General features: G+C 32.6%; 5 protein-coding genes, 1 long non-coding RNA gene and 1 pseudogene across 8 annotated transcripts; 4 read left to right on the top strand and 3 right to left on the bottom strand.

The window, feature by feature from the left end:
• Positions 1-970: 970 nt before the first annotated feature.
• LOC116403915 lies at positions 971-3132 on the bottom strand. The gene has a single exon (XM_031885860.1). The coding sequence runs from the start codon at positions 3130-3132 to the stop codon at positions 1159-1161; it is 1974 nt and encodes a 657-aa protein (XP_031741720.1). The 3' UTR covers positions 971-1158.
• A 9827-nt stretch (positions 3133-12959) lies between these two features.
• On the bottom strand, positions 12960-16246 carry LOC105435491 (annotated as a pseudogene).
• A 192-nt stretch (positions 16247-16438) lies between these two features.
• LOC116403688 lies at positions 16439-21177 on the top strand. The gene is made up of 6 exons (XM_031885163.1): positions 16439-16687; positions 19091-19809; positions 19897-20043; positions 20129-20440; positions 20514-20657; positions 20741-21177. The coding sequence occupies exons 2-6, from the start codon at positions 19099-19101 to the stop codon at positions 20915-20917; spliced, it is 1491 nt and encodes a 496-aa protein (XP_031741023.1). The 5' UTR covers positions 16439-16687; positions 19091-19098; the 3' UTR covers positions 20918-21177.
• Positions 21178-21390: 213 nt separating this feature from the next.
• Positions 21391-23029, bottom strand: LOC116403722. The gene is made up of 2 exons (XM_031885262.1): positions 22770-23029; positions 21391-22316 (listed from the first exon to the last, which is right to left on the bottom strand). Exon 2 carries the CDS (start codon positions 22286-22288, stop codon positions 21503-21505), a length of 786 nt encoding a protein of 261 aa, XP_031741122.1. The 5' UTR covers positions 22289-22316; positions 22770-23029; the 3' UTR covers positions 21391-21502.
• A 9495-nt stretch (positions 23030-32524) lies between these two features.
• Positions 32525-36747, top strand: LOC116403666. Of its 3 annotated transcripts, none has more exons than XR_004216443.1 (3): positions 32525-33463; positions 34685-34798; positions 35428-36747. It is a non-coding gene; the product is annotated as an uncharacterized LOC116403666 (long non-coding RNA). The 3 variants fall into 3 exon arrangements; XR_004216444.1 differs by having other exon boundaries at positions 34685-34816; XR_004216445.1 differs by lacking the exon at positions 34685-34798 and having other exon boundaries at positions 32527-33463.
• Positions 36748-49122: 12375 nt separating this feature from the next.
• Positions 49123-54180, top strand: LOC101209310 (NAC domain-containing protein 86). The gene is made up of 7 exons (XM_004148867.3): positions 49123-49264; positions 49362-49646; positions 50456-50736; positions 50826-51167; positions 52153-52641; positions 53095-53176; positions 53314-54180. The coding sequence occupies exons 2-7, from the start codon at positions 49490-49492 to the stop codon at positions 53925-53927; spliced, it is 1965 nt and encodes a 654-aa protein (XP_004148915.1). The 5' UTR covers positions 49123-49264; positions 49362-49489; the 3' UTR covers positions 53928-54180.
• A 10527-nt stretch (positions 54181-64707) lies between these two features.
• On the top strand, positions 64708-69054 carry LOC105435665. The gene is made up of 10 exons (XM_031885859.1): positions 64708-64908; positions 64982-65095; positions 65327-65386; positions 65514-65873; positions 66006-66175; positions 66247-66402; positions 68153-68254; positions 68337-68409; positions 68511-68606; positions 68701-69054. Exons 1-8 carry the CDS (start codon positions 64708-64710, stop codon positions 68386-68388), a joined length of 1215 nt encoding a protein of 404 aa, XP_031741719.1. The 3' UTR covers positions 68389-68409; positions 68511-68606; positions 68701-69054.
• Positions 69055-72089: the final 3035 nt, after the last annotated feature.

Genomic DNA, 72089 nt, shown 5'->3' with positions numbered 1-72089 from the left:
TGTTATTCAAAATAAAACATTTACAACCGAAAACTTTGAAATACCCAATATTTGGAATTTTTCCATGCCAAAGTTCATAAGGAGTTTTATCTAAAGAGGGTCTAACTAAAACTCTATTTGAAACATAGCAAGCGGTGTTAACGGCTTCCGCCCAAAAATATTTAGGTAAACCATACTCATTCAACATTGATCTAGCAAATTCTTGCAAAGTACGATTTTTCCTTTCAACTACACCATTTTGTTGAGGAGTTCTTGGAGAGGAAAAAATTATGGGAAAAACCATTTTCTTCACAAAAAGCTTTAAAAGCATCATTATCAAATTCTCCTCCGTGATCACTCCTAATTTTGGAAATAAAAAATCCTTTTTCATTTTGTACTCTTTTTGCAAAACTAATAAAACTTTTCAAAGCATCATCCTTATGTTTTATCATCAAAACCCAAGTAAATCTAGAAAAATCATCAACTATCACAAAAGCATAATAATTTCCTCCATAGCTAGCAATTCTAGAAGGGCCAAATAAGTCCATGTGTAATAGTTGTAAGGGTCTAGTAGTAGAGATCACATTTTTAGATTTGAAAGAGGACTTAGTTTGCTTACCCATTTGACAAGCATCACAAACTTTGTCTTTTTCAAATTTAAAACTAGGAAGACCTCTAACCAAACAATTTTTAGAAATATTTGAAATTAAGTGCATGCTAGCATGTCCTAGTCTTCTATGCCATAACCAAGAATCATTATGCAAAACCGAAAGACATTTATCAATAATAGGATAATCATTCAAATCAAGAGTGTACACATTTTCATCCCTATTTCCAACAAACAAAACTTTTCTATCACTAACATTTTCAATTATGCAATTTTTTTTATCAAATATTACTCTAAATCCTTTATCACACAATTGACTAATACTAAGCAAATCATGCTTTAAACCATCAACCAAATGCCCATTTTCAATCAAAGTAGATGAATCATTTCCTATATTACCCTTACCAATTATTTTACCTTTCTTGTTGTCACCAAAGGTTACCATGCCTCCATTCTTTTTGGAGAAAGAGATAAGCTTGGATCGGTCTCCCGTCATGTGTCTTGAGCAACCACTATCCAAGTACCATTTGTTTTTCTTGGAGGCTTTCAAACAAACCTAAAAACAACTAATTTCAAGTTTGATCCTTTGGTACCCATACTTGTTTGGGTCCTAGAATGTTAGCATTTACATATTTAGGGATCCATTTCATTTTTTCATAGACATTACAAGCACTAGATCTAGATAGGTAACAAGAATAAGCTTTATGTCCATACTTGCCACAAGAAAAACAAACAACATTATGCAAAGATTTATTTTTCATAACAAATTTATGTACTCTACTTTTATTGGAGAAATTCTTCCTTGGAGCAATGTAAAACTTTGCTCTTTGCGAAAAATTTCTTCTTGAATAAGTATTTTGAGCATACTTCAATTTAAAGCATTTAGGTCTAATGTGACCTTCAACACCACAATTATGACATATGGGTACAAAACTAGATTTAACATGATTAGACACATGATTAGACATGTTAAACTTAGGCACAATAGGTGATGCTTTAACGAATGTAGTTTTAGAACTTGAAGGAGTAGATGATTCATCAATATAGCCTAAACCTCTCTTATCACCATAAGATTTTCCTACTTCAATAATTTTGTCCAATCTTTGAGCACCTATTGTCAACTTTTTAATAGTTTCTTTAGCTTTATCAAGTTCTTGTAAAACACTTAGTTCATTTTCTTTAAGCACTTTAATCAAGTTATCTTTTTCACAACTATCATGCTCAAGAAATCTAACTTTATCAAGCAAAGCATCTTTCTCAATACAAACATGCTTATCACTAGAGACATTCAATTCTTCAATTTGCTCAAAATTTTCATTCTCTTTAAAGCAAGCAATTGTATCAAGTAAAGACTTATTTTCACTAATTAAAACATTGTATTTCTTCTTAAGCACAACATACTTAGAACTAAGTTTTTCTAGGTCATTTTGCATGCTTTCAAAATTTTCAAATAATTCATCAATAGAAAGAGGTTCTAGAGTTACCTTATCATCATGTTCATCATCTTTGTCACTATGAGCCATGAGACCAAGATTTGCCATTTCTTCAACTTCACTTTCACTTTCACTACTATCATCCCATGTAGCCTTCATTGCCTTCTTCTTGGATTTCTTAGATGATTTGAGGAGAGGACAATCCGTTCTTATATGACCCGATCTTTTGCATTCATAACAAATCACCTCATCCTTTTTGCTTTTCTCACCTTTTGACTCTTTTTGGGTTGATAGGTGTTTCTTGAAATATTTCTTTCTTTTTATGAAATTTTTGTACTTACGTGAGAAATAAGCAATGTCATCTTCATCAAGGCCATCCTCATCTTCGGGATCAACTTCCAAGGAGATAGTCTTTAATGCAATGCTCTTCTTCTTTTTGGACTCATCCTCCAAGTGCTCCTTCATGATGATCTCATGAGTCATGAGTGAGCCAATAAGCTCCTCTAGTGGAAGTTTGGTGAGATCCTTTGCTTCTTGAATCGCCGTTACCTTAGCTTCCCAAGTCTTAGGTAGAGACCTTAGAATTTTTCTAACATTTTCGGAAGTTGTATAAACTTTACCAAGACCCTTCAAAGCATTTATGATGTTAGTAAATCTAGTAAACATATCGGTGATAGTCTCATTAGCATCCATCTTAAACAATTCATAATTATGAACAAACATGCTAATTTTAGACTCTTTAACTTGATTTGTTCCTTCATGAGTAATTTCAAGAGTATTCCAAATTTCTTGAGCGGAAGAACACATGGATATTCTATTAAATTCATCTTTACTCAAGGCACAATACAAACAATTAATAGCCTTAGCATTAAATGAACACTTTTTCATTTCATTTTCATCATACTCTTCTTCTAATTTAGGCGTATCAACATTATCAACATTTTTCATGGGTACATAAGGACCTTTAGCAACAATTAACCACAAATTATAGTCAATAGATTGCAAATAAATTTTCATTCTAGCTTTCCAATATGCATAATTTGAACCATCAAAATAAGGAGGTCTAGAAGTAGATTGACCTTCAACAATCCCATTTGCCAATAGGTTTGCCATAATGCCTCTAACAATAAAGTTTATCAAGAAATTAAAACTTCAAGATGAGCAACCTTGCTCTGATACCAATTGTCGGATCGGTATGACAACCCTAGAGGGGGGTGAATAGGGTTTAAATAAACTTTTTTTGACAAATAAAAAGTAAAATCAACTAATTAGATATTTTTTAAATTTAAATAAAGAACTTTGAAAACTTTGTTAAATAACAAGATTGATAAAAAAAATTTATGAATGGAAGTATGCAATCAAATTCAACCAATAAGAATATGTAACTAAAATTAAATTAAAAAATAATTAGAAAAGAGTTAGAGAAGAAGACACCGTAATTTTATAGTGGTTCGGTTAAACTCAACCTACATCCACTTTCCCAAGCACCTTTTGGGATTTTGATTGAAAATCTTCTTTGGACTCTTTCCACGGATTTGAGCCGAACCGATTCTTGCTCCTTTTTTGGGTTCAAGAGTAAACCCGATCCTTTCCACGGGTTAGGATCCAACCGTTACAATATGTTGATAAGTTTTTAAATCACACAAAAGAAAACTCTCTAAAAGAGTGAGTATACAATTTGAAGCTCACAAATTTAATCCTCACATACAATAAGAAGCTCTCAAGAATAAGATGAAAAGAATAAAAATTGGAAGCTTCACAGAGAATAACAATGTTGGCTTTTTGCTCTTTTAAAATTTTAGAAAAGTGAAAGTATTTAAAAAGAGAGGAAAGATAAGTTCAAAATCATTTTGGGTCATTAGATATAAGTAAAAGAAAAATGAATGGTTGAGATTTAAACTTAATTAGGCGTCAGACACAATACAAATAATAATATAATAATATGTCTTTTCAAAATATTTTGTTTGAAAAGAAACCAACAAAGCAACTTCACCATCTTTTAAAAAAACTAGCCGTTAGACACAAGGAAAAATAATAATATTAAAATCATTTTCTTTTTAAATTCATTTTCTTTATAAAAGCCAATAAAACATAACAAAAAGCCACATTTGTTACTCCTTCATTGCTCCAAGTGGCTTTCTCTAATTGGTTCAAATTGAATGCTTGGTCGCCACGTCACCATCTCGGGTATTTTTTCGTTAAGCTTCTTTTAGCAATATTTTCTTCATTTGAACTTCGATTTGGGTGATTCAAGAGGCGTTAGAATCATTTTTCCAAGCTCTACGATATGGTCTATTCAAATTAATAAAATTGTCAATAAAAAAAAAATCAGATTTGTTATCATCAAAACATAAATTAATTGAATAATTAAAATAAATTAATTTGAGATTAAGGGCCAAAAAGCCAACAACCTTTTATAAGCACAACTTATATTTACAACTTTTACTTGAATATGATTTGTTTATGTTGTACTAGTGTGTCTTTGAATTCTAAAAATATAGCAACCCATGTTCACTAAGGAAAACAAAAACACATAAATACATCAAAATATCAGTAAGTTGAGTCCCAATCAAAAATACATTTGAAAAATGGAAACTCTAAGTTGAAGAGAAAGATCAATTTCTTTAAGAGAGAAGAAAAATACCTCACAGTGGCCATGAGCTATAGAGTAATGGCCATTTTGATAGGTTTGTTTGATTATGGATATTGAAGTAGAATGGAAGTTAAATTTCATTAATCCAACATCATAAACAAAAATGTATCAATATAGTAAACAAAATGCCTTTCGTTTAATGGATACTGAAAGATTAGTAACAGGCTTGAAAGATGACTCCACCCTGAAAAATTGTACAGGAAAAAAATTGCATGATATAAAAATTGAATACAAAAAATATAAGGACAAAACCATGGAAAACAAAAGAGAATTTTCGAAGGAGAACTGATCCAACCTAAAGTAAAGTAGTAAGAAAACAACGCATCAATTTTTAACAAGAGGCGTTTTGGATGAATTCTTATGATTTCTAATTTCTTTTTCAGATTGTTTTTCATCATCTGAATTTAATTCCTCATCAATTGGAAAGCCTCCAAACCCAGAAAAAGGGTCAACAAAATATTTATATAAAAAAAAACTCATCCCTTCCTGCTCTGCTCCTTCTATTAGTCAATCTAGCCACTATAACAAATCACCTTAAATTGGATTTTGAAATGAAATTACCTGATCTCCATCAAGGGGGGTTTCACCCTAGCCAATGCGAAGCTCCAATGCCTTGACGCCAGCCGAGTTCGAGAGGTCGAAGAAATCCGATGGACGGATTTGGAAGGAGCGGCAATAAGAGAGCAGAGATGGAGATGGCGATTGAGAGGAACCAAAAGAGAGATGGAGATGAAAATTGAGAGTGTCGCCGAGAGAGATGGAGATGCGAATTGAAAAGGCAACGACTGAGACGACGATTGAGAGTGCAGCGACTGAGACGACAAGTTCTGCATCTTCGTGCGAAAATTAAGGGAAGGAACGTGTTTTCATCCTAGGGCTTTTGAAGGAATCAACACAATATTTTTTTATATATACATATTTAATAACATTTGACGTTTTTAAACCATCAAGAAAAATGATCTTACTTGACGTTTTAAAAACGTCAAGAAATTTGAAGAATGACTCATCTCCTTCATTTTATAAAAATTCTTGACGTTTTAAAACGTCGAGAATTTAATGATATTCCTTGAAAAAAATTACATATTATTTGAAGTTTAAAAAACGTCAAGAATGTCAAATTTATAAACATTTTTGACGTTTTTAAAACGTCAAGGAATTAATAGATATTCCTTGACGTTTTTTAAATGTCAAGAAAAATACATATTACTTGACGTTTAATAAACGTCAAGAAATCTGAAAATTAGCCTACCTCCGCCTTTTCATAAAAATTCTTGACGTTTTATCTTTAAAACCACCCATTTCTTAACGTTTTTTTCAAAAATCGTCAAGAAAGAAAAATAACAACCGTCAAGAAAGGCTCTTTTTGTAGTAGTGACAATGTTTAAAATACGTTATCTTATCCTACTTAATGTGAGATCATTCTTGCATTTTACATGTCTATTCCTTGATTTTGTAGGTACCGTGCATAATTTAGGTTATTTCAACCCATATTGCCCATTATAGGACAAAATGAGCTTAAATGAAGGTTTAGAATGTTAACTAGGGCAAAGAAATATAATTGGAAAAAAAGAGGCACAACATCACAACACTAGTTGAGTGGTGTGTGTGTTGGGACTCCATTGTATTGGATGAGTGACTTGTTATTATAAACTGTGCAATAGGTCATGGGTCATGATCACTCTATGTGAATTACTCACTATATACATCTTTATCGCATAACCACTGAGTCCTTATTGAGTATAAGTTTTCCTACTCCTTGTCCATGTGATTGAAGCATATGTTTACCTGAATGGTCAAGGGTCGAAAACAGGGAATTGATTCAAGACATTAGTTTTAAGTATTACTTTAGCATCTGGGTGGTATAAAATAATTAATTAAATAAAGTAATAAAGAATTAGAATTTGTAAAGGGAAGTAATGGAGGTAAACTGGACTATCAAACTAACTTGTATGCGAGAAAAAGGTGAAGGAAGGTCTACGCATTATTAGGCGATTAAGCAATGCGACAGCCTCAATGCTATATAACTTACATAATCAGTCCATGATTAAAGCGACCTTCTCTCGAAGTGTTTAGACGCCACACTTGCTCACCTTTTAGAATGAAAATGAATGCACTTGATTAGGCGAGATAAATGTAAGAAACTTCACTTATAAAACTTATAGAACTTCTCGTTTAAGGACAACAAACTCTCAAGCGCCTAATGTCCACACTTGTTCACCTTTCGGGATACAAATGTTGGAAGTTGTCTCGCAAAGGTGGAGCTTGTTGTCAAATTTCTCCTTGCGCGCATTAGCCTTATCCTTGCTACTTGTCCTCTCGGGTAGTTGACGATTGACATTGGCCAAGTGATGAATATAGCTCAACTAATGCGACAGGACTTATAAGCTAGACTCCTTATCAAGAAGTTATCACAAATCTAACTACTAATAACACATTAACAAGTGAGAGGTAAAAAAATGATGGATTGAAAAGGTATAAACATGCAATATATATAAAGAATGTAGACCTTTGGCCACTGTACAATATGAACAACATATATTACAAAGAAGTACAGAAATGGAAAGAAAGAAGAGTGAAAAAATATTACAAGTTAGGGGGAGAGGCAAAAAAATTATGAATTCTTCCTTACTCAGATGTTGAGCTTCCGCTTTTACAACTAATCGGAAAAGAAGAAGAAAACTTTACAATGGCAGAAAGGTTATTCCTCTCTGCCACTCTCTCTCTAGGGATTGACCTTCTTAGTTCTTTATCCCCTATTAGCGTCCACTGGTCCTATGCAAGCCTCTTTTGGGTCCATTCAGACCTCCTCCTCTTGACAGAGATTAAGTCTTTTTATAGGCAGTTTTTGGCAGGAAACGTCTTTTATTCTGAAATTTCAGCGTCAATTACAGCCTTGTGAAGTCACATCAACTCCAACTACCATTCTTGTCTTCTAGTGAGCCCTCCTCGCGTGATGACATGGTTCCTCGCCTGAAAATATTATTTGCTAGGAGAGTTTCCATCGCCACTGGCTTCTTCCTTTCTAATTATCCTACGTTTAGACATTGTAATCGCGTAAACAAGCATGGTGCTCATGTAAGATGTATTTCTAAATACTTATGAATTTACTATGAGTTACGCATTTTGATCATCTTCTTGTGTATTTTGACCTCATTATTCTAATAAAATGAGCTATAACAATGGATATTTATACACGTTATCACTAGCCATGAAGCTTAAAACACAATTGGCATTGTTCATTTAAAGTGCACAACATTACGATGTTGTCGTGTAGCACCATGGAGTTGTTTGATATTAATACCTTAGATACTAATTAACCAAATATACACAAGATTGAGGGAGTTTTAGACAAAATTTTCTCCATCTTTGAATCTTTTAGTTATATCTATGCACCATAGCAATTTTCCATCATAATGTCGATCGAGACTAAGGTAAGATTTTATAGCTTAGGAAGATTTTCCATTACTTTTTGTGAGCTTAAATCTTTACATTGGAATTCTTATATTACATTATAACTTTTTCTTACTTTTGAATGATAAATTGATTATGTTTTCAACTTTTAGAATGTTAGATTATCTTGTTTGTTGTGATTAATGCAAGTGGCAATAGGTTAAATTGGGTTGTAATTATGGTTTCAACTAACATTGTTCAATTAACCTACTTAAGAGTTAACTTGAATTTTTAAATTGACTTTTTCATTTAGATATTTAGTTTAACTTGTCATAGATCTCAAACTGGCTAGCTAATTGGTTGTAGTGCATTTCATTTAACTTGATTGGTTAATTAGATATTTGGGACATTAATCCTAGCTTTCCAAGAGAAATGACTAAGAGTAATGGATGTAAGAATTCTTTGATTGTCTTATGATTAAAATGGTAAGTAGGGATAGCACAAAGGCCTAAGCTAGAACTTATTCAAATTCTTTCAAATTAATTTTTATATAATTTAATTTCTTGCGATCATTTCATTACTAACCTCCCAAAAAAAAAAAACAGTAAGCTTTTGGTGGAAAATTGTTTTATAGAGAAATTATTCATGCTTCTTGTATTTTCGATTCAGTCTTTCTACTAACACTAGTTCTTGAAGAGTGATTCGATTTATTCATTTACTTCGTATTTAAATGACAAAATCTACACAATCAAATTGGCGTCATTGTCAAAGAGTGCCTTAATTTCTCTTTTTAAGAGTTTCTAGTCATTTATTTTTTCTTTTGTTTTTCTTTCTTTGTATGACCCAATTCTCCCAAGATCGAAATTCTCTTTTGCATTTTGCAAAACTTGGATAAAAGGAAAGGTGACTAAGGAGGGATGCTAGAGAAGGAAGAGCTTCACAAGAAGAAATTTGTGTAGAAGGCACATTTAAAGAAAATATTTCAAAAGGAGATAGCATGGTTCAACTTAAACAAGAGCAAACTTTGAGAACCCTTGCAGCTTCTTCTGACCTGACATAGCAGCCCCTGTGCATTACCTATCCAGAAATGATAAGTAGTTTTTAGCTTAAAACAGGTCTCATTCATTTATTGTCTATCTTTCATATTTTTGCAAGTAAGGACCCATACAAACACATCAAGGAATTCCATGTTATGTATTAATGTCATGTTGTGTGTTATGCCATGAGACCACATAGAGTGACAGAGGAGTAGATGAACTTTAGAGCTTTCCTCTTCTCCCTAAATGATGATGCCAAAGATTGGTTGTAATTTCTCCTAGCAAGATCAATGACCACTTGGGCGTATGAAGAAACCTTTCTAAGAAAAGTTTTTCTTAGTTTCTCCAGTTGCTAGGATCAAAAAAGAGATTTATAATATTACGCAGGTTAATGGTGAGTCCTTGCATGTATATCAGAAGTGCTTTAAATGTCTCTATAGGAGTTTCCTGCACCACTAGATCTCAAGTGTGCTCTTGATTAAGTACTACTAGGGGCTTATCTCAAGCCATAAAAGCACCATTGATGTAGCAGTTGAAAGTGCTCTAATAAACAAATCTCCTACAGAGGCAAATGAGTTAATTTTCATCATGGCGACAAACACTCAGCAGTTTAGGACTATAGATCGTGTCTCCTGTCCTTTACATTATAACAAAAAGTAATTGAACTTGGAGTTGTACTTGCTAGACTAACTACTCTTGTGTAACAAGTGTTCACTGTTGCTTTTTGACCCTTAATCTTAAATTAATTTATTTTAATTATTTAATTAATTTATGTTTTGATGATAAAAAATCTGATTTTTTATTAATTTGAATAGACCATATTGTAGAGCTTGAAAAAATGATTATAACGCCTCTTGAATCACCCAAATCGAAGTTCAAACGAAGAAAATATTGCTAAAAGAAGCTTAACGGAAAAATACCTGAAATGGTGACGTGGCGACCAAGCATTCAATTTGAACCAATTAGAGAAAGTCACTTGGAGCAATGGAGGAGTAACAAATGTGGCTTTTGGTTATGTTTTATTGGCTTTTATAAAGAAAATGATTTTAAAAAGAAAATGACTTTAATATTATTATTTTTTCTTGTATCTAACGGCTAATTTTTTTAAAAGATGGTGAAGTTGCTTTAGTGGTTTTTTTTTTAAACAAAGTATTTTGAAAAAACATATTATTATTATTATTTGTATTGTGTCTAACGGCTAATTGAGTTTAAATCTCAACCATTCATTTTTCTTTTACTTATATCTAATGACCCAAAATGATTTTGAATTTATCTTTCATCTCTTTTTAAATCTTTTTCCAAATTTTAAAAAGACAAGATTATTAAAACTTTACAATCCTCAAAAAGTGCAAAAGCCAACATTGTTATTCTCTCTAAAGCTTCCAATTGTTATTATTTTCATCTTATTCTTGAGAGCTTCTTATTGTATTGCGAGGATTAAATTTGTGAGCTTCAAATCGTATACTCACTCTTTTAGAGAGTTTTCTTTTGTGTGATTTAAAAACTTCAACATATTGTAACGGTTGGATCCTAACTCGTGGAAAGGATCGGGTTTGCTCTTGAATCCGAAAAAGGAGTAAGAATCGATTCAGCTCAAATTCGTGGAAAGAGTCAAAAGAAGATTTTCAATCAAAATCCCAAGAGGTGCTTGGGAAAGTGGATCTAGGTTGAGTTTAACCGAACCACTATAAAATTACGGTGTCTTCTTCTCTAATTCTTTTTTAATTAAATTTTAGTTACATATTCTTATTGGTTGAGTTTGATTGCATACTTTCATTCATATCTTTTTATCAATCTTGTTATTTAACAAAGTTTACATAGTTCTTTATTTAAATTAAAAAATATCTAATTAGTTTATTTTACTTTTTATTTGTCAAAAAGTTTATTTAAACTCTATTCACCCCTCTAGGGTTGCCATACCGATCCAACATTCACTACATGATGATATAGCAGACTTAGAAGTTTGTTACTGGATGAACTCCACTAAGAACTAGCAGGGTGGAAGGACTTACAACTACAACCATTGAGGAGGCCAAGGAAACTAAGGTGTACAAGGGCAAGGTAGTTCCAACATCACTCTAGATGATATTATGAGGAGTTTGACTGATAGTACTTTATATCATAAGTAGAACCAAAAGACCATTATCTCCCACATGCAGAGCTTTGCCACTTAGATGTCCCAATTGGCCTACACTTTCTGTAGACTAAAGTCCAGTATAGGAAGTTTCCTTCCCAACCTGTATTTGATGTTTAGATTGTCAATGTCATCTCCATCGTATGTCATGCTGAGGGTCATTTTTTACCCACTACTGATCTTGTTAAGGGGATTGATGATACAAACATAATTTCTAGCTCACCAACAAAACAATGAGTAAGTTTCTATCCACATTTGCAATTGAAATTTTATGTTCATTTTGCTCTTTTTCTTAGCAATTTTGTTGTTGCTTAGGAAGATGCATAGAAAGAAGAGGTGAGATCCACCCAGTCCTCTAGAGATAAGAGTTCTATCAGGAAAGAAAAGAAAGTTTATGTCGAGGCTCCTTTAAAGAAAAAGAAGGAAAGGGAATAGAAGGTCCAACAAAAGGTAGTCATAAGAGGTAATCTCCCCCATAAGCAAGAAGACCCAGGTACATTTTTTGTGTCTTGTTAAATTGGCACTAGAAAATTTGAGTGTTACATGTTGGATTTATGGAATGCTATTAACATGTCTACTTCTATTTATTCTGAGTTTCCATCTTATATTTTACACTCAGCTAATATTTGGTATAGTTGGTAAACCACTCTCTAGTTAGGCATTTAGGAATAGTGAAGGATGCTCTTGTTAAAGTAAATGACTTAACATGTCCATCTTATTTTTATGTTATAAACATGAGTGTTGATTCCTCTTCTTGTGATTTATCTGTACTATTAAGTAGACCTTTTTTAAAGACTGATCATCCTTTAGTTGATGTTGATAACAAGTTCCTAAAACTTCAAAATGGTGTTAAAATCTGAATCATTTTCATGTCTGACGATTTTACTACTAATTCTTCATGCACTAGTTTTTTATTTTACAAGATAGCAATTCACCTCCTAAGTTGGAGGTAGCAAATGGAACTTGACAGTTCATGAAGAATACAGATGATAAAGCCGAACATAATCAAACAATCGACCTTAAAAATTTGTACTTCATTGAAAGACCAGGTGACAAAAATTTTACTGTTTTAGGTATTTTTATCTAATTTTTAACATATAGTAGATTAGTTTAAGTTATGAGTAGTTAAACTTAACAGTTTATTTTTTTTCTAAAAAAAAAATCAAAATTAGGGTACAACGTCCGGCAGCGTTTGATAGTGTCATCACAACGAAACTACTTTTTAGTAATTTTGGAGTCTCTTCCCTCATTTTCTCCCTTCCCCCTTATTTTCCCTCTCATTTTCTCTCTTCTCTCACTCATTTTCCCTCTTAAGACCATAATCCCTTGCTTTATTCCACAACACAAACACATTTTCATTTTATCACCCTTAAAGCTTCGATTACCACTACTACAAAAACAGGCTCTCTTGACGTTTTTAAACTGTCAAGACTGGTATTGTTTATGACATTTTAAAACCGTCAAAAATGAACTGATTTATGACATTTTAAACCCGTCAAAAATTTTAATATTCATGACATTTTAAAACTGTCAAGAATGTAATTGTTCTTCACATTTGTCAACCGTAAAAAATGCAATTGTTCATGATAGTTTAAAACCGTCAAGCTTGCAATTGTTTATGACATTTTAAAACCGTCAAGCATTTTTTAATTTTTCATAAAATATCGTTTCAAATCTCAAACATATATAAATAAAACCATTCACCATATATATTCAATTCCAAGACTTTACATATACATAATGAAATAGGCTTTACATTAGATTTCATAGATAACATTTTTACAAAGAAACTAAGTGTAGAAAATCTATCGAAATTTTCCGAAGGGACAAATACAAGCAAAATAGAAATTGAACGTGGGTAATATATTTTTACAAAGAAACTAAATACAACAAGGTTATATTGTCATGAATAACAAAATTACAATAAATCTTGTCACTAACCAAACATCAATCACTTGCTTCGTAGCTTCATTACTACAATGGATCGATCAGAAAATAGCTTCAAACACATAAGGCCAGAGTCTGTAAAAATAAAAATAAAAAATTAAGTACCAATAAAATGTCCAACGCTTGGTGAAATTATAAATGTTCATTAAAATATCAACGAAAAGGTTAAGTTCAAAAAGATAAATTTAGGGTACTATTTATTCTTTTCAACATATTCCAAACATATAACAGACAAAAATTGACATAAAGAAATGGATTCACTATACTGACTAAAATAAAATAGCATGCAATGCTTGTGAAAGATACTGCCATAAGATTGAAGTTTACAAACTAAATCAATAGAGAGAAGCCGTGAAGTTACACACTTAACCAAAAACAATTGAACACCCATGTTTTCTTTTTGAAAACCAGGAGATGGAGTTTTGCTCTCAGTGGTTTATGGATAACCCGCAACATTAAATGAAGTACATAGAACATAGAAAAGATACTGCCATAAGATTGAATATTCAAGACCATTTCATACCTTTCCTCTAAACAAAAACTTCTTATTGAACAAAAATGAAAGAATAAATGGGCATACAAAAAACAAGCCCACGAGAAAAGAGCTCCAACCATGCAAAATAGTTCGTAAGACCATTCCATACAATTAAAAACACAACCACACAAGTAGATTCAATGAAATATTAATCAAGTACCTGGAAATTATCATATTCGACTGTGTTGGTTGCAGCCTGTAACAGACAAGATGAAAGCAAAACAAAGGTAAAGGTCAGTGAATGTATCGACATAAGAGAGATATATAGTACATAGAGCTTCTCAATCAAAATTTTAGGCCTATGGTTCCAACTTCCAAGTAATCCAATTAAAATTGTTGGTGAATTTGCTTTTATAATCAGAAAAGTGTAGGTAGCACAAGATCTTAGATAGTCACAATCATACCTTAACAGGATTCTTTAAGCATGCTCTTTGAAGTTTTCGAACCTATAGGATTATCTCAACTTGGTCAGCAATTTAAACCATTACAAAACCTCAAAAATAAATCTAGCAACACTTAACTAAGTGTATCTTTCAAACAAGTTAAAACTACTAATTGTAACTTTCAAACTAAAACCAACAAAAACCCACCTACTAAGTGTCTTAAATATTAAAACTACTTAGAAAATGGCTAAGTATGTCTTTCTAACTCAAAACCAAACATAAAATTTATAAAAATGATCAATGTTGACACTTTAAATATCAACTTTCAACACAAGTGTAGGAGATTACAACTTGAGCATACAATAAATTCTAGATTATCTTGCATCAACAAAGACAATGTGTAGGAGAAACTTACTATTTCATCTTTATAAAATGTGTGGTTAGGAGTTTCAAAACAGTGAGTCCATTAAAGGAATCAACATCAAAAAGTTCTTTTAACTTCTCCTCACAAATTATTCTCCTTTTGTTAGAAGGGTCCTTCAACAACAAATAAGAAACATTTCAGCTGTTAAATAATACACATCATCAAAATAACACAATTTCAATGTTCATTGTATGAACACTTTCTTGTACATTCATTCAAGCTTAAAAACTTATGTGTTAAATCACCCAAGTAGTAAGAACGTTCATTTTCACATAGTTTTTGGGTTATGGAATATATTAGTTAAAATAAGACATACGCACATCTTGAACTTCATCAAGTTTCAGAGGCCACCAATATGCCATCAACAAATTATATTCTCAGTATATCAGTGAATATCTATAATCCTCATCAAAAGTTTAACCAAAATTCCATTATTATGAAGAATTTATACTCAGAACTTTGAAACTAGTTCACTAGATTGAACTGACATGAAAGACAACCTAAAAGGGGTGATGGTAGTGGGGCAAATTACACTTAATATAAAAAGCATGTGGCCCATTTCCAAATATAGTTTTGTTTTCCCTTTGAGATATTCCTTCAATTAGAAACAACCCCAATAACAAATTCTCATCATGGTTAATTCTAGCAGTTCAGCAGATTAGCACATCTTCCTATAATATTCTGATAACTCTAAGATACAGAAAGGAAAGTAGAACATTTCCAATCTTTTAATGACACTTAAAACATAACAAAACAATTTAATGCAATGGTACGCAGAAAGGGAAAGAGAGAGAGTATGTGGGAAAAAAAGTTCACCTGATAAAGACTTTTCAAGCATTTAGAACAGCCACCAAGGCCTGGAAATCCATTGACATTGCCACTACTCAAGCAATTTCTCTCCAATCTCTTCACATTTCTATTTCCTTCAAGAATACCATTCTGGTTCAGTGAAAACGCTTCAGGGCAGCTCAAAGGATGCAATCTGATCCCACAATAACAATAAACCACATCACAAGTCTCGTTAGGCTTCATTAACTCAATACCCCTTTGATTCAAAGCTTGATCCAAGTTTACTGACGCAAGTTTCGGAGTCATCGGGCAGTAAGGGTAGGTCATACGACGGCGCTGTGTGACCGGGAACAACCCCACCTCGACCGGCCCTCTGCAATGCGGTGGCTGAGTAAGCAGCGTAAAGCCACGCAGCCAAAACCGGACAGCACCGGCTACGATGGAGCTGCCCGGAGACACCCCCTTTTGAAGGACCACAAGCCGTCTTAATCCCATGGAAAAGCTCGTCGGGGAGGTCTAACGGGCAGCCCTGAACATCGGATTGTTATGGGAACGCCGGAATAGTAGCCGGTGGGGACTGGTTCACTTGAAATGGGCGGATTGTAAGTGGGTCTGGATGGGGAAGTGAGAAAAAGGAAGGGAAAAGAGAGAAAAGAAGAGAGAAGAGGAGAAAGATTTGTGGGATTGAAGACATTGGTGAAGAGAATGAGAATGAGGGGAGGAAATTGAAGAAATGGGGACGACGGCGAAAACGACCCGCGACGCGAACTGGCTCTTCGACTTCAACCTTGACGGGACGACGGCGATTCAGAAAGACTGCCGACGTGAGGTTGGAGCGGTGGTCGTAGACACGAACAAAGATGAGGAGGGGCGATTGCGCTAGGGCAGAAGGAAAAACGGAAAAGAAAATCTAAAATGAAATAGGGTGTGCGCGATGAAGAAGAAAGGGGAATTGACAAAAATAGGCCAAAAATGGGGTAGAAATAGAGTTTTAGGATTGATTGTAGAAAAGTTGAGATTTAGGATAAATTGGAGGTGAAATGACGAAAATACCCTCTTTTATTTTCCTTCCTCTTTTCTTCTTTTTCCTTTTCTTCAACCCGAAGACAGAAGGCCGTTCAAAAAGAAAAACGTAAACTCGCATTTGAACTCTCCCGCGTCTGCAGTTACCCTCTTCAACTCTCTCCCGCCTCCGGTGAACGTTTTTCTCTTCCGTCCATTTCTTCTCCACTTCCATCCATTTCTTCTTCACGACTCTCCGCTATATTTTCCGATTTCAACTTGTTCACCGAACGTCTCCATTTCTTCTGCACGGGTCTCCATTTCGACTTCATCTCCGGCGGACGCTTCTCCACTTCCATCCATTTCGATTTCAGGTTTGTTTTCACCGGACCTCTCCATTTCTTATCCACTCCTCTACATTGGCAGTGCCGTATCCATCATCTTTGAAGTCAAGTGAGTAATAAAATCTCAGTTTTTTTTTTAGAGTTAGTCTGTTGTAGCTTATTTATTATTACAGTATTCCATCTTGTTTGTTTAAGTTGTCTGTTAAGATGTGAGTTTTTTGTTTTTGGCACATTTTGGAGAAGAAATGCATGTCATATGCACACAGACATAGAGAACCGTGGGAGCCATTCTGTTTTTAGGAAGAAAAACCATTTCCTTTGCAATGTACTGTAATAATAGAAAAACCATACCTTGGAGTTTAGAACTTGAATTCGAACATATATTTGGTATCCCATATAAACTCTGCAAAGTTACCAGTACAATAGATATGTGCTAAACATGCATTCTAAATATTGTATTCTAAAGACATTATCATAAGCTGCATTGTTGAAAGACCATTTCCTTTGCCTTGAAGTTTTCCATCATCTCTCACCTATCAGCACCTATCTCTCACCTTCCAAAATTTTGAGTAGAAGTCCCAATATAAGAGTGTTAACTTCCTAAACCGTTTAGAATGCATGTTTAGCTAGTCTACTAGGTGTTAAGGCTATAGGGTTAGCAATTGTATTAGACTTAGCAACTTTGCCTTGAAGTTTTCCATCATCTCTCACCTATCAGCACCTATCTCTCACCTTCCAAAATTTTGAGTAGAAGTCCCAATATAAGAGTGTAAACTTCCTAAACCGTTTAGAATGCATGTTTAGCTAGTCTACTAGGTGTTAAGGCTATAGGGTTAGCAATTGTATTAGACTTAGCAACTTTGCCTTGAAGTTTTCCATCATCTCTCACCTATCAGCACCTATCTCTCACCTTCCAAAATTTTGAGTAGAAGTCCCAATATAAGAGTGTAAACTTCCTAAACGGTTTAGAATGCATGTTTAGCTAGTCTACTAGGTGTTAAGGCTATAGGGTTAGCAATTGTATTAGACTTAGCAACTTTGCCTTGAAGTTTTCCATCATCTCTCACCTATCAGCACCTATCTCTCACCTTCCAAAATTTTGAGTAGAAGTCCCAATATAAGAGTGTAAACTTCCTAAACGGTTTAGAATGCATGTTTAGCTAGTCTACTAGGTGTTAAGGCTATAGGGTTAGCAATTGTATTAGACTTAGCAACTTTGCCTTGAAGTTTTCCATCATCTCTCACCTATCAGCACCTATCTCTCACCTTCCAAAATTTTGAGTAGAAGTCCCAATATAAGAGTGTTAACTTCCTAAACCGTTTAGAATGCATGTTTAGCTAGTCTTCTAGGTGTTAAGGCTATAGGGTTAGCAATTGTATTAGACTTAGCAACTTTGCCTTGAAGTTTTCCATCATCTCTCACCTATCAGCACCTATCTCTCACCTTCCAAAATTTTGAGTAGAAGTCCCAATATAAGAGTGTAAACTTCCTAAACGGTTTAGAATGCATGTTTAGCTAGTCTACTAGGTGTTAAGGCTATAGGGTTAGCAATTGTATTAGACTTAGCAACTTTGCCTTGAAGTTTTCCATCATCTCTCACCTATCAGCACCTATCTCTCACCTTCCAAAATTTTGAGTAGAAGTCCCAATATAAGAGTGTAAACTTCCTAAACGGTTTAGAATGCATGTTTAGCTAGTCTACTAGGTGTTAAGGCTATAGGGTTAGCAATTGTATTAGACTTAGCAACTTTGCCTTGAAGTTTTCCATCATCTCTCACCTATCAGCACCTATCTCTCACCTTCCAAAATTTTGAGTAGAAGTCCCAATATAAGAGTGTTAACTTCCTAAACCGTTTAGAATGCATGTTTAGCTAGTCTTCTAGGTGTTAAGGCTATAGGGTTAGCAATTGTATTAGACTTAGCAACTTTGCCTTGAAGTTTTCCATCATCTCTCACCTATCAGCACCTATCTCTCACCTTCCAAAATTTTGAGTAGAAGTCCCAATATAAGAGTGTAAACTTCCTAAACGGTTTAGAATGCATGTTTAGCTAGTCTACTAGGTGTTAAGGCTATAGGGTTAGCAATTGTATTAGACTTAGCAACTTTGCCTTGAAGTTTTCCATCATCTCTCACCTATCAGCACCTATCTCTCACCTTCCAAAATTTTGAGTAGAAGTCCCAATATAAGAGTGTAAACTTCCTAAACGGTTTAGAATGCATGTTTAGCTAGTCTACTAGGTGTTAAGGCTATAGGGTTAGCAATTCTATTAGACTTAGCAACTTTGCCTTGAAGTTTTTCATCATCTCTCACCTATCAGCACCTATCTCTCACCTTCCAAAATTTTGAGTAGAAGTCCCAAGATGCTAGTGCATCCATGTTAAGTAAGTCTCTTATGCAATTATATTTAATTAGTTTTTTTTTTTTATGCAGGTCTCAGTATGGCTTCGACATCAACTAACGGTCCCATGTACAAGATTGACCCTGCTCATCATTTTCAGTCTATAGTAAGTAGTTTAGCACATTTAGAAAACAGTACACGTACAATAAAGGCTAAATTGAAACCGGATCAATTAACCTTATTTAGAAATACAAAGTTCGGCCACTTTTTGGATCTGAATATAATCTTTAATGGGCCGCTCATCCACTACTTATTGTTAAGAGAGGTGGAAGATGAAAGGGTTGATCACATAAGTTTCAAGATAGGAGAAGTCGTGTGCAGTTTTGGAAGGAGAGAATTTAATATGATGACGGGTCTATGGAGTTCTCAACCAGAGCCTATTGATTTGGTTGGGAATAGTAGGTTGTTGGAGAAGTTCTTCGAACAAAAAAAGTGTATTTATATAAGTGACTTAGAGGACACATTTGTGGAATACGAGGGGGATGACGATGACGATGACATAGTTAAATTAGCTCTAGTTTACTTTATAGAGATGTCATTGTTAGGAAAAGATAGGCGGACGAAAGTGGACCGAACTTTATTTAGGATTGCAGATGATTGGACCACATTTAACAATTACGATTGGGGAGGGTTGGTTTTTGGACGTACACTTTCTGCCTTAAAACGAGCCTTGGACATGCAACATGCCAAGGGAAAGAATAAATCAACTAAGACAAAATATACTGTCATGGGATTTCCGCAGGCGTTACAGGTATGTTACTTTACTTCCTATGCACATATTTATATATACATATATCTTGGGACACTTGCTAAACTTGTTTTGTTGAACATGGAATAGGTTTGGGCATATGAGTCTATACCAACCATCACTGAATGTGGTGTACATAAAGTAAGCAACGATGCAATACCACGAATGCTGAGGTGGGTGTGCGAACTATCGCCGAAGTCTCATGTCCTACAGAGGCAGGTGTTTGACTCACCAATGGTAAGTATCAACAAACAGTAACTTACCGAATGCATGACTTTGTTCCTTTATGTTTTGACTAACTAACTACATTTCCACTTTGTAGTTCTTAATTAACGTGGTAATTGAGATGATGCCTGAAGAGGAGGAGCATCTAAGAATGTCTTCAGGGGAACTTGTTGAGAAAACTCATCCATATAACACCGTTTCTGAGAAGAATGGTGATTCAAAACGACCAGGAGAAGCTAGTAATGATGACAATGACTGCAAAAAGAGTAAGAAAAAGAAGAAGTGGAAGTCTAAGATGAAAGAAGTTGTTCGAAAACTCAAATATCGAGTAGCGGTTCTCGAGAATGAACGTGAAAGCCTAAAATCAATGCTGTCGACTATATTGAAACACCTTGAAGTTCAAAAAAAGGTTAGGAATCAAAGTTTGTTTAACATTTTCAAAGTTTGTTTAACGTTACCAATACATTTTGACATTTCCAAAGGGTGAAGAAGGAGACTGCACGGGAGTTGAAGGTCATGATGCCCAGACCGAAGATGTTGACACACCCGGTACACCTTCTTGGTTGAGGATGCCCAAGGAGGATGACACAAGTGATGGGGTGAAACATGTTGAACGTCAAAAGCAGGTTAGGAATCAAAGTTCTGTAGTGGGGTGAAAATCATCCTTACTAATGCTTTATCCTTAGTAATGCATTTTGACCTTCCATAGGGTGTCGAAGCAAACCGCACGGAGGATGACACAATGGATGAGTTGGATAAGAAGGTTCATATTCATTCGGAGGAGCCTAGATTAGGCACCTCTCCTATTGCACCTTTCAATTTCTCTAAGAACCACTGTATTGAAGCATCTGTTTCTCTGTCCACCACTCCAAAGGCAAGAGGATAAATTTGATTGTTACCATCCAAGCAAACAGCAACTATCAACTGACCCCGATATTTGTTCTTAAGGAATGTTCCATCCATGACTATAACCGGTCTAATGCAGTTTAAGAATCCTCGAACACATGGACCAACAGCCATAAAAAGATATTTGAAGAAACGATTATCTTCAAGTTCCATGTGAAATATTGTACCTACATTTGCAAGTTTGAGAGCTTCACCATATCTAAGCAATAGATTATATGACTCTTCAGGACACCCGCGCACTCGTTCGTTCACGCATTTTCTCTAGCGCGCCATGCTTTTTCATAACTCATATTTATGCCATAGTCTTGCCTCATGTCTTCTATGATATCACACGGTTTGTATAGACGACCGACTCCCTTGAACTTTGACTTTATTAATTCTCCAACAACCCAAGATTTTGCTTGCCTATGGTCACGATTCAAAACGTCAAGAGAACACGAATGAACTTTGACATACTTTTTAATCTTAAATATATTTGAATCCTTCAATCTCATCGCTCGCAGTCTCCAACCACACTTGTTGTCAATGCATCTAACAAAGAGAACCTCTTTTGTAGACTTTTTTACTACAAACTGAAAATTTTTTTCATTGCCAAGACACTTAATCTCATTGACAAATCTTTTTTGGAAAAAAATATTTGTCCTACATCAAACTCCTCACTTGTAGAGCTTTCTTCGGACCAATCATTCATGTCTGTCTTCAACTTTTGGCTAGAAGAGCTGTAACGAACTTTAGATTTTCCTTTGCAATCTTTTGTAGGACCATCTCTATGTTGTGGGATGTCAAATGATTCACTATTCATCTCTACTGGCTCCCATGTAAAAGTCTCATCTTTCGAATCATATGACTCATATGATTCCCATATAGCCGAAGTGGTCCCTATCACGTTATCACACAAGCCAACTTCAACTTCACGAACATGGACTTCATTCTCATTTAATGTATCCATTACAATTGGAGGATGAGGGTTTAAGTTATGAGCTTGGTTGCTGCCAGATACTGAATTGTAATCTTTGCTTAACACTTTTTTGCTTTGATTACTTTTAGGCTCAAATGAGACGTATAAAGGGACCTTTAATGGATTTTCACTAAGAAGATAAAACTTCAAATCACGGTCATTGCTTAACTCAAATGTAGGAGCTTCGTGTTCCACTTTTATCTCATATATGCATCTTATCATTACGTCGAACTTTGAAGGGTCAACTTCTGCAAGGTCATATAATTCTGCCTGTAAATCTTTATGTGTTATTTCTTTACTGACAACGATGCCTTTTAACATGCCTCCTTCGTATTTTCTTCGCCTCTCATCCCACATACCACCGTAACGCACTAACATGGGAATATGTGACATCCTTAAACCACCTTATACTTTTCAATTGCTGCAAAAAATGATTTGAAGTTAGCATTTGACATATCACATAAACAAAGTTTATTAAAAAACAGTAGGTAAATACTAAATAAAACGTGCATAGTCACACCCTACATGTTTACGATCTTGACAGCTACAAAATGTTTAGGATATTGCGAGATACAAAAAACAATAGCTAAAAGTCACCCTAAATCAATTCATTTCAGATTAAACATTTCAATTTAAGAACCTGCAAGATGTCTGCGAGATGTTTGCGAGATGTCTACCAGATGTTTGCGAGATAAAATAATAATAATGATAAATTGCTAACATCATTTGAAACATCTATAAAGCAACCTTAAATCAACCCTAAATCAACTTGAAACAATAAAAAATAATATTTGATTTATACATTTAAGATGCAAAAATATATATACATATAACACAACACAATTCAGATTCGGATTTAAAAATTAAAACAAACCACAATGCGTGAGATGTTCGCCGGAGTAGATGATGAACGACACCGGAGTAAAGCGGAAAGTTGACAAACTTTTGAGAGAGGAGAAGAATCGCAAATGAGTTTTTCTTTTTTCTTTTTCCTTTACATAATCTATGAGAAGGAGGAGAAATGCTTCTTTTTTCTTTACGTAATCTATGAGACTGCAAGAGAAGGATTCTTCTTTTTTTTTCCCTTTACGTAATCTATGAGGAGAGGAGAAGAAGGCTGCGTTCGCAATTCTGTTTTTTTCTTCAGGTGAATGACATTGAAGAGAGAGAGAGAGGGGTTGGAAAAGAAGAGAAGAGCAAATGTGAATTAAAATTAAAAGAGGGTATTTTCGTCATTTCACCTCCAATTTATCCTAAATCTCAACTTTTCTACAATCAATCCTAAAACTCTATTTATACCCCATTTTTGGCCTATTTTTGTCAATTTCCCAAGAAGAAACCCCAAATCCCTTTTTCCTCCTTAACTTGTTTTCTTTTCCATTAAACAATTTTTAAAATTATTGACGTTTTAAAAACGTCAAGCAATTTTTACAATAGTCTTGACGTTTAAAACCGTCAAGAATATTTTATAAATTTCTTGACGTTTTTCAAAACGTCAAGGATTTTTTTATAAATTTCTTGACGTTTTTAAAACGTCAAGTAAAATTTTAAATTCTTGACGTTTAAGAAACGTCAAGCATGAAGAATTCATACGCTTATTGACGTTTTAAGAACGTCAAAAAATTAATAGATATTTCTTGATGTTTTAAAAACGTCAAGAAAAAATTTATTTTTTCTTGACGTTTAATAAACGTCAAGAATGATGTTTCAGAAAAATTCTTGACGTTTTTTTATTAAAAATGAAATCTTTCTTGACGTTTTTTGAAAAAAACGTAAGGAAAGAAAAATAGCAACCGTCAAGAAAGCTTATTTTTCTAGTAGTGTACATCGATTTTTTTCTCTCCATTTGGTCGCAAATTGATGTTCTTCTCACCATTTGAAGCCCTCATCCGAATTCAATGTATTTTCTCTTAATTATTTCTTGGATTAAGTTGTGCATGATTCATTTGTTGTGTGTGAGCCAAATTTATGTGGAGGCTTTGGTTTGAATATTGTGTTGATGCTTGGAATTATTTTATTGTAGGTGGGGATGAGTTTTTGTTGTTCTTGTGAGATAGAATTTTGAAAGTGTAGTGTGTTTTTCCTTCTTGCTATGAGTTGTGTTCTTTCGGTTCAAATTTCATATGACACTTTGGTAAGGGAAAGAGAGAAGCCTTAAGTAGTTGGCAAGCTCATGAACTCGTCTACGACTGGCATAAGTTTATCTTTAAGGATGCTTTCAAGATAGGTTCACCACTTCTTTCTCCAATAAGGCAATTATTCTTGAGAGGGGTCTGTGTGTAGATGTCAATTTCTCCCCTCACATCACCACTAAAATACTGTTATACATATTATCAATTGCTAGGTATATTATTATCACAGTGAATAGAAAAATCATACACAATTATAGATATGAGCTCAACGAATTCACATTGTCTCCTTAAGACAAATTTACTCACCCTAGTGCTTGAGAATTTAGAGTAATTGCCTCCCACGATAGAACAGATCAACTTTCTTCTAAGTGTAGCACCCCGTATAGAAGATCTACAAACGAAACCTTGTGAATCTACCGAACGTCAAGATTGTGGATATGGAGAGAAATTTGTTTTTTTAAGACAAATGATTTTTTCTCTGTCATTTTCTCTCAACCAAAATGACTTATTTATAGACTTTTTGTGGCCATTCAAAAAGTCATGTCCTTTAGTTCATGAAATGATGCATCCACTCATGATGCATCCATTCATGAAGAAACATAACCATTTATTCCAACGTTTCATGAAATGATGCATCCACTCATGATACATCCATTCATGAAGAATCATAACCATTTATTCCAACAATCCCCCCATAAATGGTAAGTTGACAAATGGGAGAAAATAAGCGTTCGGTATTTTCCAATGGAGAACCTGCATGAGGATAAGTAGTATAAACTTTGAACTTTCCTTAGTGAAAATCAATCGAGTTTACTTGGTTAATCAGTGAACATGATGTCTTGAACTGTCAAACGTTCTAGAGTAAACTAAAACAATAGATATCACACAGCTTCTCGTTATAACAAAGTTTGTTCTCATGGTTGTGTTCGTTTTGGCCTTGAACACCGCCTGGTCTCATGAGTGTTTTAGAGAATGTTGCCTTAAAAATTCTCACAGAAGCGGCCCCTTCACACTCACATAGGTGATTCTTGTACAGAACATCGTATATGTTCTTTTGTTAATAAATATCACTAACAAAAATCATTAAAAGCATAAAGCTTACCCTAAAACTATACTGGCACTACCTCATCCTTCGTAAAATGGGAAAATCTTTTAATGCAGTGCTTGTTGTGTTATTTAGAGATCGGTTTTCCCGTTGAACCTAGATCTTGGGATCTCCAGTCAACTAGGTTAGGTTGCCTCTCTAGATAACTTTATATTATAGGCTTTAATCCCATTCTTTTTTATGAATTTTCAACCAACTCCCTAGTTAGGCCTTTAGTAAGTGGATCCGCTATATTGTCTTTTGACCTCACAAAGTCAATTGTGATAATTCCACTAGAGAGTAGTTGCCTGATTGTATTATGTCTCTGTCGTATATGTCGAGACTTACCATTATACATCATATTTTGTGCCCTTCCAATAGCTGTCTGGCTATCACTATGTATACATATTGCAGGCACTGGTTTAGACCAATTAGGAATATCTTCCAAAAAAAATTTCGAAGTCATTCTGCTTCTTCTCCAGCCTTGTTTAAGGCTATAAATTCAGATTCCATTGTGGATCGTGCTATACATGTTTGTTTGGAAGATTTCCAAGAAACAGCCCCGCCTCCAAGGGTAAAAATGTAACCACTGGTGGATTTGGAGTCTTTAGTGCTCGATATCTAATTGGCATCACTATAGCCTTCAAGTACAGCAGGATATCGAGTATAGTGTATTCCATAATTTTTAGTATGCTTTAAGTATCCCAAAACTCTCAAGGTAGCTTTCCAATGATCATGACCTGGATTACTTGTATAGCGACTTAATTGCTTACTGCATACGCTATATCAGGACGTGTACAACTCATGATGTACATCAAACTACCAATGATGCGAGAGTATTCTAATTGTGCTATACTATCTCCATTATTTTTACTGAAATGGAGACTTCCATCAATTGGGGTCTTTGCAATCACAATTTCATGTCTTGTATATTTCTTCAATATTTTATCAATATAATGTGATTGAGATAACACTAACCCTTGTGGGGTTCTAAAAATTTTGATCCCTAGAATAACATCTGCGACACCCATGTCTTTCATCTCAAATTTATTGGCCAACATTTGTTTGGTTTTCTTAATAATGTTGATATTGCTACCTATAATTAGCATATCATCAACATATAAGCACACAATGACATGGTCATGCTCATTGCTTTTGACGTATACACATTTGTCACATTCATTGATTTTAAACCCATTGGCCATCATTACACTGTCAAATTTTTCATGCCATTGTTTCGATGCTTGTTTTAGTCCTAAAGAGACCTAATTAACTTGCAGACTTTCTTTTCTTGACCTAAAGAAACAAACCCTTCGGGTTGTTGCATGTAGATCTCTTCATCTAACACACCGTTTAAAAATGTTGTCTTGACATCCATCTGATGTATCTCAAATCCATGCAAAGTTGATATTGCTATGAGCATGCGAATGGAAGTAATTCGAGTAACTGGTGAGTATGTATCAAAATAGTCAAGTCCTTCTTGTTGCTTGTAACCTTTAGCGACAAGTCTTGCTTTATATTTATCTATTGACCCATCGGTCTTCAATTTCCGTTTGAAAATCCACTTGCAACCAAGTGGTTTACTTCCTAATGGAAGATCAACTAGTTTCCAAGTATGGTTATGCATAATGGACTCAATTTCACTATTCACAGCCTCTTTCCAATATGAAGCTTCAGGAGAGGACATGGCCTCTTTAAATGTTTGAGGTTCGTTTTCTAACAAATAAGTTAAATAATCAGGCCCAAATGATTTTGAGATCCTCATCCTTTTACTTCGTCGGAGTTCCTCATTGTTCGTTAACTCAACATTTGATCTATTGTGAGATTCACTCGTTATAGCATCAAACGAACATTTTTGTAACCTTGCTTCACAAAACATTTTATGAGGAAAAATATTCTCAAAGAATGTTGCATTCCTTGATTCCATGATTGTATTAACATGTATATCTGAAATATCTGATTTATGAACTATAAATCGATATGCACAACTGTTACTAGCATAGCCAATGAATATGCAATCAACAGTTTTTGGTCCAATTTTAACCATTTTAAGTTTAGGCACAACAACCTTTGCTAGGCACCCCCATACTTTTAAGAATTTATATGAAGGTTTTCTTCCTTTCCATTTTTCATAAGGAATATTTTGTGACTTCTTATGAGGAATTCTGTTTAATAAATAATTTGCTGTTGACAAAGCTTCTCCCCACAAATTTTGGGGTAAACCTGAACTTATAAGCATTGCGTTCATCATTTTCTTAAGTGTTCGGTTTTTGCGTTCAGCAATTCCATTGAATTGAGGTGAGTAAGGAGCAGTAGTTTGGTGAATAATGCCATGTTCTGAACAAAATTGTTCAAAAGGAGGACCATATTCGCCACCTCGATCACTTCTTATTGCCTTAATTTTTGTGCTAAGTTGATTTTCAACCTCTTTTTTATAAAGTTTAAACACTTCAATTGCCTCATCTTTGCTTTTTAGCAGATAAACATAACAATATCTTGTGCTATCATCGATAAAAGTAATAAAGTACTTTTTTCCACCTCTAGTTTTCACAAATTTCAAGTCACAAATATCACTATGAATTAACTCTAAAGGTTTGGTAATTCTATGAGTTGAATGAAAAGGTGCTTTAGTCATCTTTGATTCCACACACACCTCACATCGATGATTTGTGTCAAAAGTGAATTGTGGAATCAAGTTCATATTAATTAGTCTTCACAAAGAATTAAAATTAACATGTCGGGTCTTCCATGCCAAACAAATGACTCAACAATATAAGCAAAGTAGATACTTTATTAATAATACTTTTGGGTACAACTGTGAGTACATTTAATTTAAATAGACCATCACTCAAGTAACCCTTTCCAATGTACATCTCATTCTTGGAAAGTACAAACTTATCAGATACAAAGACCAACTTAAAGCCATTCTTACTAAGCAATGAACCAGAAACTAAGTTCTTGCGAATGTCAGGAACATGAAGCACATTGTTGAGAGTGAGTTCCTTGTCAGAGGTCATCTTAAGAATCACTTTGCCTTGTCCCTCAACCTTTGAAGTAGAGGAGCTACCCATAAATAGTTGTTCTACACTAGAAACTGGCACATATGATGTGAACATATCCTTGTTGGCACAAATATAACGAGTAGCCCCAGTGTCTACCCACCACTCCTTGGAATTGCCCACCATGTTGCATTCTAAAATGACTGCACAAAGGTCAATATCTGCAACACCATCTGATACTTCATCAACTTGTGTGATATGAGCTTGGGCATGTTTTTTCTGAAGATTCTTTGGTTTACGACAATCTTTTGATTGATGTCCCATTTTGTTGCAGTTGTAACACTTGCCATTGAACTTTTTTGTGAATCGTTGTTTTTTATTTGAACCTTCACCAGAAAACTTCCTTTTCTTGTTACTTTGTGGTCTATTTTCCACAATGTTGGCCTTGGGATCCATTGTACTATCCATAGTACACTTTTCCGTCTTTCTATTATTTTCTTTAATCCCAAGTCGGACCACAAGTTCCTCAAGTTTTATGTCTTTGCGTTTATGCTTGAGATAATTTTTGAAGTCCTTCCATGAGGGTGGCAATTTTTCAATTATTGATGCTACCTGAAAAGACTCACTCAAAGTCATATTCTCAGCATGTATATCATGTAGAATTACTTGGATTTCCTGAACCTGACTGATTACAGTTTTGGAGTCCACCATTTTGTAATCTAGAAATTTTTCAACGATAAATTTCTTTGCACCAGCAACTTCAGTTTTGTACTTCTTCTCTAATGAAGTCCATAGATTTTTGGCCGAATCAACACTACTATACACATTGTATAGTGTGTTATCTAACCCATTCAAAATGTAATTCTTGCAAAGATATTCTGCATGTTTCCATGCATCAACTGCAAGTTGCTTTTCTTTGTCAGATTCTCCCTCAGTAAAATGGGAGCATCCTCGGTGAGAAACTTTGCCAAATTTAAAGTGGTGAGATAGAACAACATTTTTTGTTGCCAACGTTTGAAATCAACACCACCAAATTTTTCTGGTTTCTCCCCATGTGCAACACCAGTTACAGGAGAATTAAAGTTTGTTGAAGTCATATCTTCAAAACAAATAAAGTTAAACAAATAATTAAAGATGAAATCTTACAGTTAATATACTTACTGTGATATTTGAAACAAAAAAAAATAATTAAAATCAATCAAGTTAATTTTCTTAATGAGATACTTGAATAACCAAAAATATTTAAGACATTCAAGTTAATAGGCTTACTGTGATAAAAAAGAAAATCTAAACAATATGTATATATAAAACAAACTAATTTGTATATGTGTGTAATATAAATTTGTCTTAAGATTGTTATACATATTATCAATTGCTAGGTATATTATTTATCACAGTGAACAGAAAAATCATACACAATTATAGATCTGAGCTCAACGAATTCACGTTGTCTCCTTAAGACAAATTTACTCACCCTAGTGTTTGAGAATTTAGAGTAATTGCCTCCCAGGATAGAACAGATCAACTTTCTTCTAAGTGTAGCACCCCGTATAGAAGATCTACGATCTTGTGAATCTACCGAACGTCAAGATTGTGGATATGGAGAGAAATTTGTTTTTTTTTTAAGACAAATGATTTTTTCTCTGTCATTTTCTCTCAACCAAAATGACTTATTTATAGACTTTTTGTGGCCATTCAAAAAGTCATGTCCTTTAGTTCATGAAATGATGCATCCACTCATGATGCATCCATTCATGAAGAAACATAACCATTTATTCCAACGTTTCATGAAATGATGCATCCACTCACGATACATCCATTCATGAAGAATCATAACCATTTATTCCAACAAATACAATGGAGAGGGTGGTAGTTCTTCATCTAGTAGCTTGAGAGCGATGTAGTTTCCATTGTTAAAGAGTATTACTCGAATGTGGATGAGAATAAAGATTCTTATACAATTTGAGGTCTCCTAGTTTCCTAGTTTATTGATCGTCCATTTTTCCTTCCCAATATTAATAATGAAGAGTATATGAATGTCATTCGTGGGGAGGTGAATCTCACTCAAGTCATTGAAGCCTTATGTAGGCCCGATGCTACTTAGGTGTATAGAGAGGAGGTTTAAGTTAGAATCAAATTGACTGATCTTAATATTTTTATCTAGATCTTATATGCTTTTTTATGTGCAAGGTTGATGCATGTTACCCTTCTTTCAGACATTACCAAGGAGAGAAGGTTGTTGCTCTATGTTTTAGCCAATGAGCTTTTTGTTGACGTTAAGGAAGGTCATTTTTTATTCCATTGATTGTATCTTTAAGGGGTTGGCCATTGGTGATCTTCGACAGTCGTCCTTGATCACCGAGCTCGACTGACATTTTAGTGTAGAGCTTGGTTTTAAAGAGGATGTAATCCTCCTAACAGTGTCTTTAATAGGTCATCCATTTTTTCCTTCTTCAGACAACATATGAAGAATGAGCACCATAGAAATCTTGTTGAGGAGAGGGTCATGAAGACCAGAAGAAGGCAACAACTTTTAAGCTTTAGAAGATGCCCTTAGAAGCAGTTGTAGGACACCTTGTTAAGAATGCCCGCCAGCTACAAAGCATTTTTCGTCTAAATAGTGCTCGAAATAGGGCTACCAACCGCTTTGTCAGTTAAGTACTTGGAGAAAGATGTGTTCATCATCGTTGTTTCTCAATTATGCTTAACTTAATTTATTTTAATATTTTTGAAAATTCCCTTATTAATAATAAAGTTATTATTGTTGTTGTTATTATTAAGGACTTTTTTAAAAGTAGCAAAATAAATTAAAATATTTACAAGTTATAACAAAAAAAAATTATGCTATCAATGATAGCCAATGATATCCTACTGATATCCTTCTATCACTAACTATCGTCAATGTCACTGATAGAAGAATATCACTGGCAATAAAATGTTTGTTGTTGATAGAATCTAAAATTTTGTTATAGCTTGTAAATATTTTATCAAATTTGCTATGTTTTAAATTTCTCTTTATTATTATTATTTTAAATATAGGTTAGATTACGCTGCAAGAAGACAAAAGTCTTCTTCATTGTGGAAACCCTAGCATCATCACACATTGGTCCCCGCGCCACCATCTGATGACGCCAGATCACTGTTCACTCCTAGATTTGATTTATAGGTTTATTAAATTGAGAGCAATCGAGATTTCCATTTGCAAATCCACTTGACACTACTACAAAAATAGACTCTCTTGACGTTTTTTAACATTCTAGAATTATTACTCTTGACGATTTTAAAATCATCATTAAATTCAACATGAAGATAGTCGAAGTTCATAATAGTTAATGAACGTCAAGAATAATAAACATTGACATTTTATAAGCACCAAGTATACAAATATTCATGACATGTAAAAATCATCAAGTATGTTGATGTTAACATTTAAAAAACGTCAAGAATGTACTTGTTTATAACATTTAAAAAACATCAAGAATATAATTGTTTATAACATTTGAAGAATGTCAAGAATATATTTATTTATGACATTTTAAAAACGTCAAGAATATACTTGTTTATGACATTTAAAAAACGTCAAGTCTGTATAAGAGTTTTTTTTTATAAAAAAAAAATTGTAATTTAGTTATATTTTAGTTCTTGTATCACCCCTGTAAGGCCATGTAGTGTGGTCCAACAATCTCATAAATATGCATGAGGGCAATTCCAAAATTTTAACACATTAACATTTCATCATATATATATGAACATTTCGAAAATTGTACATATTTGTTTGATACTGTCATATACAAAACATTACTTCTATCAACCTCAACCTAGTATGATAATTCCAAAATTACAAAACGAATCCAACTATACTATTCCAAAAATCACAAGACAACAATTCTAGTTCAAGAAACACAAACTTAATTATAAAAAAAAGCTTGAAATTCAATGACCTTGGATGAACTTGGCTTCAAATACAAACTTGGATTCCACAACCTAAATCAAAATACAACAATGTCAAGTTAAAATGGATTCACATACCAACATATTTATCAAATTGTTGCATTCCTTGGGCCACTAAAGAATTTAAAAAAAAACAACAACAACAAAGAATGCCAAAAACTAAAAAATCTAATAGTTCCAACAAGAAGATAAATATTAGATGGCAAAAACTAGTCTAATTACATTGTAGACTAGTGTAACACACCCGAACTCTAAGATAATTAATTTTAATCAGATTGCTTGATTTTTAGGACTTTTAATTTTTGTTCTGAGTCATTTTATTGTTTTGGCTTGGAAAAAAAGAAAAGTTTTGAATGGGAAAGAAAAGAAGTGTAGTTGGAAAAGTTATTAATAATAATAATATATTATTACTATTATTATTAATTATTAAGCATATGTTTGAAGATTTGGAGTTTACAAATCCTGGGAAAGAAAGGATAGGATAACTATCAAGTAGTTGAGGGCTGCCCACTACGCTCCGGAGATCCAGAGAAAGAAAAGTCGTTTACAAAGAAAAGAATAGATTATGCTGAAGGCGCAAACAATATTGCGTCTGACTCGGTAACCAAAATAGCTGCCTCAATTCAAGCCCTCGGCAGCTAAAGGCTACTAATAGTAATCGTCTGGGTGTTTAGTAATAACAATTTCCCCCTTTCTTCTTCCTCTTCTTCCGTTTTTCTTTTCTTTTCTACCCTACTCAGTCACCCACCACATTCCTCTCTTCTTCTCCTTCTACCCTTCTTCAATCCACGCCGCAGTCCTTCCGCCAGCGAAGCTGTTGCCGTGTACGTCTACCACGGCCCTGTCGCTTGTCCTTCGTTGGTGCTGGAGTGTCGATCGGCCGCGCCTTCCTCCGTTCGACTTTGTCCACCCACAACCGTCGCGACTCCGTCTGAAATCAAGCCATCGTCCAGATCTACGAGGCCGTCGCACCTTCGTCCGCGCCGGTTTTCGTCGCCAAACCAGTCGTTCTAATCTGCCTTGCACGTTGTTGCTTGGGTCGACCGGTGCACTAACGTTTCTGCCCTGCCACGAAGAATATTGGGTTTTTGTGGTGTTAATTGTGGACAGTGTTTGAATTTTTTTGGGTTCACCAAAGTTGCTTCGAGCAAGTTCAATTCTCCGTTTAATTTGTGTAAGTTTCGGAATTTACATTAGAGTGAATGATTGAAGGGATGAAATTGCTTGTGGAAGTAATGGGTTTCTGTTGGATTGTGTTTAATTTGTGTAAGTTTTGGAATTTACATTAGAGTGAATGATTGAAGGGATGAAATTGCTTGTGGAAGTAATGGGTTTCTGTTCGATTGTGTTTAGGTTCGTTCGTTGCATTGTAGTTTGAAAAAGGAGCTTAAGTAAGGTTAAGGTAAGAGACTTTCGACTGGAGCCATATGTGAATTTCAATTATTAAAACGATTTAACTGATAGTTTTATGTGTATTGATGGAATTACTAAATTAAAAATGTTTATTGATTGAACTGATGATGGTTGACTCTTATGTTAAAAGAATGGATGATATAAGTCTGACTGACTAAACTGAGATGAGTGACACTTATGTATGAGTATACCTTATTGAGAAATCATTATGCTAAGGTCGGATTATGTATTAGTAAGGGATTCTCTACTACTGGACTCAACCACCGATATACATATATATGTATGGATGTAGACTGATATTGATTGTATACTGTGAATGACTGAAATTATATATACATAAATTGACGTAGATTTGATGTTGAATGTATATGGTGATTGTCTAGGATTGTGTATGTAGAAGTGGATGTAGACAGGACGATATTAGTAGATTGTGTTGTATAAAAATTGTGGATGTGAACTTGTGATTTAGATTTGATTGGGTGTAGGTTATACTAAAGTGTGGCTTTGTACGGGTGAACTGAGGGGATGTGAACTTGTGATTTAGATTTGATTGGGTGTAGGTTATACTAAAGTGTGACTTTGTACTGGTGAATTGGAGGATGTGAACTTGTGATTTAGATTTGATTGGGGGTAGGTTATACTAAAGTGTGACTTTGTACTGGTGAACTGAGGGGATGTGAACTTGTGATTTAGATTTGATTGGGTGTAGGTTATGTGATTTAGATTTGATTGGGTGTAGGTTATGTTTTGATTTGATTGGGTGTAGGTTATGTTTTGTACTGGTGAACTGAGGGGATGTGAACTTGTGATTTAGATTTGATTGGGTGTAGGTTATGTAAATTGGGTGTAGGTTATGTTATCTTAAGGACTGACTACTTGGCTTGGCAGTAAGCTCAGCTTGAGGGAAACAATTAATACCTAGAAAGTGAGAAAATATTTTAAAAGAATTGAGTTAAAAAAACCTAGAAAGTGAGAAAATATTTTGAAAGAATGAGTTGAAAAAAACTTAGCAGCGAGATGCTTTTGTTCTAAAGCATGCTTTACTAAATAGTTACGTAAGCTTTCATACATATCATTCATTAAATATCAAAAATCATTATGTGAACATAATTTTAAGAAAACTATTCTAACCGTTTACTATACATTCTTAAATTTTGTTGTGCATTATACTATCACCAGTTCTTAGTTGTAACATTTATAATAATCGTAGGTAAGCACTAGCTGAACCTTCCTCCTTAGCCACTGGAGCCTTCACTAATGTACACAAAACTTAGCCCCCTAAAACCTTCCCATCAATACGAGAATCATATGTGCATATTCAAAGGTAACCTATTATTCAAAGGTAACCTATTACAATTTTGTCACAGCTTCATGAAAACAATTTTAAACTTAGGCTTTCGAACTTATGTTTTATCACACATATTGGGAAAACAGCTCATGAAACATGTATAGTATAAACTCATTAATCAAATTCATGCTTTGAAAAATATCTTTCTAAATCAGTAAGAAATATCACTTTTAGAAATCTCAAAGCATGCTTATAAATCTTCTATAATTTACTCAAACATGTATAAGGCAATCTAGCCTAAAATTATGTTTGTAAATAGCTTTAAGATCGTAATAGTGAAGCCTTGAAATCATACTTAGATAAATCATGCTTGAATCAAACATTAGAAGTCATTTAAATGCATCAGTCACTCTCTACTTGTAGCTTAACCCCTTAGTTTGGATAATCCTTCAAACCTCTTAACCTGAAATAATCATATTTATCTTTCAATTAAGTCCCTTTATTTCAAAAAAAACATCCAAACTCCAAGTAAAAATTGTCAAAACACTGAAAAGACCTAAAAATGGCATGTGGACTGAGCTGGTGCACAAGCATGGGCAGCAGGCTTGGCGTTCACGCGCAAGGCCCTAAGCCATATCCTAACCTTGCCCTCGTGTCTTGTGCAGGCATGGTTGATCGTGCAGTGGGGGCGTCGAGTGCCTTATGGTCGCGCCTTTCATGTGTGTTGCTTGTTGCATGCATGGCTTACCCCTTGGCACCTTAACCTCAAAACTAACCTCCTTACCTTCCTTTGTGTGTAGCACCACTTTTGTCCTCGGCCCACCTTGTTCAATTCCTCGAAATGGTTTCTATTTAGAATCCTACTTCCCACTTTGGAGATTAATAACTGAAAATCTATAACTCAAATGAGAAAATTTCCTTCTACAAAGTCATTCTGAATTGTTTTAAATAGCTTATCTCTAAATTTCAGCTTCAGATTCGAAGTAATGCATTATGTAGCCCTTCAAGAACTCAACACTACTGAAATTTTCTTAAAAATGACCTTTGGTTCTTTTGTTCAAAAGTTAAACTCTTTTCTCAACCCTTTTTAGTTTGGCAGCTTTACAGTAGAAACTAGACTCATTTTGAAAGATTTTAAAATTGGAATTACCCAAATGGCACGAGTGGTCTGAAAGAACTTCTCCTCCAAATTTTCCTTTATATTGAGATGGACTTTCAATTGACACCTTCTCCTTGCATCGTTGACCTCTTGACACTTCCTCTTTGCATGTCTAATCTCTTGGCACCTCGTACTTGCAGCCTATTCAAGTGTTTGCATGCTACAACATGTGGATTCCACTCCACCTCTTGGCATGACACTTAAGTTCCCTTCCACCTCATGCTAAAAAATGTTGTTGATTTTAACTTTTCTTTTGCCACTATTAATACCTAGTCACCCTTCTTTTCATTTATTTGCTCAAGGCTACCATGACACCTTGTTTATGACATTAAAACAATGACACACCAACTATGTCGTTTAAACCATGATACCAAAATTTCTTTTATAACTAACACTCCTCATAAAATTTCTTCTTCGTTAAGGTAGCTACATGTATATTTAAGAGACTTATAGAGATCTTAAGGCTCAGGGTTTATATTGAGAATGTTGGTGCGAGAAATGGAGGAATACTGATTTTTCAGAGTAATCCATACCTGATTTGATGAATCGCAACCAACAATATATGTTTGGGCTTTTGCAAATAAAGTCACAATATTGATTAGAGTCATGAATGCATTATCTTTGGAAATCCATTCATCGTATAAAGGATTGATAGCATGAATAGAGGACGCCGAATTTGACGAAACTTCAAAGGTTGATGATCTTGTTGAATCTTTTGAATTTGTTACTGTCTTTTTGGTGGAGCTTGATTTGATCCATCAACAAAGTCAAAACGCTTGTGTGCTTTCAATATGAATTAGAACTAAAACAATACATAGTTTGTTGAGCCGAGGCAAATCGTGATGAGATTACAAATATTCGTAAGCAAAAAGATTGGAGACTAAAGATCTCTAGAAGATGATAAAGACCCAACCGCGATGGATCGGGGAGAGAAAAGGGAAAGATAAAATTTTGGTGCAAGACATGAATCGGTTAGGGCTCTAATACCATGGGATACTTCATGAGAAATTAGATATTGAAAACATTGGTATTCTCTTCTTCAACTTAAATGAGAGATTACAAGAGTTATTTATAATAACCTATTTGCTTAACCAACAGATTAACTTCCTCTAACATAAACCTAACACTTTCTTAACAAAAAAAACAACAAACACTGGTGATATTAATACATCATATAATATTTAAATACATCATGATATACTATTTTTATGATACATATAGACACAAATAGTAGTTTATCTTGATATATTGTGGTCCATCACAAATAGATAGTTCATATTATAGATATTTTTTAAAAATAATTGTCATTTGTTTTAAGAATTAAGAATTAGGTTAAAAACTCGATTAAAAACATGAAAATTTTGATAAAAATAATTGGTGTAAAATATGAACGATTACGTTTTATAATAGATTTGGAAGAAGAAGCTTTCCTTTACTCTAAAGTTCCTAATTAATTTAGTGAAATATTAAAAAGAAAAGGGAGGTGGTGCATGAAAAAGGCCTGCCTTCAGGATTTCTTTCGGTTCTACCAACAAGCCGCTTCACATCATTTAATTAATCCATTCTTTTCTTTTCTTTTCTTTTCTTTTTTGTATATTACATACAATAATATTCCAAACTTTATTACATAATAACATTAACAATACTAATAATATTCCAAACTTCCCCCTCTATACCTTTTTCACAGAAATTATCATTTATTCTTCATACTGCTGATATATATATATATATATATTTCACAATCTTTTAAGAAAACTGGGTTTGAACACTTCTTTAATTAGACTACACTTCTTCCATCCATACCAAAATTCCACTTCAATTCTCAATACTAAACATTTCTTTACTAGTATTAAATAAATTCAATAATTGGACTATATATTTATATATGAACATAGTTTAATAACACGCAATCTTTTTTTTTAAAAAAAAAGATCAGAGGGTTTCAATCTCTAACCTACATGTTTTTCTTAACCTAAAACAATAAAAAATATATATACATTTAGGCAATTCATCATCAACTATTACATTCTTAAATATACTAAAAAATGATTTGACATCAATGTATATCAAAAGTACAATTATTATTATTAATTTTTTACTTTGATATACATTGATTATAAACTCAGTTTTCATGATTTAAAAGTATATTGCAAACAGTTCCAGTCCATTACAATTCTAGTAATCCTGTTAGAATAATCAACATTATTGTTAGTTAGTTATAAAATTTATGAACTTCATATTTTACTAGTTAATATATGTTTAATATATGTTTGGTAGCATGGATTTTCACCTCAAAACTAAATGAAAATGAAAATAATAGCTCATATATACTGTAGTATGAAACTAAATTTAGGAAAAATTACAAAAATCATCATTAAAGTATAATATTGTTGTAATTATAACCCCTAAACTTTTATTTGTAAAATCTTAAATATCTTTCCACTTATACATGTGTGTTAAAATTATATTGTTCAAAACGTATATAACTGTAGAAATATTGTAATAATTAACTACTACCATATTTCATAACTCATATGTGTGTTTTTATACTGAGACTCTTCCAAATATTGAAGAAAAAAAAAATATAATAATAGAATTTATATTAGTACATTTTCTAAATTGTAAAAGTAACAAATTTAGAAATTGATAACTATATGATTACCGTCTGATAGCCCTCCGATAGTCCTATAATTATCATCTAATAGTCGTCTAGTATTACAAATTTTGTCATATTCACAATATAAAAAAGTAGATGTCATGACCTGTTTTTTTTAAATGTTTTTGTCATTTTGTGCAATTTTCCTTTATTTTGTCCCTGAATAAACAACTATTTGAAAGAGAGGTTGGATAGGATGATTTGTTCAAAAGAAAGAAGAAGACAAAAATAAAATTTCATAACCAAAGATTAATTTGTCACAAAAAAAGTAATGTAAATACATACATGGTATAATATAGTTTATGAGATTAATGTGTTGGTATATAAGTATCGTATATGTTTATTGTTGGTGTGTTCGTATATTATTAAGTATAGTATATTATTATTGACTGCACCTGTACGTAGGAAACATGAACAAGTTATGTATATTTGATAAGTAGATTTTCCTCAAACTATACAAAGATGCCATTTTTGCCACAAAAGTTTTAATTTGAAGGTAGTGTTTTTACATATCAATATATATATATTTAAGGGAAATTACATTAGATAATAAAAAAAGGTTAGAAAAACAATTGATGACGTCTTTTTTTCCACTAATTAATCTGATAGTAATTGAAGGGTGATTTATTTTTAAATTTGTTATTTTTGTAATTTTAAAGAAACATGTGACATTGACTCTATTATCATAATTTTTTTTTGTTTTTATTTTTTTGCCAACTTTCCTATTTTAAAATTATTTATTATTTTCTAATTTCTTTGTCTATACTATATTTTATAATAACCTAATTTATCTTATTTTAATTTCTATACCCTAGGGCAATAGGTGTAGACATAATACACTAGATTCTTTAGCATTCAAAATTGGGTTTCCTCAAACTCAAATTAAAACCCTAAACATCTGAATGAAAATGAAATTTACATGGACGATCTAAATTTATTTTCTATTTTGACACAACCTTTACAAACACGAGCTTTTGTGAAAAAAAACATAACGTTCATACAACAATATATGACAGTGGTATTGATCAATAGTTTAACTTTTGGTTTAACACATGGACAGTTGTATTAAAAAGCTGTACCTATGTCTATGAATTCAACATTAATGTGAAACATAGATTTAATATTTTCATTCTATCTAAATGATCACGTATGGTAAAATATAAAATAAAAAGAGGCTACAACAATCCTATTCTAACGTGTGAACAAGTGGAAAACGACCCTATGAAAAACTTAGGGGTTAAGGCCATTAACTAGCCGCAATAAGAATTATCAAAGTCTGAAGCAACTGTTCTTTAATTATTTGTGGTAAAGCAATGGAATTAAAAAAAGTGATTCCTAAATTCTCTCTACCATTTATTGGACCAAATCATAATACACATACTAGAGCAACATACATTTTTTTATGAATTAAAATAACATCTTTTTTACTCAACTTGAGTTTAGAAGGCCAAAAAGTATCACAACCCAAAACCAGTCTAGAACATGCATACACACTGTATACTCTTTTCCTTATTCCAGTTACTTCTCTTTATTTTAATTAACACATCATGTTATTTTTATTTTATCATTTAAAAAATGCATAGGGAACACCCAATTCCAAATTTAATTATCTCGTTGAATTTAATTTTATAATAAAATTATTTGGGTGTTGTTTTAGATAATTGGAGGGAATGGTAAAATTTTGTGGAAATCAAGAAATTAAGATTAGTTCAGTATTTAGTGGGAGAATATTTAATTAAGTATTGAAATTGAAATAATTTTGGTGTTGTTATGGGGTTTTTTTGAAGATGGAAGGATATTGGTTATTTATATATAAAGTTGTGGAAGGATAAAAATAATTAAAATATTGAAAATAATATAATTATTAAGAGTATTATATATTTATGTTTCGGAGAGAGAAAATTGATGTTGCGGGAGATAAGTAGAAAAAGGTGATTGTTTGGGTTATTAAAGGAGGAAACAGAAAGATTTAATAGATTTTGGAAAATAAGTGAATAAAGAAAAGAACCGAGGAAAAGGGATTTGATAGGTATTTAAATGGAGATAGAAAGTTTTTTATTGAAAAGTAGGGGTATACATAAGTCGGGTCGGGTTGAGTTGGGAGAATATTATGGACCAACCCAAAGTATCCGAGTTGGCATAAAATGAACCCTACCGGTTCATTACGTAAAGGTCAACCCAACCCAAAAAATCCGGTTGAGTTTATGGTTATCGGTTTTTTTCTTTTAAATATATGTTTGATCATTTTCATATTGTCTCTCAACCAAAAATTTCATATTCATTTTCAAATTATGTCCCCAATGTCCATTGAAAAGTTGAAGTTCATACAATCAAACAAAAATAGAACATCTTTGAGATTTCGGACAACACAAAATTATTAAGGACACCCGATAATACAACCAAATAACATATCAGAATGGTCTACAAACTTTTATCTGCTCTAAATTGTTTGTGTCAATATATATACTTTTTCTTAAACTAAATTTTTAGATGATTGTGTTGGGATTCAAGCAAAGCTTTTGGAGTTTCAAACTAAATTTTTATTTAACTAAACAATTTCAACGCCACAAATTCAACAAAATCAAATGCAACAAATTCAAAATATTTAACCTACCAAAGTGTAAGCAGAAAACAAATTCAACACCAAATCTAAAGTGTTAGCTAGGGTAATGACGGGGAGGATGGAGAAAATTACTAAAGGCAGCGGTATCAAGGGAAGCGACTGTACAATGTTGGAGAGGGTCGGGGGACTTGCTTGAAGTACGAGCAACTGGACACCGACGAAGAGGGGGCGGCCGACTTCAAGGTTCAGCTTTTAAAGGGCAAGCGAAGAGGTGGACAACTGACTATAAGGATCAGCGGGAAGAAAGTTGAAGTGAAGATTGAAGAAGATGAAGCGACTACGTGCGAGGAACTTAAGGGTGGGCGTGCAGCGAATTAGGGAAAACTGTTTTAGGTTTTAGTTTATATATATAATAATAATACGAAGAAGAATAAGAATAAGAACAACAACAAAAAGAATAATAATAATAATATGCCTAATCGAGTCGGGTTGGGTCAACCTGACCTTTATTACAAGACCCGGCAACCCAGCTCAAACATTTTCTTCTTCAATTTTGTAACCTAACCCAACCATTATCATGGTTTGGGTTGGGTAATCCAAGTTGGTCAGGTTATCGATTTTTTTAATCACCCCAATTGAAAAGAGAAAAGGAAAAGGACATTAAAGAAAATATAAAAATAACATTTATTATTAATAATAATAGTTTGTTATTATAATTAATTGGACCGCGTGCACGTGCAAAACCATTCACTATTCACTTTCTTCTTCACAAGAAAACCATAGGTGTTGTCGCTGCTGCCTGCCTTTCTCCATTCACCATTCACTGTTCTCCTTCGTCAACGAACCCATCTCTGTTCGTCCAGCCGTTCCTTCTACGATGAAGCCAATCGACTTCATCGTTTCCTACCTGCGTCCCTTCATATGTTCTTCTCTATTTTATGTTCCTCTTCGTCCATAGGTTGTAGCTCTGTCGCACAGCATTGTCAGCCATCGTTGCGTACGTCGATTAAGAACCCAAGCTGAGCTAGTCTTCATCTTCTCGAGCCGGGCCTACATCTTCCAAGCCGTGCGCGCCTACACCCGAGTCGTCCCCTATTTTGAGCCATACATCCATGTCAAATTGAAGTCGACTTCTCCCTTCACGAGCCTCGTGAGCTGTTTCTGCCTTAGCCCAAGTCAAGTTGCATTTTTGGTATCTTTTGAGCCATTTGGGGTGAGTTTTTATGGTTTTGGCTATATCCACCAATTGTTATTCTTTTCGGAATCTAAATTAATTTAATTTGGATTAAATTATGGAGTTTTCCCTTGAAGAATCAATTGGCTCAATTAGAGGAGTTAAGCAAGGTTGAATTTGCTTTCAACCACAACTTTGGGTAAGTTGATTGAAAGAAATTTTGTGTGTTTAGTTAATTAATTTTGTTAATTAAGTTATGGGTTTTTTCCTTACTGTTTAGGACCTGTTATTGGAGAACTTGGACTGTGACTGTTACGGGAAGAATTGTTAAACAAATTTAGAGGTAAGAGATTCTATGAGTAGACCATTGACATTAGATTAAAGAGCTTCCATGTGTGTTTTTCCTTATTATGCATTAACGTAGCTATTGTGCATGATATGACTGTTAGGGATGACTGATATCGATGGCTACATGGACAATCGTTATGTATGACTTAGATATGTTAAGAATGAGATATACTATGATTGAGATATGTTATGATTGAGATACGATATTTATGATATTCTACATGTATAAGCTATGATGTTTTGTTAGCTTTGTTTGTTAGAGTCATACCATATTAGGTGTCCCTCGGGATCACCATCTATTTATATTTGTGTGGCTAGTTTTTATGAATGATTTGACGGGATCACTGTCAGCTCGACTTTCTTAGGGGTGTTTCCTTCGGGTTCAACGAGAGCTAAAATGTGTCCCTACGAGATTAATGGATAGTATGTATTATGGAACAATAGTTATGCGATACTTTCTTACAGGGCTCTAACGAAAAGTTAACAGACACCTAGCAAGACTAGTAGTGGGTCTCTTACCGAGTATAAATTTATACTCACTATTTCTATGTTTAATTTTTCAGGCGAAGGTAGAAGTACAAGAAAGTTGGCGAATGACAAGAAGTGACCATAGTTCGCCATAAGAAAAAGTTTATAATTTATTCCACATTTACCTTTACAATATTTTATTTCATGACTCATTAGTGCTCTTATAATACCTTAGCTCAATATAAAAAGTTAAGTTGTTACAACATGATTTTCCATTGTAATTAGTAACAACAACAATCCTTTTTCATATGTTTATAATGATATAATATTGTCTATTTTAACTATAAGAGTGCGTATATTCACTCTTTTAGTTTTACTAAAAAAGGCTTCATACTATAAAGATATTGTCCCCACTTATATACTTATATACTTAGATATTGTCCCTACTTATATATTTATTGTTGTTCATATCTAAAAAGAGAAAATATCACCTAATTTTCAAGTATTTGATGTCAATTGATCTAAAGTGTTTCATTCTCCTCTTTAGATTATCTGTGCCCTCAATTATATATCTAATCGTTTTCTCGAACCCTTGATATCAAGTTGTGGGTACAAAAAATTGTACATCCTTTTGGTAGAACTGGACACCCTTGACCTGACCTAACCCACGACCCATTTGATCATTTAGTCACATATTCTAATCTCGAATCTTGTTTCATTTAAGCTTAAATAATGGTGAATATAACTTAACCCTAATTGAGTTCCAAACCTGCCATTAACTCTTGTAATATTCCATTACCTATCCAATTTAGAGATTTGATTGTGTTCCGAATAACTTTAATCAAATTTTTTTTAAAAAAAAAAAGTATTCTAGTGTATATAGTAGAGACTAATTAAATTGTTGCATAGTAACCGTAAACAACTTAATGATATATACTGATATATACATTTTTTACATACTGATATATACTTGATAAGGTTGATATTTTGATATAATTGAAACGCTCCATATATTTCATATACATACATATATATATATATATATATATATATATATGCATAAAATAGAGAAGTGTGACACATTTTAAATATTTGATTTTTAATTTGTTATTGAGTGCCATTTTCTTTTTATAATTTATCTAATATTTTGATCAATTGAAATTATAAAAATGTTGAGGCCATATTTTCACAAGCGGTTGGTAATTTATTTGGGTAATTGTAATGAGTGGTCATTTGAGGAATAATAATTAAAAATATAGCAACATTTAAAAAAAATTGTAAATATAGCAAAACTGTCGCATTGTTGATAGACTTGTATCACTGATAGACTCGTATCACTGATAGACTCGTATGATCTATCGGTGATAGATCGTTTTTTACAACATGGTCTATCATTGATAGAATTTGACAAATTTTGCTATATTTGTAATTATTTTAAAATGTTGCTATATACTTAATTATTTTGAATTTAATTGCTAAAATTGCAACTATCCGAAATTGTTTGGTATGAAAAGAAATGTTTTTATTTTCAATAAAAAAAAAAAAAAAGAGAAGAGTAGTAAAGTTGATGCATATAGTAAGTACAAACCAAAGTGTATTGAATAAATGGTTAGTTCCATTAAAATTGACGAATAGTATTTGTTAACCATCCTTTTTTTTATTCTTTACCAAAAACAGGAAATTGTGAACTAAAGCATTAATTTATGTAATTAGTGAAGACTTAAAATTCTCACCTCTAATTGATAAATATAATTATTGAAGAAAAGAAGAATTGAAATAAAAGAAGAAAAAGAAAGAGAGAGAAATGGAAGAAGAAGAAGAAGGGAGAAGAGAAAGACATAAAGTTAGGAAAAGCACCAAAAGGTTGATTGATGAAAAGGAAAAGCATTGATTGGGAGAATAATATTGAACATTTTTCATTTTCCAACTAAAACTAACTTATAACCCTAACACGTCATCCTATTCCGCCACGTTGCATTTCTTCACGTGGACAAAGCTGGCCCCACATGGGTCCCCTTTTCTCTTTTTGCCCTCTCTTTCTTCTTCCTCCCCCATTTTTTGCTCCTCAACTTCTTCTTCCCCCAAATTCCTTTTTAGAAGATTAACATGAATATAGTTTTATTTAGTTGCGTTTTCAACAATATCCGTCACTTTCCTTTACTTTTTCACCTATTTTTTAAAACAGTTCTAAACTTTATTTTAAACCTTTTTTTTATAAAAAATAATCAATTATAATATTTTCTATTACTAATTAATCACTAGTCCTATTAGTTTGGTTTTAAATTATTTTTTTCAATTTTACTTTTTTTTTCTTCTAATTTTAATCTCATTTACTAAGTTGCAGTATTAGTACAGTTTAAAAAACAAAAATTATTTTTCAAGTTTTCAAAATATTAGTTAGTTTTTATAAATCAATAAATACCAAAAACCAAACTATTATCCAATAACACTCCTTGCCTATTTATTTAATTTTAAAAATCATAGGTTTAGAAAGCTTTAGTTATTCAATTATCACAAATCATTTTTGGGCCACCTCCAAGACCAGTTATTGTTTAATATTGAGCTAAACTAGATATTGTTTAATATTGTGTTGATTAGCTTTGTCATATTAAGATTTGAAAAATAATTAGGTTATGTTAGATTATACTTATCCTTGTATAATTTACTAATCGTCTAACTAAAATTTGATACATGACAAGTTTTTTTTTATGTGTAATAAATAAAGGTTGGATGAGAACAACAAACATAGCTTATTAGCGATACGTAACCATTGTTCACATCAAAACTCAACAACATCAGTTAAGTTTGATAACTCTCCAACTAAGTTCAAATTATACTAACCTGCAGATACTGTGAAGGGGAAAATGTGAGAAAATGAAGAAATTTGAGGGAAACTCATGATTTGATGTTTAAAAGTAGAACGCCCCCTCTAAGTAAATGAGGGATAAATATAATAAGTAATTAACATGATTATTAAATCACCATATATATTATTACTTCAACATAGTTCAATGTCATATACTCCCAAAATGTAGGAGAGGTTGGAGGCTCTCACATACGATCTTGACCTGAAAACCCTTTTGAATAGGATTACAAACTCTTTTGATATGAGAACTTTTAATTTTGATCCATCCTTAAAATTTTCAAATTGGTATAATTTTGACTTTAAAAACGGAGTTTCAAAACTATTGCCTTAATAATATTAGAGTGATTGAAAAACAAAAGAAAAAAATTATTTGTCCACAAACACTCTATAAGATAGTGTAGTTAGTCTCATTTGAGCGTTTCCCACATGCAACTGATCAACAAATGAATTGCAAGATTCAAGAAATTTTCGTCACTAAAAGGAAAAAGAAATAGAAAGTTCAAATGTCAAATTTTAATTTATGTCACGAAATTATATCAAAATTAATAAACAAAAATGTAATAGATTGACGTTGGAAAGTTCATATTATTTTTGAGCTGTAAAAAGAAATCAGTTGAAATATATTTGTTACCAACCTGAATGTAGTAAACTTTTGAAGACATTATGCTTCTATTTTATATTGATTAGTTCTTTTGAAATTTTCAGCTTCATAATCTCATGGGCTTCACATTCAACACATTTTTCTAGTTTGTCTCCAGATATATTCTTCAATTGTTTCATCTGTGAAAGAGATCTTATATTAATTTTGATGCTTTAAGTTAATACAAAACAAATAATTAAATTTAAAATATTTTTTTTAAAGACTACTTACTCTTCCTTTTGGAATTGCCAAATGAAACTATTTATAGGTTCATCTTTTACTTATATTTTTTCTTATGTGTAATGTTGACGATGCCAGAGACCGTTTTTAGCGCTTCGATTTAACTTGTATTCTATGAGTTCAGGCCTGTTCGTAAACTTTGAATCGTGCATTGGACCAACCCTCAACAATGTTTCACAAAATGTACTTCAATTGATTGAAGTATTATAATCTCGATAAAAAGAAGTTGGAGTATTTTTATTTCCACGTACATTGTTAAGCTTCTTCTACAAATATACAAATTTGAATAAATATAAGAATTAGAAAAGAAAAAGGTTTGCATTACCTTGAATGATGAAAAGATTAAAGTAAATAAACTTGTAGGAGATTAAACTTAGGTTTCACATGGTTCGTTAAGCGTATGACTGACTAAACAGTTGGCTTCTCCTCGATTAGTGTGACCAAATACTAATAATACCAACGTGATCATACTGTTTTACACACTGTTTTGTGTTAGCTTTTGCAGTGAATACACATTTTAATCTTAACTTACGTTCCACACTAAGCTTCTCTTTGTATTTCCCTCTCATTTCTTTTGCCTATTCTTAAGAAAATATATATGCATCATTTTTGTTACATAAATAAAGCAGACAAACAATGAAATTGTAAAGAAAATGTAAAATTGACAAAATAAAGGTTTCCATAGTTCACTAATGGTGTCACTTATATCCACGATTACAGGGAGAAACCAATTAATTAAAGAGTTTAGATATGACACCATTCTAAGTCCTACTCTTAAAATTTTCCTATGATATTTGTACCATATTCTAAGTTAGAAAGCACTCACTAGTCAGTATGAACTCATCAAAATGTTAAAAATTTACAGATTTAGAAGGATCCTATTTATTTTCTTAAACGGAAATTAAAATTAACAAAGGAAGTGTAGAATATCAGTACATGTTTATTTTCCATTTCAATATTTTCCAACTGTTGTTGTACCCTATTTTTTTTTTTTTTTTTCGATTACAGAATGAAAGTGAAGGAATTTGAACTCATAACTTCTATTAAATCAAAAAAAGTTATATTGTGAATTACACAATATATATACAAATACATGGTGCTAGTTAATTAGGGTTATTTAATTTTATTTCCTTCAAGCACATTTTCCTCTTGCTTTAATCTCACTTACATTCCCTTCTCTCTCTCTCTGGAACCTTTCAATTTTTTACCATCTTACTGTTGACAGGTTTTCACATTGGAAAAACCAAACACCACGCACTCTTTACAAGATAAATAATCATCTCCTTACCAATTGATTATGAGATGAAGCCTCAAAATATTATATATGGCATAAGAGCTTAAAAAATTCAAAGGGCTAATCGATTCAATAAAAAAAAAAAATTGGGATCCAACAAAAAATGGTGAACAAGAAAGTTACCAAGGACATGTTGAGACAATGTCACATTAAAGAACATGGTGAAAGAATTTCACATTTGAAAAACCAAAACACATTACATACTCTTGTTATAAGATAAACCAGTTAGTTGGTTTCATTAATAATGAGTAGTTTTGAGATTTAGTTCACATGATGCTTGTAGTACTTTGGTAATAATAAAAATGATCATGGGTTGGCAAATACAATCAATTTTGAAATACTTTTATCAGTTTGAGCCTCATTGGTAAAATCCCAGCAGTAGCATTTTAAGAGAGCTGTAAATTATAGATTGGAAGTAAATTTGAGCATATGATAAAAATAGTTTGTGTAAGGTAACCCTAAAGGCAGGTGGTTAATTATGTCCTAAACAATTTGTAAGATATATAGACATAAACTTAAGTATTGAAAGTAAGGACCCCTACATAATCAATATTCAGTCTATATCCAAAAACAGAAAGAAAAAAGAAAAGAAATTAGTATAGATGGTCAAAAGAAAGGAAAACAAAAAAGCTGGGGATTTTTGGGATAATAAAATAGATCGGAAGAGAGAGATGAAAGAAAAGTGAGATGTGAAAGAGACATTAATTAAGTACTTAAGGTAGTTTTGTTTTTTCTTTTGTTCCTTCTACGTTACAAAATCTAACATTATAACATTAACATGTGGATTCCAAGAATCCTAGAAAGGACAAGTACGAAGCATGGGATAATTTTCCATTCACATACTCAATAAAATAAAATATATTATAATTATTCCAATAATATATAATCCTAATAAATTAATCAAAAGCAAATTAAAGCCAACAATACCTTGTATTTTATTTTTTATTATTTATTATTTGTATCATTCACCTTTTTCTTTTTTCTCTCTTTTTGTTTGCATCTTAACAGAACCCCTTCATATCCAATCCCAAACTCCCACATTCTTTCTCCCTCTCCTCTTCTCATAACTCTCTCATTTTTTTCCATCTCCAAAGGTTTCTCTCTCTCTTTCTTATACTTTTTTCTAATTTCAATTTTTCATCTTTGACCCATTTATGATATTTATGTTTGTATGTATGCTTTCTTTTGTAGGGTTTTGGAGGTGATATTATTGATTTTGTAAGGACTGGTCTCAGTGTTTTTTGATTGAGCCCTGTCCTTTTTTCTTTTTTCTTTTTTTTGTCTGTGTTTTTTGTTTTCTGAAAAATAAAACCAATCCTATGGCTTCTGTTTCATTGCCTCCTGGCTTCCGATTCCATCCAACAGACGAAGAACTCGTTGCGTACTACCTCAAACGCAAGATCAACGGTCGCGAAATCGAGCTCGAGATCATCCCTGAAGTTGATCTTTACAAATGTGAGCCATGGGATTTACCAGGTATTATTTGTTTTAACTTTTACTCGTTCTATGCTACTTCATCTCCTTTCTTTATCGTCGTCCTATGTTTTACATGGAGGACATGAGACAAAATCTCTATCTGGTATAAGTAATACTTTTGAAATAAAATCCATATGTGCTTGGTTTCAAATTGGATAGTAAAATTAAACCTCTTATATATTGACCTGAAAAATACAATTTATTATATTGTTCTTTGAGTCTTCAGGTGGGTTCACTTTTTTTCCCATTTAATCAAATATTTAAACTATTTGAAAATAAGAAGAGATTAGATAGAGGAGTGGCAAGTAAAAGAAGAAAGCTTTCCCTATCTTCAAATTAAGTACTCCATTAAAGATTATATCTTTTTTTTTTCTTCTCTTCTTCTCCTTTTATGGTTAAAATTAGTTAAAAGAATATATATATATGTGTGTGTATATATATTTATATATACATATATATATAAATAGAAAGTGAAAAATGAAGGGTTCAATAAGAATGGTGTTGCTTTATTATTGATCAATTTTGTTTGTGGTGGGGGCTTAGCTTTATTAAAGAAAAGTGTTCTCTCTCTCTATCTCTATTGGCCTTTATTTATGAAGCTTCTTATTTGAGACAAATATTTCCTCAAACATTCAAGTCAAAAAGAAAGCTATAGGTTACAGAAAAGAATCAAAATGCAATTCAATTATTTTTCAAAATTTAAATTTATTATTGCTTTAAAATTTTCATACATATACTAAAATTCAATTATTTTTCAAGAAAAAAACACGTAAATTGAATTAGCTGGGGTTTTGTTTTTTCAATTACAGGAAAGTCATTGCTTCCTAGCAAGGATCTTGAATGGTACTTCTTCAGCCCTAGAGATAGGAAATATCCAAATGGGTCAAGAACAAATAGAGCAACCAAAGCTGGATATTGGAAAGCCACAGGCAAAGATAGGAAAGTGAATTCTCAATCAAGGGCTGTGGGGATGAAGAAAACCCTAGTTTACTATCGTGGCCGTGCCCCACACGGTGCTCGTACCGATTGGGTCATGCACGAATATCGTCTCGATGACCGAGAATGTGAAGTCGCTTCTTCCGGCTTGCAGGTTTCTTATTTATCTCTAAATTTTTTTACAAGTCATAACTTTAAAGGTATCGTGTAATTATTAATTGTTTTTCTTAAAATTGTGATCAGGATGCATATGCACTTTGTCGTGTGTTCAAGAAGAGTGCAACTATAGCACCAAAAATAGAAGATAATCATCCATATTCCAATATGACTTCCTCTTCTAACCACTTCATGAACAATAATAGTGACCAATCTTCTGAACCAGAGAGTTCAAATTATTCAATGCCATTTGATGCTTTCCAATGTCAATCACAATCACAATCCCATATGGTTAATAAGGATTGTAATTCATTTGATATGTTTGGTGGAGCAAGAGAAACAAAATGGTCTCAATTCTTATCTCAAGAAGCATTTAATTCAGCTCCTTCATTCCCAAGTTATGCAAATATTCCATACCCTCCTTCCAAGGTCAGTTTTGATTTATGTCACATTTCTTTTAAATATCCCCACATAGGTTCAAAATCTTCATAAAAAACGTATTTGGTCTTTGAAATTTCTTGAAACTAACAATTTGGGTCCTTAAACTTTTTTTAGCATTTAATTTTGGTAAATACTTCTAAATTTTTAACAATTTCTAATGATTTAATCCATATACTGAAATTTTTTATCAAAGTTTAGTGAAAATTTTAACATATAATAAACTGATAAACTGATTAGGGATCAAATTTGTTTATAATCTATAAAGACTAAACCATTATATAATGAAAAATTTACATTTAATTTTGATAAGACTTTTAATTAATATTTAAGGTTCTCTATTGAATAAGTATTTGATTTGTTTTGGTTTTTAAAATTTGAAATTAAGTTTATAAGCAATACTCGGTTTCTTTGCTTTGGTATCTATTTTATATGAGTGTGTTAAAAAATGAAATTGTTTTGTACAACTAAAAAGTAAAAAGTACGTGGTGCTTGGTAACAATGACGTTTTTTATTTTGAGTTTTTGAAAGTTAACTCTATTTACTTTCAATTTTTTATAGTGATTTGAATGCAAAGGTAGTATCTGCAGTCAAATTCTAAAATTAAGAAAAATTAAAAGCTATTTAAGAAAAATAGAGTGGGTTTTGTAGAATGCGTAAAAGGAAGATTAAAAACAATAAAGTTAGAGGTGGGTGCATGTTTATAAGCCTCATTTTCAATTACAAATTAAAAGCTAAATGCTTATCGAATGGGGCTGTACTTTTTTTGAAGAAAAATACTAAGAATTGGTGTTTTGTTAAGAAAAATGAAAACAATGGTAATGAAAAAATAGTAAATACTTTTAGAAAGTAAAAAATTGAAAACCCAGAAAACCAAACAAGGCCTGATAGCTTTTAGAATCAATGGTAGTTCTATAACTTTATTACACATATGATTGATGATATTCCATCATGGAATTGATTGATGATCTTGTAGGTGGACATAGCATTAGAATGTGCGAGGTTACAACACCGTTTCACTATGCCACCACTGGAAGTGGAAGATTACCCTCACACTGGCTACTCCAATCACTTCAAAACGCAGCAACCGACGAACCCCACCATGCTCGGTGGTTCGAGCAATGCGTCCACCGACATATTGCAAGAGATTCTTTCAGTGGCTCAGGCCTCTCAACAGCTTGCTAACCAATCTTGTTCAGTTGATGCAACAACATGGAATGGAGGGCTTGCCAGTAATAATAACAACAACAATAATGTTTATGCTTGTTCTTCTAATGATCAAGACTTCGCTTTCATGGCTGCCAAAGATAATGGCTTTCAAGATTGGAACTCTGCTGTAACATTTGATGTGGAAAGCTCATGGGAGGATCCTTATTCTAAGTGTATAGACGTTGGCAATGTCGGTGACGATATCGCAGTCGAGAACTTGAGATGGGTTGGAATGTCTAGCAAAGATCTCGACAAGGTATCGTAGTTTAATCTTTGATGAATTTAATTCTTTTGTTTTGTCACTTTATTTTTATACTACATGCTTTCCTAAAAATGAAATAAATATGGAACTTTGCCTAGAATTTAAATATATTAGGGTTTCTTTATGTATTTTTCCTAAGCATTTTTTACATAGCAACAGTGACTCTATTTGAAACCCATATTTAAAAAACGAAAATTGTAAGAAGTGTTTAGAATCTAACCATCTAAAGACGTCTTGTTTTTCTCTAATGTATTCTCACTAAGGGCCCGATTTTTTCCCCATAAAATAAAATGTGATTATATAATTCATTTTCTAACAATGAATAATTTATGAATAAGAGACTTATAATTATAGTTTCATTTCTATTAGTTGAATAATTTCTACTTTTCATATGATGAAAAATTGTCAAAGCTTAACATATACATTTAAATATATTTTATTGGACAGAATTGCATGGAAGATTCTAAGCTAGTTCCCATAGAGAACATTTCAAACTTTCAAATTGAAGATCATCAAATCCAGCTTCAAGGTAACTACATTATATGCCATACACATAATTAAATTTATTTATTAAAAGTCGAGAATATGAATAATGTAACAAAAAGAAAAAAAATTACTATAACCTATTAACTTAAACAAATTTTCCTTTCTTATTTGCAAATCAAGACCAATCTGTTGCAATCAATGACGAAATGAATGATTTCTCGCTCGCATTCATTAACGAAGACGACCCAAACCCTAACAACTACGACATGGAAGGATCAGACAATACCATGGCGAACTACTCGAGCTCCCCGAGTTTCGAGGTGGTCGAGGAAATAAAAGTGAACCATGGGCTATTCATCTCAACAAGACAAGTAGCTGAGACCTTCTTCCACCAAACAATACCGTCAGAGACTGTTAAAGTCGAAAGCTTGAACTCTAATTTCATGGCACCAAATTTCATTAGCCTCCATGAAATAACACCTCAAAAAACACCCTCTAGTTTCTTCTTAAGTGGGTCATTTCTGAAAAAGCCATGGAATAACTTCAGAAGGAAAATTATTTCAATTCTTGAACTTTTGTTGATCTTCATAGTGTACTCTGCTGAAGAAGGAGAAGGAGAAGGAAAAGTTAATAGTAATAGTGGTGATGAAGGTGAAAAATTGTTAAGTGAAGATGAAGAGTGCAGATCAAAGGGGAAGAAAAGAGGAGCTTTGAATATGATTTTCAAGAAGACAGGGATTTTCTTTAGTATTGCTTCATTGGCTATTTGTACTATTTGGGCAAATTATATTTGATATTTTTTCTCTCTCTTTTTTACATTTTTTTAAATCTTTATACGAATAATAGTATATATATATATATACACACACATATATATATATATATTATGTTGTAAGTGGGGAGGGCAGAACTTAGCTTCTCTCTCAACATTTTAATGCAAATCAATGTTTTCCTTCTTTTTTCTTTTTCGTTTTTTGGTATCTTGTGTATTGTTGTATTTGTATGTATGGAAAGGCTAATACACTTACGTGGTACGCATAACTAATACCCTACAGTAGTTTTAAAGAAACGTTTTCAATAAATTATCAAATTGAGTCTTCTAATTTTTAAGTTTGTGGCTAAAAGAATCTCATCTAAACATTAAAAGTAACAAAACGACCATAAACTTGCAGTTTTTTGTATCAAATTTGTGATTGAATAAACGTTTAATAAATTTTCTAACTTTTAATTTTGGTCAAATGGTTCTCTGTTCAAAAAAGTAGTCAGTCTATGTTTGATTGGTTTTGGGAGCACCATATGCAATCTTTTTTTAAACTATGATGCATTCTCTATATTAATTAAATGGAGGCCATTGCTTAATTTACTTCATTGATATCTCATTTCTTCATCCTCTGTATCTATACCTTCTTTCTAGCCCCTGTTCTATAACTTTCTTTTATTGAATGAGTCTACACTGTTAAAGTTACTAGAGTCATTGTTATAGTATCGTGGATGGATCAATTTATTTAAATTAAAATACATTACGATGCTATCTCTTTGAACGTACCCTTTTTCTTTTATTCGATCTAATATTTTAACTAAGCTTTGAATTTTGTGTACAAGTTTGTGAATTATAAAAGTTGTCAAATAAGTTAAGTATCTAATCGTTACAAAAAGAATTTAAAGACAAATAAGATACAAAATTTTATGCTTAAAAGATTAATTAGTCATTTTTTAAAATATTCAACAACCTATTGACCAAAATTAACACTTACAAATAATATTTATAAGATTAATTTTTAAAATTTAAATGATTAAAATAGGAGTTTTAGTCGTAGAACAATTGAAAACTAGAGGATTAGAGGATGATTGAAAAATGGAGGGAATCTACTAAAAATCAACTAAACCAAATGACACACCAATACTTGTTTACAAATATGAAACACATGTTTGATATCCTAATTTCTTAGTACTACATAGATGACAAAAGTAGTTGAAGATGAAGTCATTGTTGAAAATTGTAACATTATTCGTTTAGAAAACTATCATAAATGCAAGCAATTATTTCTTCAAATAATGTTTCTTTTTTGGAATTTGGTGAGAATGTGTCAATCTCTTGTCCAAGAATCCTTGGCCTAAAGGTATGAGGAATAATTAATTTCTGTCCCTTTGGCCAATGGATAGAGAAAGGTGGGATTCTTTTCTTCAAAGATGGCAAGTTAATTGCATGCAAAAACAAGCATATATATTACTATCCCATACATATATCACATTGCTAATTATAGGGAAAGTTTGTAACTATAAACCCCAAATAGTAGAAACTGCTTTGCAATTGTTTTTTTAGAGTCTTCCAAGTGATCAAGTAAAAATCTTATCTACTAACATTATAATTTATTTTCAACAATTTTGTTAGGATCACTTTCTTAATACCATCGTCATTTTCACTATTTTCAAATTTATTCCCTAATTGATACTGGTTTTTAGAAGTAGAATCTTCCTAAACTTGGCATATACCCACAAATTTTCAATTCTCAATCCTATTATTTATAAATTAAAGAAACATTTTGGTAACCAAACTAATTTAATTACAACCAATATTTCATAAATATATCTTCAAGTTTAAGTAGATTTCACAATTTTTGGTCAATTATTATAACCTTTGGATACCATCTTTATTATATCTAATTTCTTACTATTTTAGTATTAAAATAATAATATATGTTTGGTATATTTTATCATTTTAAAAAAATAATAATAATAAAGAGCAATTACCATAGACACACAACTGAAAATTATTTCAAAATTTAAAGTTGTTTAACTACTACACATGAGCCCAAAAAGAACCATTTTTCAAACTATTCTTTTATTTCTATTATCTTATTCATTTGACACTATTTATATACTCACTCATAATTGTTAATTGTCAGTATCAACCTCTATATATACTCATATACATAGTCTCACATAAAATTCATATATAACCATACTTATCGCATATTATTTCACCGACATAATTTTATACAATGTTTATATGATGAAGACAAACTTACAACAAGTTTTTTTTGTAAACTTACAAATATATATATAACTCTTCATCTATCTATTTACACGTTCTCATATCGGTTTTGTAGGCTTCGACTTGTTGGTCCATGGACTTACCCCATAGATCCAACTATATGAATTTGAGCTTTATTTAATACGGTAAGATAGCCTACACCATATTACAATATTAACCCAAATTTCTTAAATTTTCTAGCAATGTCCTAAATTGCTTAATATTTTACACAAATATAAGGTCTAAATGACCAATGTAACTCATCTTTATTATTAATAATAAATTAAAAAATATAAAAAGAAAAGTGGACCATGATTAATATTTGTATTTATTAAATATTTTATGTAAATATGGTAAGTGATTAATTTTGTCATGGCAATATTATAACAAGAATTTTCCCTTAATTATTTTTATTTTGATGATTTTGTTCAAAAAAATATTTTATCTCAATCTCTCTCTTCGTCAATTCTTTTTTTTTGTTTTTCATTGTGTAACACCCGAACTCTAAGGTAATTATTTATTTTAAGTCAAATTTCGTTTAGTTGAAGATTTAATTTTTTTAAAAAAAGAAGTTTAGGGGAGAAAGGAATTTGGAAAAAGTAATAATAATAATATATATATTTATTTTTATTATTTTATTTATTAAAAAAAGAAAAATAAAAGAAAAGAAATTTTTTCCCTCTTCTTCCTCTCGCGCGCAGCCTCCCCCCCCCCCCCCCCCCCCCCTCATTTTTTTCCGTTTTTTTCTTCTTCCTCCTGCCCTAGCAACCACCCATTTTTTTTCTCTTCTCCTTCCGTTCGCAGCCCAGCAACCGCCCACTTCTTCTTCTCTTTTCTTCCTCTTTCGTTCGACGTCGACTGTCAGACCAAGCCGAAAACCCAGTCGTCGTCCTTCTTTCATTTTCGCTCTCCGCCAACCACCATCACGCCCAAATCTCCTCGTCCCGCCGTCGCCGCTGTGGTTGTACTCTGTGGTAACCATATTTAATTACATGAGGTGTCCAGAGGAGCATAGGGTTCAGTGTGCTGCCTTTCTTCTGAGGGACAAAGGTATTATTTGGTGGAGGACCACGATGCATATGTTAGGTGGAGATGTGAGACATATCACTTGGGATCAGTTTAAAGACTGCTTCTATACCAAGTTTTTCTCGGCTAAATGCTAAAAGCCAGGAATTCTTGGAATTGAAGCAAGGACACATGATAGTTGAGGAGTATGACCAGGAGTTCGACATGCTGTCGCGCTTTGCCCCTGAGCTCGTTGGTAATGAGCAGGCTATAGCTGAGAGGTTTGTGAAATGATTGAGGGATGAGATTAGAGGCTTTGTGCGAGCATTGAAGCCCACCATTCAGGCTGAAGCACTACGTCTAGCAGTGGATATGAGTATTGGGAAGGACGAAGTTCGTGTAAAGAGTTTTGATAAGGGAACGTCGTCTGGTCAGAAGAGGAAAGCAGAGCAGAGATTTGTGGGAGTTCCTTAGAGAAATTTGAGAACGGGTGATCCTTTTCGCAGTTTCCAGCAGAGTCCTGGTGGGGCAGGGGACGCTACTAGAGAGAAGCCACTATGCAACACGTGTGGGAAGCGTCATATGGCCTGCTGTTTGATGGGAACGAGAGCTTGCTATAAGTGCAAGCAAGAGGGACACATGGTTGATCGTTGTCCCTTAAGGTCTACTGAGGCTGTACAGAGCAGTCAGAGAGTGAGAACTCCACAACGGGGTACAATTTTTGCCACTAGTAGATCAGAGGCAGAGAAGGCTGGCACTATGGTGACAGTGGTGACAGGTACACTACCAGTGTTAGGGCACTTTGCCTTAACCTTGTTTGATTCAGGATCTTCTCATTCCTTTATTTCATCGTTATTTGTGACGCATGCATGCTTAGAGGTGGAACCCTTAGATTATGTTTTGTCAGTGTCTACACCATCTGGAGAAATTATGTTGTCTAAGGAGAAGATTAAAACATGTAAAATTGAGATAACTAGTCATGTGCTAGATGTAACTTTGTTAGTGCTGGACATGCGTGACTTTGATGTAATCTTAGGCATGGATTGGTTACCTGATAATCATGCTAGCATTGATTGTTCTCGTAAGGAGGTGGTGTTCAATCCTCCTACGGAGCCTAGTTTTAAATTCAAAGGGGTAGGAACAGTGGTGTTGCCTAAAGTGATTTTAGCTTTGAAAGCTAGCAAATTGCTCAACCAGGGTACCTGAAGTATTTTGGCTAGTGTGGTGGATACTAGGGAAGATGAGATTTCTTTAACTTCAGAACCTGTGGTAAGAGAATACTCAAATGTGTTTCCAGAAGAGCTTCCAGGACTTCCACCTCATAGGGAGGTCGATTTTGCCATTGAGCTGGAGCCAGACACTACTCCCATTTTGAGAGCTCCTTATAGGATGGCTTCTGCTGGATTGAAAGAACTGAAGGTACAGTTACAGGAGTTGCTTGACAAAGGTTTTATTCGACCTAGTGTGTCACCTTGGGGTGCACCACTACTGTTTGTGAAGAAGAAGAATTGGTCGATGTGTCTTTGCATTGACTATAGAGAGCTGAATAATGTAACGATCTAGAACAGATATTCTTTGTCCAGAATCGATGATTTGTTTGATCAGTTATAGGGACCCACGGTATTCTTTAAAGATTGACTTGCGCTTAGGTTATCACCAGTTGAGGATTAGAGACAGTGATATCCCTAAGACCGCGTTTTGTTCGAGGTATGGACATTGTGAATTCATTGTAATATATAAATTTATTATTATTATTCAATGACATACCATAATATATACGAATAACGAGACATTTAATAAAAAATTTATGTCAAGTATGACAAGAAGATGAACTGAATAATTAAAAAATTAAACAAAATAGAAGGAACATGACCAAAATATATGATACGGAATAGAAGAATAACAAATTTTTAAGAAAAAAAATATATGTTACGAAACAAAAGAAGAAAGACTATAAGAAACGGAAAATAAAAGAAGAAAAAAAGAACTAATTACATATTATGTAGCAAATCGAAACAAAAAAGAAAACAATTTTTTGAAAACAAATCAAAGAAACCGAATTGATAATTGTAAGAAAAAAGATTTTAGTCTCGACATAAAATTGAAAATAATTATTTTGTAGTATAATTAAAAATATTATTACCAAATAAGATAATAATTTATACCATATTTAATTGATTGGAAATGTAATAAATATTTCATTAATAAATACAAATATTCATGTATTAATAATTAAAGAAGTTATCATTTATTTAATAAATTGAATATAATATAAATAAGGAATTATTTAAATTTAATTTCGAAAATTATATATAATTAATAATTACGAATGATGCTATAATTGTCCTAAAATTATAGGAAAACATAATCAAGAAAATAAATCATAATTTACGATATTTGTAAAATTTCCTAGTAGACTTACATCTTTTGTCTAAATCTTTCTCTTTAGTATTCGAGTTAAATTAGGCCTATTTTTGAAATTAATGGAATTAATTAAATTTTAACTCAAATAAATAATATTTAATTTGATCAAAAGTAATTAATATATTTAGTAACTATGAGAAAAACATGTGGCATCGTTGTACGACAAAATTAGGAAGATGAAGTCGAAGAATGGAGATAAGTTCCCCATCTTCGGCTTCAGCTACATCTTCGTTCTCTGACTAAGAATTTCTGTTCGGCTCTCTGTTCCTCTTTCACCTTCGTTCTCCCGGTTAAGGGTATGTAGTTTTTCTATATTTCTTGATTCTCAACAAGTCAAAATATGGTATGTCTCATGTGGATTTTCATCTCCTTTAAAATTAGGTTTCCATAATCTGATTTCAGAATGTGTTGATTGTTCACTAAGTACTCAAGTTTTTTTGGTTAATTTTGTGTTTTGTGTTTAGAAGTCCTTTTTCCTTCAGTTTTGAGTTAATATGTCAGCCACCTTATATTATGCAAGTGTTTGTTTATTACTAGGAAGAATAAGTGATATTACAATCTCATTGACACAACACTCTGGGAGGGATAGTTTGGGAGCCTCTCACCAAACTTTAAAGCTTGTGAGATTTTAGAATTTTGTTATTTCAATAGATTTATATATTTGTTTCTTTACATTTATCTCACCAACAGATACTGTGTTTTAGATAACTAGTAACCATAAAAGAGGGTGTGGAAGAAAGGTTCATAGGTGATTTATGTTTTCTATAAATTAGATACCACATTGAATTTGAACTAGGTATCACTTGGTCGTTTGTTAGCAAGATTCCACAACGTGCACTTCATATAGAAATCCCTTCTCTCCTGCTATTTTCTTCTAGGGAACTTTAGTATATGTTCCTTTTCCTAGCCACGAGTGCCATTATCTTATGTTGTTTATTTCTTTTTAGTTTATCTAACAATTTGAAAGCAACATTTTGTTTATATTCATCTTGACTGTCCTGATTTCAAAAGAATTCCATTAATTTTCCAAACTCATCAACTCTCTTTATGTAACCAATTATAAAACTCAAGTACCAAAAGCTTCGCATCTTCTTCAAACAACTGGAGGTTGTCTATGTTTCATCTACCTCCATTCGTGAGGAAGATGAGAAGCTTCTAGGAACCGTGTTCATAATTATTTCCATCAAAAGGATCAAGTTGTTTGGAGAGATCAGACAATACTTCTATAATGAGTGAAATTTTTCTTCTTCTGTATTTGCTTGCAGATTGTTTGAAAAACTAAAAGTAAATAAAAAGTTGTGCCCATAATTATTTTCATCAAGGGTGTAGAAAACTTCCCATCATCATCATTTATTTTTATATATCATTGTATTTTTTTATATTATACTTCAAATCGATAACCATTACTACAATAACTTCTCTTAGAATTTACATATGTGGATAAAGCATGGATGCAAAAGAGTAGGTTATCCAAAGATTATGAATTGTGTTTAGAAAGCTTCTTGAATTTTGGATTTTCTAACTCAAATGATGGCTCTATTCGTTGTCCTTGTTTGAAATGTGGGAATTGTGAAAAACAAAGCCGCACTACTATTAGAGATCACTTCGCTTATATGTCAATGGAATTGATGAAAGTTATAAAATTTGGTTTTGTCACGGCGAACAACACCTAACTCATCCTCATATGGAAAATCTTCTAAGTTTGATACCCACAAGTATGAAGATAATGATGTTGGAAGTATAAATGAAATGATTGAAGTTGCTCATGTGAAGTATTCAAAAGATCCAAATGAATTTGAGAAATTGCTTAATGATGCTGAAAAATCATTATTTGAAGAATGCAAAAAATTCACTAAGTTGTCCACATTAGTCAAGTTGTATAATTTGAAAGTTAGGTATGGATGAAGTGATATTAGCTTTTCAGAACTATTGAAAACTTTAAAGGAAATTTTGCCTCCTACCAATGTGATCCCAACATCAATGTATGAAGCGAAGAAAACTTTAGGTGCACTAGGAATGAATTATGAAAAGATTCACGCATGTCCTAATGATTGTTGTTTGTATAGAAAAGAATATGCTGATGCAATTGAATGTCTTGAATGTGGTGAATCAAGGTGGAAGCATGCTAATAATGCAAACAAAGGGAAAAAATAGATTTCTAAAAAAATTGTATGGTACTTTCGACCGATTCCATGTTTCAAAAGATTGTTTCGAAGTATTGACAATGCAAAAAAATTGATTTGGCATGCAAATGAGCGATTAGTTGATGGAAAATTACGACATCCTGCAAACTCTCCAGCCTAGAAGTTAGTAGATTTTAAGTGACCAAACTTTGGTTCTGAACCTAGGAATATCTGTTTAGCATTGTCAGCTGATGGAATCAATCTACACAGAGACATGAGTTCTAAATTTAGTTGTTGGCCCATATTGATAGTTATTTACAATCTTCCATCATGGTTGTGCATGAAAAGAAAGTTCATGATGTTATCAATGTTGATATCGAGTCCAAGACAACCAGGAGATGACATTGGCATGTTCTTAGCACCACTAATTAAAGATTTAAAACTGTTATGGGAAAGTGGTGTTGAATGTTATGATCCTAATCAAGATGAAGTATTCAATTTAAGAGCGGTTTTATTATGGATAATAAATGATTTTCCTGCATATGGAAATCTTAGTGGATGTAGTGTAAAAGGGTATACGACATGTCCAATTTGAGGAGATAATACGTCCTCTATTATATTAAAATATGGGAAGAAAATGACATACCTTGGACATCGAAGATTTCTAGCACGCAACCATCCATACCGTCGTCAAAAGAAGCCATTTAGTGGTGAAAATGAGATTCAAACTATTTCAGAACCTTTGTCTGGAGAGACCATATATTTGAGAATAAAATACCTTAAATTTCCAAGAGAAAAGAAGAAGACAAAAAAACAGTCAATGAAAGAAAGTGAAAGGAGTTGTTGGAACACACTGTCTTCGTTTTTTGAGCTACCATATTGGAAAGATCTTCATGTTAGACATTGTCTAGATGTGATGCACATTGAAAAAAATGTTTGTATGAATATATTGGGCACACTTCTTGATATTCCTTGATAAAGAAAGGATGGTTTGAATATTAGACAGGATTTAGTTCATTTGAAAATTCGACCAGAGCTTGCATCTGTCAACGGTGAAAAAAAAATATTTATTCCTCATGCGTGTTATACTCTTACAAGGGAAGAAAAATGTTGTGTTCTGAAGACATTGTCAGAAGTAAAGGTACCTTAAGGTTATTCTTCCAATATTGTTAAAAACCTTATGTCGATGATCGATTTAAAACTTAATGGTTTAAAATCTCATGACTGTCACGTGTTTTTACAATAATTGTTTTCTATTGCGATAAGATCTATGCTTCCAAAACATGTTTGGTATGCCATCACTCGGTTGTGTATATTTTTTAATCTAGTATGTAGTATGTAATAAAATCGTCGATGTGCAACAACTGAAAAAGTTGGATGAAGATATTGTGGTGACAATGTGTCTTCTAGAGAAATATTTTCCTCCTTCATTTTTCACCATTATGATACATCTCAGTTTGCACATTGTTAGAGAAGTCAAGCTTTGTAGGCCTGTATATCTAAGATGGATGTATCCCTTCAAAAGATACATGAAAGTTCTAAAAAATTATGTGAGAAATAGACATCGTCCAGAGGGTTGTATTGCAGAAAGTTATATAGTATAAGAAGCTGTTGACTTTTATTCAGACTTCTTATCTAGGATTGATCGTATTGGGCTAGGCATTAACACATTAGATGCATCTTTAGACAATTCAAGCTTTGGTAGACCATTGTCTTCAAGAGTTTCCTTCAGACCTAAACAAGATCTTCTATACCAAGATCATCGGTATGTATTGGCAAATACAATTGATGTGCAACAATAAATAGAGTAAGTTAAAGTTTCAATTATCTTGTCCTCTATTTTTTATTCAATTTTATGACATAAACTTAACTTTATGTTACAATGGTTCAATGTTGAAGTAAGCATGTGGGGGTATTGCAATTGAAATACCCAACTAAGGTTCATCATCAAAAATGGATTCAAGAAGAACATAATTGAACTTTCATATCTTGGTTAAGAGAAGAGGTGAAATTTTAAACTTATTTATATTTTTTTTATGTGAACATTGTAATTACGTTTAGGTACTTATCATGGTAGGTTGCATCTAAGATTGGAATGAGAAATGTTGAAGTTTCAGATAACTTGAGGTGGATTGCTCATGACCCTAATCCTTTTGTCATTAAGTATAACAATTATGCCATTAATAGATGTCGCTATCACACGAAGTCTCATGACCAGAATCGAAATCTACAAAATAGTGGAGTTAGTTTAGTGGCAAAAACAATGCAAGTGTCCAATTCAAAAGATAAAAACCCCATCATTGGAGATATGTCCTTTTATGGAGTGATTCAAGACATATGGGAACTTAATTATAATACGTTGAATGTTGCAGTTTTCAGATGCGATTGGGTTTAGAACAATAGTGGTATGAAGATAGATGATCTTGGTTTTCTATTAGTTGATTTCAAAAGAATAGGTCACAAATCTGATTCATTTATAATGGCAACCCAAGCAAGGCAAATTTTTTACGTTTAAGATCCAAGTGATGCTAGATGCTCAATTGTGCTTACTCCACCACAGAGAGATTTGTGAAGATCAATCAAATGACGATGAACTTGGAGATATCATGTTACATAGTCAAGGAGTGCCAAGTGATATGCCAAATATCGATGATATTATTGATTTAGATGAGAATATCTCAACATATGTACGATCAAATTGTGAAGGCACATGGGTTCCTATATAACACAACGTAGTTGGCTTTCTACTTTTTATATATGTACTTATATGCTATGTTTTATTTTGAATATGCCTAAACCCTAAACCGTAATATAATCTACACTAACAAAAAAAATTTAATGATGCTTTGACAGGATATTCTCCTTACACATGGAGCAAAATATAGTAAGTGATGATAAAGACAAGCACGCTGGTAGATTAGTGGTTGGAGGAGTTGATGACAAAATTGTAGAGAAGCCCAAAACACAAAGGAAGAGGAGACCTACTTAATGTTTGATGTGACTCAGATTAGAAGTGAAGGTGAGAGGAAAGTAGTGGAATATAATCAAGATGGTGTACCCATTGGAGAAAATGGGGTGAAGCTAAACTCTTTTATCGGATCGTGTGTACATTACCACATCCCCATTCACTATCCATCATGGATCGATGTGTCTATTGAATTGAAGGACAAGATCTATACCATAGTTGAGGTAAAATTGATTATAGTTTTTGTACAAATTTATTTCAATTGACAATGTGACACTAAACGATATTCAATCTCAGGCTGCATTTATAATTGATAGTAGATCTAGAAAGAGCGTTCTTAAGACTGCAGGGACAACATTCCGTCAATACAAGCATTGGTTGACGAAGAAGCATATCTTGCCGTTTAGAAATGTACCTGAACTTTTGAGACGACCCCCAAATATGTATTCTTACATTAACCAAGGACACTGGGAATAATTTGTTAGATCCAGATTTTGTCAATATTTTGAGGTATCAATGCATTTATTTAGATATTTAGATTGTAAATATTTGTTCACAAACTTTATAAAAACCCAATACAATGTTATATTAGTCTTAAAAGCTTCTTAAGCAATCTAATGCATTGTATATATTGAAATGCAGAAAAATAACCCTTTAGAAGAAGGTGATCTTGATCAAGCAAGCATGTGCAAAAAGGCTCGTGTAGATAAGAAGGAAGAATGAAGACGTTCGAGAATTTGTGAATCATATAGTAAGACATATTACAATTTTTCATTATGTAATGTTTTTAAGTTTTATTAAAGCTTTTACTGCTTTTTTACATTTGTAGGATGACATCTCAAGGATTTATGTAGACAAAGAGCCATCTCCAAATGATTTGGCACAAGCTTTGGGTACAAACGAGCACAGTGGACGTGTACGTGGAGTTGGTGGGTTTGTCACCCGAACTGCATACTTCCATACATCAAAACACTCAAAGAAACAAAGTGAGAACATTGAGAAACTTAGGGAAGAGAATGAAAAACTTTGTTTGGGAGTTCAAGAATTAGAGAGTATTCACCTAACAACACAATCTACACCAACGTATGCACATGCTTCTTGCTCTAGACCAAGATTAGAGTATGATATTCAGCCTAAAGAAAAACTGCAAGAGGAGAAAATGAATATCACAACAAAGGATGCTATGGAGGTAATTGTTGTTCCCTCTTGTGAGTCTAATGTCAAATGAATTTGTGAGTCTAATAAAAATGAATTTCTTAGGTTCCTAATGAAAAAGAAGATACTTTGTGAGTCTAATGTTAATCTGTCACTACCTTTGAAGAGACTACTAAGATTTGCTGAAAAAGTGATGGACAAAGATTCAAGCATTCGTTACCAACTACCAATCTCATTGTTTGGTATCGGTAGGAAGACTTTTGTTCTTCGCGAAGATATTATTGATTTATGTAACATGCGAGAAGTGAATACTTTCACATTGGTGGCATACATGACGTAAGTACTCATTCTTCAACTCTAGACTTTTTATATAAGTGTTCCTCTATTGACTTTTCCATCTTTCTTAGGTATTTGCATTCACAAGATGTTTCAAATTACATCTTTGTGTTCCCATCCCTTATATCGGTTGGTCACGACACACAAGAAGTTAGAGCTCGCAATTTATCTAGTAGATTAATGGCTTCAAAACCAAATCAACTTGTTCTAGCTCCTTTTAATCCCGGGTAAGTAATAAAATATACTTTAGATTGAATATTAGGATATTTTAAATTGAATTTTACTTTGAATGAATCTTAGGATAGAAGAGAAGAAGATGAAATTTTTTTGCAAAGAAAATGTGTGTAAAGTAGTGAAGATGGTGATGGATGAAGAGAATGAAAGTGGAAAAAAGATCAGAACAAATATAGCAAACAACTCTTATATGAATTTTACTTTGTATTGAATATGTGGATTTAATCTTAGGATACTTTGAATTGAATTTTACTTTGAATGAATCTTAGGATAGAAGAGAAGAAGATGAAATTATTTTGCAAAGAAAGTGTGTGTAAAGTAGTGAAGACAGTGGCTGTTAAGGCAATGTGGAAGGGGGGTTAACTTTTATTGTTGTAGTCTACTTTCATAACATCACAGAGATAGGAAGAAACTGGTCTGAACATTTTACAACTCGCAAATGGATCTCAAGAATGGGTTCTGGATCTTTGACTCCAGATGGTATCATTTTAGGTTCTAGGTTAGGTTCAGGAACTTTGACTCCTGATGGTATGGGAATGGGTTCTAGATTGGGATCCGGATCTGTACCCCAAATGGTATGAGGCAAGATTCAAGATTGGGTTCTGGTATGATCAATGCTACCAAAATCAGCGAGCTGTAACAACTGGACCTTCTTTCCATTGTTGCAACCTGGCGTCAGCTGACTTTGACAAAAGATATCAACACTAAACAGAACAAAAGAAAGAAAAAAAAAAGAAACAACAGCCAGCCCTTTGGAGGTGATGCAATGATTTGGAGGAAAAAGAATGTTTTTTCAAAGTTTGTTTTGTGAAAAACAGTATTCCCAAATAGACATCAGAAAAGAAAGTAGTTATTAGGGATAACATGTATGGGTACTGAAGGAGCATTCTTTGTCATAACTCAAGAAGTAGATCATTCATAATCATATAGGATCTTTGGAAGTGCTTGATTCTTTCTTGTCTTTGTATAATAATAAAAAATTTCATTCTTCCCCAACAATCAAAACTTCCTTTCTTAAAAACTCAGTCTTGAATTTAGTTTATTCGTGTCAATTTTGCATTCACTGCTTATATCTTAATTTTCAGGTCATATGTCTAAAAATGAGAACTTATGTTTTTTTATTAATAAGTATAGGACCTTATTTTGGGCCGTAAAAACAGAAGACGAAAAGACTTCCTTCTTAAGTTGCAAGGACATCTTGTAAGAAAGAAGAAGTTTCCCTTGGTGTTAGGTTAGAATGGAGAGAAACCCAAAGTAGTTTAGTTTAGTTTCACATGTCCAATGACACAGTAATATTGGCTTATCTCCCTAAATATACAACTTCATTTTAATAACTTTCAAGTCTATACAGTACAAGGCTCTTCTTTTCGACTTTGTCTACATCTAAACAAAAACTACAAAAGACTTCCTTCTCAAGGAAGGGAATTAATTTTGGTTTGAAAAATGTTCAAATACTTTTTGCTTCAATTCTGGTTGTTTTCTAACTTTGAAAATGTCCATATTTTAAACTTTTGTTCATTCTTGTCCCTCTTATTTCAATCCTTATATTTTTACGAATGAGCGTTTCAATCTTTTGATTAAGAAATTGATTGGAGTGCTGAGTTGAGTTTTGTGTGATCAATCAAAGTTGAGTTACGCTCTACTTATTTTCATTCTTCTGTTTGTTTTTTCTCCATCTTCGTTCTTCATTTTATGATTGAATAAGTTCAAGTTCTGATCTTGTATTACTTTGAATTGTTGTAGTGGTCATTGGACACTTCTAACTATTAACACATACGATGAGATAGTTTATTATATTGACTCACTTCGAACATCAAGAGTAGATATTAGATATGTAACTGACACGTAAGTAAGCTTTTTTAATATATGATGTTTACTGTCTTAAAGTTCACTTCATGGCTAAAGTGTAGTTGTTTCTTGCAAATAGGGCTATTACTATCTTTCGCTCTCAGAAAAATATCCAATCAAATAGAAAATGACCAATATGGAAAACAGTGAAGGTAAAGTGTAAACATATTTATTCGTTAATGAAAAGTATACGGTATATGAGCTATTTGCACTATTAAATATATATTATTTTTTGTAATTTATGTATTTACAGTGTCCTTTGCAAGTTGGAGTACTTGAATGTGGGTACTATGTGATGAGATACATGAGAGATATAATCAATAATGAGAGCATAGTAGTCACAAATTCGGTATGTTGTGTTTATAAAATGATGATTATTAGAATTATTTTCTACAATTCAAGTAATCAAAGTATTAACTTTAATATTTTCGGTTTCATATCAGATTGATACAAGGAGTTAATATAGTCAATTCGAGTTGGATGAAGTGCACATGGAGCTTGCTGATTTTTTGGGTGGCCACATTTGATTTTATGGTGAATTAAATATATTTTAGGTTAGATAGACAAGTTTTGTTGATGCTGGATATATATAGGTGTGATATTTTGTTGATATACTTGGATATATCTTGGTGAATTAGTTTAATTGATATTTTGTTGATACACCTATAGTTAGGCTGCTATTGTTAGAAAAGTTAGGCTAACTACATGTATATATATATGGTTCCATTGATATTATATATGTTAAAATATTATTAAAAGTTCTTTGATGGAAAAAGTTAGTTCATTCAATTGTTCAACTAGTGTGTACTTTAGCACATTTGTACATGTACTCTCTTGCATTACTTATATACATTTGGCTTCAAAACAGGTGCACGAAACATTATGAAGATATTTTAAAATATATAATTTTTTTTAAAAAAACTTGACTTGCAAAACATGTCAAGGGTACATACATTTTTGATATGCAAAAAATGTCCCAAGAAATCACTTATACTTGACGTTTATAAACTGTCAAGTATAACTCTACTTGACGCTTAAAATCTGTCAAACAAATCACTCTTATTCTTGACACTGGATTACTTGACGATCAAAAAGTGTCCAGTAATCTCATTTACTTGACACCTTTTACCTGTCAAGTAAACTGCCCTTACTTGACGCTTAAAAACAGTCAAGTATACCTTCCTTATTCTTGACAATAGGTTACTTGACACTTTCAAAAGTGTCAAGTCAACCTTTACTTGATAGTTTTTAAGCGTCAACTAAGGCCAATTTTGTAGTAGTGATTCATGGATCAAGTTCGAGTATATAGCATAAATGGTCTATAATATAATAAGGATGGGCATCTTATTCTCGGAAGACTATGGATGTGACCCACTTTATAGTTAGTACAAATGACGTGATCCTGAATCATTCATATAGAAACATAAAAGCGGGGGCATCCTATGTAAAGAGTGTACATGTATAAGATGGAACAATGAAATAGTCACTTTTGTGTTATAACACCGTTCGACTGTATAAAAGTGATTATTTCGATTATTGACAACTTATGTAACTTAATTTTAATCATGAGCTAACTATGAACTCCTAATCATATAGAATTATCCTTACATCTGCATAGGTGATGACAACTCATTACCATTGGTCCAATAAGCCTCCTATTTTAGGTGTAAAATCGGGTAGATAGCTGGAGACATAGAGCGTAAGACAAAATTCACTCATGCTCATTATAGGGTTAGTAGATAGGTTATTCCCTTGGTTTTTTGGCCCTTAATCTCAAATTAATTAATTTTAATTAATTAATTAATTGATGTTTTGATGATAACAAATCTGAAATTTTAATGACAATTTTATTATTTTGAATAGTCCATAACATAGAGCTTGGAACAATAAATCTGACACCTCCTGAATCACCCAAATCGGAGTTCAAAAGAAGAGAATATTGCTAAAAGAAGCTTAACGAAAAAAATACATGAGATGGTGAAGTGGCGACCAAATATTCATTTTAAACCATTTAGAAAAATCCACTTGGAGCATTAGAGAAGTAACACATGGGCTTTTGTTTTATTAGATTTTAAAAAGAAAATGAATTTTAAAAAAATAATATTATTATTTATGTGGGTGTCTAACTGCTAGTGTTTGAAAAAAATGGTGAAGTTATTTTACTGGGCATTGAACAAATTATTTTAAAGAGAACATATTATTATATTGTTATTTGTGTTACGTCTAATGGATGGATTTATTGAGTTTAAATCTCAACCATTCAATTTTCTTTTACTTACCTATTTTGGATTTAACTTTCCCCTTGTTAATTTTAAATACTTTACTTTTTCCAACTTTTTTAAGAACATTATTCAACTTTACAATTCTCAAAAAGTGCAGAAGCCAACAAACTTGAGAGAATTCTTATTGTATTGTGAGGATTAAATATTGCGAGCTTTAAATTGTATACTCACTTTTTTAGAAAGTTTTCTTTTGTTTAATTGAAACTTTAACATATTGTAACGGTTGGATCCTAACTTGTGAAAAGAATTGAGTTTGCTCTTGAAACCGAAAAAGGAGCAAGTAGCAATTCAACTATAATCCGTGAAAAGAGTCAAAAGGAGATTTTCAATCAAAAATCCCAAGAGGTGGTTGAAACAGTGAATGTAGGTCAAGTTTGACCGAACCACTATAAAATTGCGATGTCTTCTTCTCTAACTCATTTCTAACTATTTTTGCATTTAATTTTACTTACATACTCTTGTTGGTTGGTTTGATTGGTTTGATTGCATGCTCTATTTCATATCTTTTAATCAATCTTATTATTTAACATAGTTTAGAAAGTTTATTTATTTAATTTAAAAATTATCTAAGTTTAATTTAGGCTTATTTGTTAAAAAATTTAATTAAACCCTATTCACCCCCCTCTAGGGTTTCCATACCGGTCCAACATTAAGGATCGAATCCAGGTCTTGAAAAAGGGGCTTCACCCTCTCATTGGCCTGAGAGAGATTCAGTTTTTAGGTTGGACCTTAAATCAATTGTTCAATAGTAGATCAGCGAGACTTAAGAGCAAGATGTAATCTCGAGGGTAAAATGGTAATCTTGACCCAACCGAGATTACGAACTGCAACTATAGAACTTTAGTGAAATAACTTGTTAATTAACTAATGCAACTATAGAACTTTAGTGAAATAACTTGTTAATTAACTAATGTTGATTAGTTCAGTCTAAAAGAGATTAACAGTTAATCTCAAGTCGTTGAAGCTTATTATCTATAGATTCATTAGATTCCCTTTTTGCTCATAAGAAATTAACTTAAAATAGTATGTTAGATTAGTTTGAATAGTCCGAATTAGGTAAGAGTGAGAGAAACAGACAAATATATATATGTGATATAGCAACAAATTATTAGTTTAGATATAGAGCTTATATCTAAATATAAAAATATGAATGCGAATTCATATTCGACAGCTCGAAATTGATGAAAATGATCAAAGTTTCAAACTATGTTAACTTTTGACTTTGAAAAGTCAAACTTTAACCAACTATATACTCAAATGTGATTTAAATTTTAGAAAAATGAATGTAGATTCATGCTCGGGATATCAAAATTATTCAAGACAAATAAAATGGTAAAAAATAAAAATGTTGACTTTTGATAAAATGTCAAAGTTTGACTTTGACTTGAATAATTAAATGACCATTTTTCCTTTTAGAGTTGAAATAACCTCACTAACTTATAGTGGGATATGTGGTTGCATAAGATGTTGACACCAAGTCCACTAAAGTTCGTTAATGGTTAGTAGATTGTGAAGTATTGGGCTTTGATGAATCAATTACATGCAAACTT

Source organism: Cucumis sativus, chromosome 5, assembly GCF_000004075.3.
Source record: "Cucumis sativus cultivar 9930 chromosome 5, Cucumber_9930_V3, whole genome shotgun sequence".
Classification (NCBI taxonomy): Eukaryota; Viridiplantae; Streptophyta; class Magnoliopsida; order Cucurbitales; family Cucurbitaceae; genus Cucumis; species Cucumis sativus.
The sequence above is the reverse complement of the archived record's forward strand: the minus strand, read 5'-3'. Positions and strand labels throughout refer to the sequence as shown.

Excerpts from the sequence above, each read along its gene's own strand:
- LOC116403688 (XM_031885163.1), top strand. The coding sequence starts at position 19,099 with ATGGCTTCGACATCAACTAACGGTCCCATGTACAAGATTGACCCTGCT. Across the intron at positions 19,810-19,896 it reads GATTTCCGCAGGCGTTACAG|GTTTGGGCATATGAGTCTAT; the intron begins GTATGTTACTTT and ends AACATGGAATAG. Across the intron at positions 20,044-20,128 it reads AGGTGTTTGACTCACCAATG|TTCTTAATTAACGTGGTAAT; the intron begins GTAAGTATCAAC and ends TCCACTTTGTAG.
- LOC116403915 (XM_031885860.1), bottom strand. The coding sequence starts at position 3,132 with ATGGCAAACCTATTGGCAAATGGGATTGTTGAAGGTCAATCTACTTCT.
- LOC105435665 (XM_031885859.1), top strand. The coding sequence starts at position 64,708 with ATGTTTGATGTGACTCAGATTAGAAGTGAAGGTGAGAGGAAAGTAGTG. Across the intron at positions 65,096-65,326 it reads ATATCTTGCCGTTTAGAAAT|AAAAATAACCCTTTAGAAGA; the intron begins GTACCTGAACTT and ends ATTGAAATGCAG. Across the intron at positions 65,874-66,005 it reads CAACAAAGGATGCTATGGAG|AGACTACTAAGATTTGCTGA; the intron begins GTAATTGTTGTT and ends CTACCTTTGAAG.
- LOC116403722 (XM_031885262.1), bottom strand. The coding sequence starts at position 22,288 with ATGTCACATATTCCCATGTTAGTGCGTTACGGTGGTATGTGGGATGAG.
- LOC101209310 (XM_004148867.3), top strand. The coding sequence starts at position 49,490 with ATGGCTTCTGTTTCATTGCCTCCTGGCTTCCGATTCCATCCAACAGAC. Across the intron at positions 50,737-50,825 it reads TCGCTTCTTCCGGCTTGCAG|GATGCATATGCACTTTGTCG; the intron begins GTTTCTTATTTA and ends AATTGTGATCAG. Across the intron at positions 52,642-53,094 it reads CTAGCAAAGATCTCGACAAG|AATTGCATGGAAGATTCTAA; the intron begins GTATCGTAGTTT and ends TTTATTGGACAG.